We start from the raw sequence: 63758 nt of genomic DNA on the forward strand, positions 1-63758 counted from the left end.
TCCTACAACAATTCATCTGTCACTGAATTATGTTGTGTTATATGGTTACAGGAATTTGACTCCAGACTGAAAGTAAATGCAGGGAGTTTGGCATTTTTCAGGTATGTGAGAGAATGAGGATGAGAACAGAGGTTTAAGCCACAGAAACTGACAGAAAAAGCAGCAAAAAGTTTTGTGGGGTTTTTTTTAAGAATGGTCAATAACAGCCAGAGAGACTTCAGGAAGAAACCTAAGAGATGTCAGTTGCACACTCATAATCATAGCTTGGGATATTCACAGCTTGTGCTCCATGTCCAGGGTATTTCGTATGTTCATGTGCATGAGCAACATTATGCCAAAGAAGGTCTGGGGTACCCCATGGCACTTAGGATCCCAATTATAAAGTAACTGCTCACGTCAATGGTGTCATACTCAAGGAAGAATATACTTTAAAATATTACCTCTAAATTTGTCTTGATAACTATTTTTTCCCTCTTGTCCTACATTTTCTCAGTTGTTGTTAGACATTTGCTGGTTTTCAACCCAAATTACGCTAGTGTCTTGGTGAATAATTCCCATGAATAATACATAAAGTGTGTTGGAAGCTTTCCAGATAGCACTGACCAACTCTTCCCAGGCATACACAGCTCTCAGGTTTCAGAGTGAGGTGCAGAAATAACTGAATGCATGCATATTGCTTCCATAGAGAAGTAACCCATATACAAAGCATGCATTCATCTGGATGTTTAGGTGACTCACATTCCAACTTATGTTTTCAGTGCACACCTCAAACTGCTTCATGAACCCCATGTCATGGACCCTGGGTGGTTCTCACCTGCTCCAGATTAAGAAAACCAACACTATAAACCAGAAAATTACTATTATTAGCAACAAGACTAATTAGTAACATATGTTACTTCCTTAGTGAGCCTTTCCAACCAGGTTATAAATGTCCGTAGAAGATGGCATACTATCAACCTAGATGGTTTCACATATTTTGTCTATACATATATGATTATCACCATGCCTTCAACATGATGATGGTTCTAAAAATACCCAGGCATTAAGGGGTATAAGGCATGGTAAGATGCAATCAGAGGGAGCAGAGCAGGGGTAGTGGGAGAAGGGGCAAGCAAGGAGAGCAGAGAGCATACCTCACATATCAGCGTTTGCTTGATCCAATTTAGGAATGAGCATCACCCTGCTGTGGTCACGGTCATGCAGTATTTATAGAATGCCACCTCCTGTCTCACAGACGTCTAATGGCAACTAAGCATTTATTCCAGAAGTAAATCAGAACCAGCTGGCCTTTGGGACTAATGCAATATCTTATAGAAAATCAAAGTAATTTGTTCACTTATGTGATTCCCCCCAAAACCAAGAGTTTAATTTTTCAGTGTGAGTAATGGAAAACCCTTCAAAATCAATATTCTTCACTGGCCCAGATCCAAAAAGGTACTTATGTGAGTGCCAAACTTCATGCATGGAAATAATCCCACTGATGAGTGTTCCTGATGAATTGGGATTTTCATTTTAAAATACTTACCACTTTTGCACTCTGTGGTACCTGTCATAGGGTTATTTCAGTCTCGATTTAAACTAGTGCATACATCAAAAATATTGCACTTTCTATTGCATCTACTCTGTATGATCTTGGCAAAAAAGGGAACTGTGATTGCACAAAAACAAGCATCACTGAAAAAGGACCTGGTGTGCATGTTAAAAGTGAATCTTCATCAGCATTTGGAAACATAACCCTGTCAGATCTGCTAGGCAGCCTCAGGGTCCAAGGAGTACATTTTCAAGCATCTCATCGCATTGTTTCTGAAGTACCATCTTCCTAAAATTTTCAGTTTGTGAGAAGCTTCATATAGTTATGGGTTCTGTATAGTTCAAACCACAATCAGAGTTCAAATAAGAACAACATTTCCCTCCATAGAATGAGAAATAAAATGAGAACTTTTCCCGTATGCTAGAAATTCTGCTTTTTCATCTCACTCAGGAGCAGCCCAAGGTCCCTGTTTGGGTCAGAGACACCGAACACGGGACTAGGCATTTTTTGCACCTTCTATAGCTAAGTTTAGGTTTGGGGATCTTATTCAGGGGACACCTTAGGTGGAATTAAGTGAGCAGCCTCCACCAGCATTGCTCTGCTTCCTTAAGACGTGAACACTTCGCCCTGTGCCTTTCAATGGGCCACCCAAAGTGCCTTGGCAAGACAGTGCTGTTTGCCCATCAGTTGCTCACTTGTGCTCTGTAGAAGAGGACTGAACACCACCTTATGAAGATGCTGAGGAGGCAACTCTCCTATTTTTGCATTCCCATTTTGCAGGTACACGTCTTGTCTAACCCAGCCATTCGCATCCTGTCTTTCACCTTCCTCGCTGCTGAGCTGGTCTCCATTCCGCTCCTGTGAAGCATGAAGGCTGGTTAAAATGCAGCCCCCAAGCCCCCGGCTCTCCCTTGCATTGGAGCTTTGTCTGGCCCTTGGCACACCCGGTGTGTGAACTAACACCAGCACAGACGTGAAAAATGGCCTCATTCTGCCAGAGCCCTGGATTTTTCAGCAGTGGCACTTCCCTGGGAAAGGTTTGGGACTTGCAACGTAGCTCCACACAGGCAACAAAGAGCACATTTAGACAAACGCTTTTGGAGAGACTGTGGTTTTGGTCTGCAAAGGGAAACAGGAACTGAGGTCTTATGGTCCATGCACTTCACAGAAGTTATCTATGTTCTGTAGCTGTTGGATAAAAATCTATTGCACCATAAATATAGTGTGATGCCTTCCACCAAAGCCACAAATTTACAGAATAGTCATTATGGATACAGATACGATAATAGATTTGGACTACACACAGAGAAATCCAACAACAAAGCTACAAAATATAAAATACTAGAAATGCCTTTGAACTAATGCAGAACACCCAGGGCACATCAGGATGTCCGGCAAAGAGGGAATCAATATGATGGAATTTTTAAAACGTGGTGGAATTACATTGTCTGTGCAATATCTGTATGTACTATTTAGGAAACTGACTGGGAGGAGCACAAATATAAACACAGACTAAAGATTTCATCCTGTCACATAAAATGTACAACATCTGAAGAGGGAGACCCAAGCACTGACATGTTCATGGTTACAGATTTCAAGATGCAGCAGTGCCAATTTCAAGTATTCCGAAATCATGGATCAGACTCCTCTAAAGCTGGTCTCAGTGTGACACTGACCAATTTCTATGGAGGAAATCACCCCTAATCGCCATTTTACAAGATTTTTGCAAGATTCTACCATTTTAAGACTGACTTCAAAATAATGAGATACAGAAAGAAACACTCTTTGAATTTATCTTCTGGCTTGCAGGCCACTGGGATGTTTCAGATCTGTGGTTTAAATTTGCTTTGTGACCCGGAGGATTAGAAACTTCTTTTTCTAAATAAAATGTGACTTTCTTATGTAATCGGTTGCCCTGAGAGCAAGATCTTTAAGATAAGCACCAAATTCCATGAAACTTCTGATAAGCTCCTAAGAATTGGAATCACTAACTCAAAGAACAAAAAATGTAATGACAGGGTCATACTACAGGGCCTGTGAAAAAGAACTGAATGGTGTTAGGAAATCAAAGAAGCAACTTCATCTTGTAAAATGGCAATTATGGGTGCTTTCATCCCTACAAGTTGGCCAAATGTCATGTTGAGACGAGTTTTAGAGATGTTAAATGAGTACCTTAAAATGTCTTTCTCTAAAAATATTCTAGAGAAGCAATTCCGCCCTGGAAAAAGGGGGTTCAAGTGACTAGCTACAGAAAGCCAATGACTTCCCAAGCCATTTGGGTGATTAAATTATGGATAATCATCATCCATACATTCATACCGAGTCTGTCCTTCAGTACAAGCATAGGAGTCCTTATGTCGTGTCATGGTCTACACCCTTATTGAGAATTGCACCCATGTTGGCCGATGTTTTGTGTTCCAAGTCTGCCCAAGAACAAGAAATCAAGATGGAGCAATAATAGGAGAGGTTTTCAGAAATCATTTCTGAAGCCTGATGGAGTGGTGGCACGAATGACTGGGTGAGCTACTACGGGTTTCAGTGTCACTCACAAAGGATTGTTGACTATTTCAATTTGCAACAAACAGACTTATTCTTCCTCCTAATGTGTTTTCCAGGCTTCTTAAAGTTTGGCATGACTGGAGAGAATAAATTCAGGCAGGCATTATTGAGCAGAAAATATATTCTGGTCAGGTACCACTTTCTTTCCCAGTTAGTTCCATACATACTTAGCTGGTTCCATCACTGTAGTGTGCTGACAGCTCCTCACAGGAGCTAAATCATTTGTCTGATCTGGTGCCTGGGCTGATTAGTTGGTTCACTATGCAAAACGGCCCTACCGAGATCTAACTTTATTGAGACAGAAGAGGAGGCTCATTTTTCCCTGTTTCTGCAGGAACAGATATCTGTAAACACTATTTGTGGTGTGATTCAGAATGGTTTTTGCATTATTCTTACTGGAATTATTTCCCTGGATGTTTCATGCACCAAGGTGAATCTGTGCAGTTCACTGCTAGGGTCATCAACTCTGTATTCCTGTACTTCACTCCATTTTCCTCTCACCTTGAAAGGCAATAATTAATTACTGCCTCATGTAGGCACTGCCTCAATGAGGTTTCAGACACTTGGCCTGGGAGGGCAGATCCAATCCATCTAATATTGAATTTCCCTTTGCAATCAGTTGAGTTTGGCACTTTGTAAGACCTATGGAGGGAGGCCAATTCTCCCTAAAATAGTCTTTTCCTTTTTCATATTTATTCAACAGGAAATTAGACACCTCCAGAACATAATCCAGTCCATATCTTAGACATACACATCTTTTTAGAGCAAGAGTGTCACGAAGATCAGTAGCCTTAAGAGTGCTCTTCTGTGGATGTACCGAGGCAGATTGGAGCTGCAGATCCCCTGCAATGTGCTGGGAGACTTGTTGGTGCCAGAGCCAGGGTCTTCTGGCTATCATTTGCCAAGGAGGTTCTGGAGAGTTTGGAGAAGACCAAAGCCCTGCTGGTCTACACAGAGTGAGCCCATCACACAAAGCTCACATCCTCACATGGATGGAGCTGTTTAGCTGAAAACTGGCTTTGAAATGTACACAGAGCATATGGAGAACAAGTAAACATAACGCCTAAAGAAGATATTAAGATATTCGGTATTTCTACCACTGTTTGCACGTTAATAGTAATTGTTTTGTCAGCTAAGGTATGTGCTATCTGTCAGAGACTCATACAAGGCCGAGGTGCAAATACTGAGCAAAAGAGGCATTTTCAAGAAATCTAAAACTATTTGCCAATGCAAAAGTCAAACCTGACATTTTAGAAGCTAATACGAGTGTTGTTTGGAAGCAAAATGTGACTTTTAGAATTGTAAATAAGTAAGTGCTTTCTTAAGCATACCTTTTTTTTTTTTTCCTACTTGAATGAAGCATTGTAACTATAGCAATGATTCCTGGGAGGACCTCAGACCTAGTTCATTACCTTGCCATGTCCACTGGTCACTGGACTGTCAATGGGACCTATCTCTTTTGCCAACCTTGTCCTGGTGAGTTATGTCCCTGCCTGGGTTGCGGTTGCTCTCTGCCCCTCATGTGGCAGCCGTGCTCTTGCTGCTCCCAAAAAGAACACGAAATGGCAAAGTTTGATTTTGATGTGCAAACACCGTATTTTTTAAAAAAATCCCCTTTTGTCTAAGGAACCCAACCTGACTGATCCCATGCTGAGCAAATGACATGGCAAGCTTGGACAGAGTCCAGGCAGGTAGTCCTGTGCTGGGAATCCTTGACATGGCCAAGGTGTTGCCTTCAGCAGCTGCCTGCCCCAGCCCAAGCACCAGCCAGAGCAGAATTCCCTGTCCTCAGCCACAAGAAAGGCCAGGTAGATCATGCCAGCCCAGGCATTGCACTCATGGAGGCATGCACCCTCCGCGGACCCACTGTGCTTGTATTTGTGAAAGGCAGAGGGGAAAGAGAAAGTAGTCCAACAAGATGAAATCCTGCTTGTCTATTGTGGCTCTGAAAGCCTGGTTGCATGGAGGTAGCATGGGGTGCCTGGTGACACCACAGATGCTGCTTCAGCTCCTGGCTTGAGAAATTGGCTCCCTGACTGTTGGGCAGGAAATCCTCAAGATTGGACTTGGAGAGATTTAAACTGGATGTTTGAAAACAACTTTTTTCTAAAAATGGGAGCAGAGCATCTGAGGATGAAATCTTCATCACTGGAAGGCTTTAGAAGTGGATTTGACAGGTAGCTGTCAGGAATGCACTAGGTATTTTTTGTCCTGGCTTTGGGCAAGGGGATGGACCCATCCTTTCAATTCTTCCGTTACGATGGAGCAGTGTCTACCTCTCCTTTGACCACAAAGGGAGACAAGAAGTGAGACTCCTAACTTGGGACCACGGTTCAGTGCCTGGAATTAGATAGGATGAGCTCAGGCATTAGCTGCTCACCCCAAGCTCATTAGTTAGCAAGTTACTAAATATGCCACTTGAATTCTTTCTGATAGGAATGAGACAGCTGGTGTGTGGTGATGTCCATTCATATTCAACTCATGTTTGAACTTTTTCGACTGCACCTTTGGATTCTGCAGTTCACCAGCCTGTTTTATGTATGCTGATCCTGCTCATCAGGATGCCCACGTGGACCCCAGGCTGTAATTAATTATTCAGCTTTTTTATATGGACATGTTGGAGAGTGGGTGAAGGCGGGGGAGGAAGAGGACTTAATCAGCAGCCTTATGGCTAGGTTAGGTGAAGTTAACCTAAAAATTAGGTTAATTTAATTCTCCTTTAATTCAATAGTTTTCCAATTGGCTTTGGAGAGAGCAGAGAGAGACTGTGTTTAAGAAAACGTCCTCTTGCTGATGTTGATGATAAAGTAGAACCTTAATTGAACCCAACCTAAGTAATTCATCTCTCCACTTCAGGGCAAGACTCAGCGATTTGCAGAGAACATTTTTACCATTCACTTGTGATATAGGAATGACAGGAAGGTTCCTGATATGTCTGCCAGAAAGCAAGCCCAGCTCCTCTGACAATAGTCTTCAAAACATCATATTGATCCTACATGACTAAGTATCTATTTATCAAATTTCTGCAGCTTGCATAGTCAAACTGCTAGAAGATTTTGATACACAGGGAAATCCATCTGGTCCAACAGGCAGTTTGTCTGAGATCTCTTACCACAAGGAAACTCTCAGTTTTGCGTCTTTGCATTCATCTAACTACCTGACTTTGTACACGTAATTAACTTGCAGTGCTGTCACCAAGGGAATCCGTGATATTTCCAAACAATTTTATGGCAGCTGGAGATGAGCCCTCTGTAGGAAAGACACAATCTGTTTCTTAATTGCTGTGTCCATTTTGCTCTATTCCCTTTCCGTGTACCCTTTCAGAAAAATCACAAGTGAGGAGAAACAAAATTGAAGGAAGGGCAGAAGAAATACCATGTACTTCTGTGACAGAACTGTGTAACAGGAATCCTAAAGGGATCATATTATAGACAAAATGTAGGCTGCAATTCTCTTCACCTTTCATTGCAACAAACAGCTCCTGAATATTTAGTTTCCCTTTACATCTCATGGATTTAACTAGGGCATATTTATTTCCACATCCTTTTTCCATCCTACCAAGGATGGTTCTATACTTGAGATAATGTTTTCTTACCCAGCCAAGACATCGCAAGAATTTGCCTGAAGAACAAGCTCCCTTTGGCATCTTCAAGGACACTTATGGACTCTTGTACTTGAATATGACAGTGGGAGTCAGGAGTTTTGGGGACTATTTCTGTCTCTGGCATTAATCACTATAGGAGGGACTCAACAAAAAGGCTCTGACCTTTTAAAAGATAGACTCAAGTATTCACCAAGACCTCTTTTGTTGAGATGGAAGAGAGAGCCACTTGTGGATGTGTCATTCCACACCAAATAAGTATGTTCAAGCAAGTAAAGTAACTCATTTCCAAGGTTAATACTGACTGTAGTAATGCCTCTGTACTGCAGTGATGGTCCATGTCAAATGAAGACAACAAGGTTTACTAGGTATGATATGAGGACAGCCATGAAATTTTAGCTGCTCATAGTTATCAAGTGCTCTTAGATCCCTGGGCAGGATATAAAATTGAATTTGTTGTCATTTTTATCCCATATCAGAAAAAGCAATGATCTCTACAAAACTTTCCTCCAATGAGAGAAATTTCCAGAAGAAAGCCATAACTGCAGTAATACCACTTCTGAGTGCAGACAGTGATTATTCTTGTACAAGAGAGCAGGAGGACAGAGACCTCTTGTACAACTGTGTAGGCTGTTCATATCCACTTAAAGGTCTCAATCTTGCCTCGCTCCCATCCACTGGTGTGCACCAGATTATGTGGGTGATGGTGTAGTTAATCAAAGTGCAGTGCCATATGGTGCCCTCAGGACTTTCCTTTTCCCTTTTTTCACTTTTTTAGCTTTTCAATTCTGGTGCATTAATTATGCTGCCCATGACAATGGGCTAATAAATATTTGTTCTGTCTTCTCAGCATTAGCCTGTATTTGCCTGTCTCTGTGAAGTCTCTGCTTCCCATGTCAACTTGCCTTTTTACTCTCTTTATGCCTCCTAAGACATGCTGAGTGGTACTAATTCCTGGCAGAACTGGACTCTTAAGTTGGATTTTCCTTGGGTTTGTATTAAATCTCCCTAGTCTTGGCTATCCCAAAAGTTTTGAGCCAACAGCACATTTTACCTCCTGGCTGGCCAGCGGTAAGCAATCACAGCACTAGTCTGCAATCCTGTCCTTGCAGCCACCCACTATTAATCTTTTTCCACACTAAGAATTGGCCATTTGTTCCTAGTCTTTACACCTTATCTCTTCTCCAGTTTTTAATCCCTGACAGGACTTTACCTTTCACCCCTGGATTGCCAAGTTTCTCAATAGCCTCTTGTGCCGGACTTTATCAAAAGCCTTTTCAGAGCTGTCGGAATCCTCCCTGCTCTGCGGTTTCCTTAACCCTTTCAAGGATTCAAGCCCAAAAGCAAGAGCATGAGAGAAGGAAGATTATTGCTCACAGAAAGTTTGCTGGTTGGCACATCTGTCATCGGTTTTGTGTTTTCTTGGCCAAATGGCTTCCAGTTGCAGGAGTGATGTGTGGTTTATATTAACCTGTTCTTCTTGGGGTGGTCTGGCTGTTTGCTGCTTCACCACATTTTGGGAAGGAGCAGGGGAGGGCCACTTGAGTCTGTATTTTACGTTATGGACTTATTTTGGTCCCTAGGTCTTTATGTCAAACTGAAGTGACTGGTCCAGACCCCCAACCTTGGAGACTGACTTGCAAGTATCCTCTCATGACAATTGTGTGTCCAGTCTGACAGGAACAATTCAGTTACTTGAATGTGAGCCCATTGCCATTTAAGATGGCCACAAATGTGTGGTTGTCTTCATTATGGCATGGCTATGTAGGCAGGTACCACACAGGCGCTATGGAGGATCTGGGCCATGCTGGATAGGCAGCTGGAATTGGACATGTGGGCTATCTCCAACATCTAGAGCCAGCAGTAGACAGCTCGCAGCATAAGGTTGGGCAAGAAGCCTCCAGAGGTCCCTTCCAACTCCGTTTTCCTTGCATATGTTCCAATACAGTCTTAGCAACACTTGGTGCTTAGTGGCATTGTGCCCTCCCTCCCAATCCCCCTGCAAAGAGTAAGGGCGGCAAGCTCCCGGGTGCTGCAGGGCGCTTCCCATTGTGCAGCCTCAGCGGGTGACTGAGTGGGGCTGGCCAAAACCAGGCCCTTTGCCCTGCTCAGACACTTCTGTCTGCAGTCACTATCCTTTGCAATTCTGTATACTTACACCGAGCCCCCTCCTCAACCCGATTTCACCACTTCAGCAAGTCTCCTTTATTGTCACCATGTCAATTCTCCACTGACAATGATGTCCCATTTACTGCTCTTGTCATTTCTTTGCTTGCACAGAAGCAGGTCCCAAACCCCACATGAGCTAAGCCTGATCATATCAGAGTGCTGTCCTCAGCAAGCCCTGAACAGGCTTCCCTTCCTGCGTGTTTGTCCTGTTGACTGTGCCTGTGCCTTTTGAAGCCTCACCTTGCAAGATCTCTCTTAAAAAGTGCTGAAGACCCTCAAATCTACAATGTCTTCACTTCAAAGTAAGCTGGATGAATCCAGTACAACATCAGGGCATACCTGATTGGTGCCTCCGGCTTTTGCTTTCCTTTTTACCTGCCATTTTATCTGTATTAACATCATCATGCCTTGACTTCTGTTTTCACTTGGTGTTGTTTATCACCGTAAAACTGGCAGACAGAAGAGCACAGGCAGTAAGTGAATCCTAGTACATCTCCCTTTGCCTGTGAGAACCATGGCCATTTAATTTTTCCCTTGCAGCACTGACTCTTTGCTGCACTTGCATCCTGCATCCACGCTCCTGGGGGCTACGTCATACATTATCCAGCACTATTTATTACATAAAGAAAATACAGCAATTGTAAGTGCACCTGGACAGGAGCATTTTAGGTCCTTGGGGCAGGCAATGGGAATTTCATCATTGGCTATTTTATTTTATTTATCTACCCCTGACTAAAATGTATACATATGCTAATTACATACAAAGTACTCTGGCCATAAATAAATATACAGTTTTGGTTTACATCAAACATCATACAATGAATAGAGCAGGAGTTGCAGAGCATGGACTGAAATCTCTGGCTCTCACAAGGAATCCCAGAATCCCCAGAAGTAGTAAAAAAATTAAGGAGGAAGATAACAGCATATTTCAGTCCCTACCTGTAGTCCCTAGGGGCATCAAAAGGCTCTGGAGGGATCTGCTATTTATAGTGAAGAGTCTGAAGAAATACCAGTGCCAAGAAATCAATTCCCAGCTCATAAACAAGCGGTTAGCAGTTTACAAAGAAACACCTCCAACCAGGATAGATGGCAGTTGTACAAACACAGCCACGTCTCCTGAGGCAGCTGCATTAAGACAGCTTTAACCCTTCCAGCAGTGCTCAGGAAAGCAGCCAGTTCTTGGAAATGTCTTGTTTAACCATCTTGCCTCCTTAGGAAGCAAACACCATAAATGTCTTTCCTGGGTGAGAGCCAAGGGCTTACTGAGGACGATGATTTCATCCCAAAGCTCTTGTTCAGGAGTCAAAGCAACAGTGATATTGTGTAAATACCATTAGAAGTTGCCAAAACAACAGACCTGACAACAATGGATAATATGACTGTTTGGAAAGGCGGAGAAACATTCGAATCAATGTCACTGTGCATGCCAGCTAGAGACCCTGAAGAAGAGCAAATCTGTTTTTGCCAGAGCACAGGAAAGTGCCCTCTACAATGTGACCTCCTCATTTCTTCACTTTTTGCAGAGGTTTGACAGCTTTTCATTAAATTCTGGCGTTTAGTTACATTAGTGTTCCAGCTGCCTTGCCTTTCTGAAATACTGCTGCTGACCAGGGCATCCATCGGGCACCCATCAGTTTATCAGTTTCACAAAATACCTGTATTTTTGGTAGGACTTTTCCCAGGAAGTGTTCTGTTTGTGCTTATGTTCTGCTTGAACTTTTTTAACAGGATCAAAAAGTGTTAATCTGAAGAAAAAAAAAAGAAAGATTGGAAATTCAACTGCGTACCCCACCTTCTTGTAGCCAAAAAGCATTGACCAGCAAGGTATGAAACCTGGTGTAATGCAGCACTACCCTGGCTGGTGGAGGATTAGGAAAAAGGCAGGTAATATCTGCTGGAAAGAGAACCGTTTTATACACAATAGGGAAACTGCACATCATTTCCTTAAATGTCAGCAGAGTGAATAATCACATAAAATAAAGTATAAAAAAAATCTTTTCTGCACCTGAAAAAATAGAACACTGCTGTGGGATCCCTGCAGGAAGCGGATGACTGAGACTTAAACCTGAGTAAATCAGATTTTGCTCAGCTCAGCTTGAGAGCATCCAAAGGAAAAAAAGAGCTGCTCTTCTGTTCCATAAAAACACATCTTTTCCTCTATTTAATTTTGGGACTAACAAAAGGGGAAGATTTTTATGAGTCAGAAGTAAATTGCTTTCATATGAAATAATTTTTATTAAACTCACTCACCTCAACTGTTTTAATTTAGCTTTCTTAAGTATGTTACAGAGAAACTTTATCCAACCTTGATGCTCTGGTGTCTCAGGGATCATATATCAAGATCATTTTAAATCACAGATGTAACACATCATGTGTTAGCTTTCAGCACCTGATAAATGTTATGGGTTTCCTAATGCTCTTGCAGACTTGGAACCACCAGTTATTCGTCTCTCCAACTGTTGTTTGACTATGTGGCATTAAAGGCTGAATATTTTATTAACAAAAGGAAAACAACCCTTAAATTAAAATTAAATATTCTTCCCAATAGCCCAACTGCATAATGCTCAACCTCAGATCCAATTTGTGCTCTTGGCTGTCTCCAGAATACATAAATTGGATAGTTTTGACAAGTAAAAATGTTTTCTAGTAACTAAAGGTGAATCAGATTCGATAAGCTGACAGTAGTCCCACCTGGTACAGTCTAAGGATGTCTTTTAAAAAGGAAAATAATCATAGCAGCAGAGTTTCAGGAGCAGAAATAGTAAAATGCTGCAGTTTACTAAGAGCAAACAGCATCATTTTGGGCACTTTGCACAGTAAGCCTGAACCAAACTTTCAAGCATAAATGCTGAAACCGAGTGGCAATAGCCTCAGAATCATAGACATGGTGGTTGGAATGTACCTCTGAAGGCCCAGCCAGACTACTGCCAACTCTAAATTAGGTTAGATGTGGCTTTTCTAGCCAAATTCTGGAAACTGCTGAAGACAGAGGCTGAGCATCCCCTGTACAACCTGTTCCAGCGCTGCAGTACTTTCTTCATGAAATTATACTTTCCCTGCTGTCCTTCCCAAGCTGCAGACTGGCCATTGCTCTCTCCTATGCTGCCCTGGGCTCTTGAGAAGAGTTTGGCTCCATTATGTTTACCATTGTCCACCAAGGAGTTCTAAGCAACTGCTTAGTTTCTCTTTAACTCCCTATTGCCAAACTAAATGAGCCCAACTACCTCATCCTCCCAGTCTAGAAGTGCAGGAGGTCCCTGACCATGTTAATAGAAAGGTACTCAGAAGCTGGGGATCCAAAGAAACCCAGGCGTGGTGTTCCCATACCGAATGCAGCAGGCAAATGCTGGTTTTAATGCATGGTCAGAAGTAGGTCCCACAGTCTTTTGGATACCTGCCCAGTGATGGAAACCTCCAATTGGCTGAAATGAAGACCACAGCCTTTTCAGCAGAGCAGGGATAAGGCTGGTTCATGGAGAAGGGGAAGGGGAGTGTTTGACAGGGCCATCGGCTCTGGAGAAATGGCCTCTTGCCGAAACTTTCATTCCTCAATCCAATTAGCTTGTAATTTAATCTCCTGTTTTTCTTCTCAGGGTGATTCAGTTTGCTGTGGGTTTTATTTGCACATAAGTGGTTTGTGCTTAGAGGGATTTTTGCTTTCTCTCTGCGAGGACTAAGGGAGCTGGCTGAATGTTGGGCTGGTGTGGGCAAGCACCTGCTGCACAATAAATGCATCTCCCTCTTTCATACCCAGCTCTTTCCCTTCATTAGTTTTTCTCCATTTTTTAATTTTCTTTTTTTTTTTTTTTTTGCTTTCTACTCCTCTTTTAAAAACAAACACCTCTTTTTCCCCATTCTTGGTTTCCTTCCCCATTCACTCTGCTCCCTGCCTTCACACCTATACGTAAGTCTTGATGCCAGCATTGGAGCCAAACCTGTGAACCCATGCAGCTCACATCCCAACGGCGTTTATAAACAGAAGGAAAACCTCTCATTTTCTGCAGTAGGTCTGTTAAGATGAGATGGATTTGTAAGGGAAATGTATTAGATGCAATGACAGAAAGCATTTGGTACATGGTCACAAACCATCACCAACAAGGGAAGGGCAGCAGCTCCCTGGGTTTCTGGGGACGCGCTCTGTCTCCACTGTGATGGCACTTGTAGTCTGTAGCACATTTGTGCACAGTTTATGGATGTCAGGCAGCCCCACTGGGGCAGCCACTCTTACCGGGCACGCAGATGTCCACAAATCCTGACATATCCACTGTGCACGGGAACATCTGTAGGATGGAGGCTCCTGGGAAGCCACGGGGGATCCTCGGTTGTGACAGTAACATCAGCTACTGCATCACCTTGGCAGGGAAGGTCTGGAGGGCACATCCCTGCACTCCTGCCAGCTTTTGCAGCCATAATGAGCAGACAGTGTCAGGGCAAAATAGGGCACTGAAGAGACTTTTATCTGTGCCAGAGGTTTGCTATGTTGCTGTGGACATCACTGCAATTTTGGTGCCTGGATTCGCTGCCTTCAGCATGGAGATTGTGTTCCCTTTCTGCTGTTCCACTCAAATCACCAGCAGTGATGCTGAGAATTTCTTGGTGTCTCGTAAGCCTAGTGGAGACCCGATCTTCAATTGCACATTCCCTGAGCCATGAGGGAAACCTGCAACACAGTATGGAATTACATGGCATTCCTTATTTTTTCTGGGCTGAAAATAAGCAAGTTTATTCATACAGATCTGAGGCCTTTTTAATTGCTGTGGAAGAAGAGATGTGGCCTAAGCCCAAGTTTGAGAGTTACATGTAGGTGGCACAAGAACAGGGATGACATGATGCCAAACCCTAGGGCTTGCTGTCAGAGCCGGTGGCATTCACTCCTCCTTCACCAGTGTCCCAGCAGCAGCCGCCCCTGTGTGGCAGGATCCTCACTGCCCTCTCAGTCGCTGCATGAAGTACTCGTCATCTCTAAAGCCAACAGGGCTAGATCTGGAGAGGCTTTGGTCAGCAAGGAGTCCTCACCCCCATCCTGCAGGGCTGTTCTGAGCTTTGTCTGGCAACATGGTGCTTTCAGACATGGGGAGACTAATCCCTAAGGATTATTTTATACCCTAAGGTATAAAAATCCCAGAGCCAGTGCTGATGCCACATGTACAGGATCTAAGGCAGGGCCAGTCTGTAAGGCACGGTCATGCATTTACTTGTAGGGAGAGCAAAAGCAGGGGAATTACGGCATCTTCCTGTAGCTTCCCCAGAAGCAGCATGGCATTGATGGTGATATCCTCACCACCAGATACCACTTTCCCTGGGCAAGCAGGCAGCCAGGAATAACACTTCACCTTATAGCTGACAACAGAGAGGGAGCAATCACTGCCTCAAACTTTCTAAATAGCATCCAGCAGCCTTGATCATCACAATGACTGTCACTGGAGAAGGTGGGTGATAGATCATGGCAAGGGCTAGAGGACACTGTTTCCACCTCGCCAAGTGCTGTCACCAGGCCACATGAATCTCATGTTGTCAACAGGCAGCAGAGCCAGTGCGTTGCAAGATACAGGCTCTGGGTTAGACACACGTCCAGGACAGGGAGACATCTGATGCTGCTGCTTCTTCCATGATCTCATTGCTGGCATCTGTCAGCACCATCCTCCGGGGAAACCCCTCACTGTTGAAAGGTCTCCACTCCTGTCAAGGAGACACTGCTGCTGTCACTGCCCGGGCCAGACGGGGGGAAATCCAGCTTCCCTAGATAGATTGGTTTCCATGTTTGGTCTCCTTCATCAGTAGGAGAGATGGTATCTTCATAAGGGAGCACCAAGGAGGCCGTGGTGGTTCTCCTCATGTTGAGGAGCTCCTCAGCAGCTCCTAAATCAGGGAGCTCTAAAACAAATGGCATCTCTGGTTGGAGACGAGCACACTCCTGTTACACGTTCTGGCATTGCAGCCTGGCAGGATACTCTGCTCCTGATGTGTTGGGTCCAATGTCTGACCCAGCTAAAACTCCAATTAGCTTAAATAAAAGGTTGTATCTATTATAGATATATAGATATATAGATATATAGATATATAGATATATAGACATAGCTACTTTTATTGTAGATAGAAAGTCATATGCAAGTTTGCCAAAGTGAAGAAATCTTTTGTCCCGCTTGGAGCATGGAAAGTAAGCATAAGTTTGCGCCAGATTTTCTCTCTGATTTTAATATTCTGCATTTTTTATTCTTTCAAACCCCTGGAAGCAGAGTGATCATCCCACATTACATGCCTAGGGTTTTGTGACAGCCTTTTCTGAGGCACCCTTGGGGCTCCTTAGAAGAAAAGTGTCATATGAGAGAAACCACCTCAGATACGGCTTTCTGAAAAGATAGATGTGCTGAAATTAAAGGTCATTCTTGATGATATTGTGTTAATAAACAGTCCCTTCCCTTCCTAGTCCCAGGGAAGAGCTCTTTCCTAGATGGGAATGCAGTTCTCCATGTCGCAAGCAGAACATCCGAAATTAGCCGAGGGGTTTGAAGCCTTTGCCAGCAGTGCTCAAACAGCTTTATCTCCTGGCTGGGTGCCGGGCCCTCTCTGTCCCTGCTCTGGAGCCACAGCTGGCAGTGGCTGTTAACCCCTGAGGCAGTCACCCAGTGCCCCAGCCAACAGAGAAAAGCATGAGGAACTTTGCAGACATCCTTGGCCAACGCATGCCCCACCGAGCCCACAGAAATGCCTGGGTCTCACGAGGCTGCACAAGAGCTACGTGTTCCTCTTGTGGTTGGAGAAACCCCAGAGAAGTGGGTCTCTGCTGTACTATGTGCTTTACAGGCGCAGCACATGCAAATAGTCCAGGGAATCTGTCATCCCTAAAGAGTTTAGCATCCAGGAGGAACTTTGAAGTACTGCAGGTATCTCAGCTCCATGTGGCTTTTTTCTTAAGGAAGATGATACCCCCGCAGGCAGCATAACCTGAGTTGTTGAATATGTCCTCAATGGCAACTAGAGACTGAAGGAGCAGCTGGAATACCTTTGTTTCTCCCCTTGCAGGGATCTGGTGGGGACCACTGCTCTCCAGCTGCCTTTCGTCGATCACTGTGCCTGTCTACCCAAGGGACTCCCCATCTGGGACTCTCTCCATGACTGGCAGTTCCCTCCCTGCTTCTCCCCCTGTTCCCTGTTCGATAATGCTAAATATTATCTCGTCCCAGGAATTGATTCCATTTCATTCTTGACTTCACATCTTGGGCCCAGGAGAAGCTCTACATGTCTCAGAGCTCATCAGAAACCCATGATCCTTTCAGATGATAACAAAATTAACACCTCCATCTTGTCCCTGACCAGATTTTTCCTCAGGCACAGAGGTGAAATCCTCCTTCTGAAATGTGTCTTTGTGAAATAGACTTGCAAGTTTGTAGGACAGGACAGGGGGTTATGGGTTTAAACTTCAACAGGAGAAGTTCAGGTCAGATGTAAGGAAGGAATTCTAAGAGATACTAGCTCCAAAGCCCTCTGTGCCAACAGAGTGTGCTCATCTGATGTCTTCTCCTTTCACTGCCACAGTCAGAGCAGGCTGGTGGAGGTGCTGGCTTGACGCTGCTGGGCATGCAGGTGGGCTGACATACGCATTCCTTAGCTCCACTCCTAGCTCTGTTTTCCATGCTCATCATAGTGACAGATTGATATGGTGTGGGTGGGCACAGACAGGAGAGACCCAGACAGCCCTTTCGGGAGCACAGCAGTAGGGCGAGAAGCAAGGAGATTCCTGGAGAGCATCGGAGCTGCAGGGGAACTGCAACCACAACTGGGAAACACAAGTGAACTTGCATAAATCATTCCACACGCCACATTTATTCCTCCAGCGCTCAGAGAAATGGCAGAGCCCAGCTACAGCTCAGGGTTTATTGGATCGCTGCTGGGCTAACGAGATTCATGGGAAAATTAAAGATTTATCAGATGAGCTAAAAACAATGTGTTCTGCTGGGAAAAGTTGGCTCTGAGTAATTTTGCAACTTGGAGAAGCATTTATTTGAACCACGCTTGACAGCGCTGACCACGTATTGTTTTGCAACTGGAGCGGGGTGATGGGCAATCGCTGCATGCTTGAGATGGAAGGGAAACAATTCAGTTGTACTCACTGGAGTCTTTCTTTCAGGTTTACAGCTTGAAAAATGCTTCTGTGATTGCGGCTTTTCATTGCAACTCCTGACAGATTTATTATTCTTCACTTTGGTACCCTAACAAACTTCACAGGGGAAGAAAACCGCGCTCTGCCCAGCTCTGGCTGCATGCCCTTTGGGGCCAGACATTGTTTTGCAGGGAAGGCTGTAAGTGTGTACACTTAAAACAAGGGCTACCCCAAGCCCAGTTGCACAACTGGCTGTTTAACCCAAACAGTAGTATTAACAGTCAACAAGTCAAAGCAACTTGAGCCCTCAGCAATGACATCTTGCAGTCTGAATGCAAGTGTCCCCATGGGCATTGCCTACCTGCACCAGAGTCTGGGTCTGCTTCTGGTTTTGCAAAGCAGAGCCATCACAGGCCCTGTTTAGCTGCTCATGCAGAGACCCATAGCACCATGATATGGGGCACTGGACCATCTGTATGGGGCTGGTGGTTGTGACAGAGGGCCAGGGACAGATTCCTGCTTGTACAGAGTAGCTGGACACCAGATAGGCTGTGAAATGGTCTCTCCTGCCTCTGTTTAAGCAACAACACTGCACCATCCTCATTTGCTTAAAGAGAAGACTCTTCTCTATCTGAATATTACTGGGGAGCTCCTACAGAGCTTCTCCCCACTGCTGAGGCAGTCAGGTCTGGTGGGTGAATCTCATCATTCTCCTGACCTTAAGCACCATGATTAAACCAGACACTTCATGTAACAACTCTAAATTCAGCCCAAAGTTCGTGCAGGGCCCCAGCACTTATCTCCCCAGCCCCAAAGCTCTGGCAGGAGGCTGACAGCTTCCTCTCCCCCATGCAGTGAGCCGAGGCTGGCTCAGGAGAAGAAGCAGAGCTTTGCAAAGTGCCTTAGGGTGAAAAGCACCAGCAGCCCAGGAGCATCCCATGAGGAGGTGGAGGAAGCTTCCCGCAGGAAGCTGTAGGACCTCTACCCAGCATGATTTACAGCGGGATTCACTACTGGGATTTACAACAGGGATTGCCTCTGGTAGGAAAACTGCACATTATTAGTGATGCAGTCAGAATTCCCGGGAGTCGCTGAGCATCAGGTTTGGGCACAAAAGAGCCAGGGTGCTGGGTCCTTCGAACAGGTCCTGTCCTGTGGGGTCAGGTGGCTTTTTAAAGTGAAGGCACCGGCTCTTATTAGCCTCTGACCCAGGTGACTTGCTTGGGGTCATTTTTGGTTTGATCTGCTGGAAGGCAGAGGCGAGTCAAGGCTGCTCTGTTTAGTCTTACTCATCTGGCATCTCACTATCGCACTTCTCTTCTGGCTGAACCAGCTGTTCCCCGCAATCAGTCCCACTGAGATAGCAAAACCAGCTAAACGTGCTGTTGCCAGTGTGTCCTCCAGCCTAGAAACATCCTTATGCCTTCCACAAGTCACTGAGGCCCCTGTGCAGGACACAGACCCCTCTTTGGGGCCTCTGAGATGAGGAGGGGATTTCTGAAAGCAGAAGAGAGGTTTGCAAAACTTGTCTGCAGCACTGGGCACCAGGGGAGGCTTCAATGCAGACCCAACTATAAGGAAACCAAACCTCATCACAGTATGGATGTGCTGTCTGGGTGCTGTCTTGCCTTTCATCCTTGTCTAGTCCTCCCTTTCCCAGAAGATGCAGGACATCTGGCCTAGGTGGTCTTCTGTGATAGCACACCAGTCACATAAGCTCCCACCTACAGAGAGGAAAGGAGACCTCTGGGGAAAACCCAAGGAGAGCAGATTTCCATCTTCTCCCTACCCATACATAATGTTTTTCATGCAGGAGGAGGGTATCCAGGCAGGACTGAAACAGCCCATGACATCTCTCAGAGACCTGCTGTAGCACAGAGGGGTCCTGCACAAAGCATGCTGTCCTGCACTAGAAGCTTTGCACCAAGCAAAGAGAAAGCAAGAGCCTTGCAGGACAGATTCTGCTCCACTTCTTACCCTGTCCACAGCACCAGAAGCAGCCAAAAGTGTAAGGAAGCTCAGAACCAAAGATGCAGGTTGTGTCCTTTCCTGGGAAGCCTCCTGGAGAAGTCGGGCAGTGGCAGTGCCACTGGGAAATGAGGCAGAAACATGCTGCAAACCACCATGGTTGCAACAAAGGGACAAATCTCTGAGTTTCAGCAGAGTCTGGGCTAGAAAACTCCTGGAGAAGAGCTCTACTAACTCAGCTTCCCTTTGTGGTGTGGCCACAAGCAGCACCAACAAAAGGCCACGTAATGGATATAGCTGCATCTGCTTTGAAGAATTTACTGGCAACAACTGCAGCAAAGAGGAGAGGGACTCTTTGCTCACAGACTTATCTAGGCACACCAGCCAAGCCTTATGCTCGAAACTAAGTCCAAAAGGCTGAAAAAAAGTGGTTGTGGCTGAAGTTGAAGGAAATAGCAAATAGCCTTGTTTAGTCTACAACAGGAGGCTAAAATGCCATAAGATAATAATCTTCCAACATATAAAAAGTTGCTGTAAAGCAGGAGGTGGCCAGTCATTGTCCCTCAGCTCCTGGCGGGAGGACAAGAGTAATATCCAGCAAAAGTGATTCAGGTTAGACATGAGGAATAACTAAAAGGAGGTTCAAACACCAGGTAATAAACTGGAGATTAAGTTACTGAAGAAAGCTGCAGACTCCCCACCTCCAAAGGTTTTTAATGACAGATGAGACTAACTTTGACTGGGAATAGTTTGAGAATACTTGATCCTTGATTGGTGAAAGAAATCTGGCCCCATCTCAACCATAGATTCTGTTTTGGGGGATGAACATAGGCAAACAGATGGGCAAAACTAAAATATAAAGACACTTTGAATAGTCATTGCCCACAAGAACAAGCCACTCTGGGAAATATGGAATACCAGCATTTTGTGCTCTGCTTATATCCCCTCTCCTGTATTGCAGCTACATACGCAGTATTGGTCAGTCCCCCACCCTGCTTTTATGTCTCTTCCTCTTCTCCAAGCCCTGGCCATGTTTTGCCCAGGAGCAGGGCTGCTACATGATATTAAATAGGTATTTTTAGCACGCGCATCACTATGGCATCTCCTCCCGCCTAACAAAGCTGAAGTCAGGACCTGGTCCTCCTGTGACATGGACCTGTGGTTCCCAAGAGCACAGAGTGTGAGCAGCTGAGCTCTGCTTTCCAGATTACACACTTAACTGAAACTTCAGGACCAGATTGATTTATTGATGCTTTCTGAAGCCTGCAAACACGGTGTTGACCTCGCGTTGGTGAGCAAGGGCCAGCTGATCTTCCAAGGTGCTCCTGCTCGAAACAGGTGGATGAAATCCCTCCTCACGCCAGTAGAATAGATGTTAAGCAACAAGTCTGTGTCAAAGTCACATCCAATCACCTCCTGGAAGCCAAGTGCTGAACCAGCTGGAAAGGTCACTAGCATATCAGCCAGAACAGCTGGATCTAATAGAAAAAGAGTCAAGATGATGCATAGTCAGCATTGCAGGAATAACAGATGTCTCCTGGGTCGGCTGTACCAGAATGTTGATGTACTGAAGCAACTGAAAAGAGACTCGCATGACCGCAGTGTATCACTCCCTTTTTGTCCACTGAAACTGAGATGATCTGCAGATATTACACACAGATTTTGTGGAGAACAGCTTTCTGCACCTGGCAGATACAAGGCAGATCTCACTGCAAAACGTGATCTTGGGAAGGGCCATTTGCAATGAGGGATGTGGAGATGGAGCAGATTGTGAGGTAATGGATATAACCTGCAATTTGGATTTGCATTAGGACTCTGCAGTTTTCAGCCCCAGGCCCAGTAACACTGATGGTGCCACCCTGGACCAGGCATGCCAAACCCCAGATTTACCATTTCACCTTATCATAGAATCATGAAATGGTTTGGGTTGGAAGGGACCTTAAAGCTCACCCAGTTCCAACCCCCTGCCTTGGGCAGGGACACCTTCCACTAGAGCAGGTTGCTCCAAGCCCCTGTGTCCAACCTGGCCTTGAACACTGCCAGGGATGGGGCAGCCACAGCTTCCCTGGGCACCCTGTGCCAGCACCTCAGCACCCTCACAGTTCTTTGCTGTGTTCCCTCCTGTTGTTGAAGAGATGGTCGTGTTTGCAAGTGATAAAAAGAAAAAAGCAGCTGCTCAGCTCAGAGCATCTTTTATTGTCCATATTAAAGGAGGCACAAGGGGGCAAGGTGAGGAAAGCAGCTTACAGAGAGTGGGGCTGTAAAGCCAGGAAGTCTTCCTGCCGGCACTGTGATGCTGCACCTCGCTCCCAGAGCTGTAAAAGGGATTAACTTAACAAATTTATAAAGAAAAAGAAGGCTAAAATAGGAGGCTAAAATAAGAATCAGAATCCCTCTGGTAAATTGCTGAGTTCGCTCCCTGCTGTGGAGAGCCAGTTGCATTGCAGGGAGCGAGATATTTTCTGGAGACGTACTGGAAATAGCAGAGGGTATTCAGGGAGCAACAGCAGGGAGCATCAGCAAGGGAGCCTGTGGTCCTCCAAAAGCTTTCCCACTAGGTTGGGCACCCCAGCATATGCTAGGGGATACAGCAGGAATCAGGTGGTTTTGGGATGGGAAGCAGGAAGCACTGGGGTCAACGCTGCTGATTAAGGCCCCCAGCACTGTGACAGAGACAAGCAGCCGGTCACCTGGCAAAGCAATTCCTGCCAGGAGAACGTGCGGCTGCTAATGCAGGATCTGCATTTGGAAGCAGTCGGCAGCAATTCCCCAGGGAGCACCGGCGAGTGGATGGGGGACAGCAGGAAGGAGGTTTTTCTTACCAGGCTTCAGTCCTCACTCGGACGTGCTGAAATTAGATGCTAAGCCTTGAATTCAAATCCTCTGATCTTCTTTTTTTGCATACAGCACTGGTCTTGGTTTTCCCCATATAAAACCTGTTTGTTGAAGACACACATGATACATCCTGGGGAGATGGGCTCTAAAACATTTGTCCTGAGTTTTGAGATGACTCTGCCTCTTGCAGAGTGCATGACACAAAGGTGATGGACACCGGGGCAGTCAGAAGAAGCCATGTAATGCAGGAGGCTGGAGCTAAGAAACTGTGCTAAGGAAAAACAGCTTTCCCAGGCGGTGAAAGGGTTCACAAAAGAGACAAATCCATCAAGCCTAATTCCTGGTCATTGTTAAGCCTGGGAAATTATCACCAAAACCCAGGGGTTTATTTTGCTACGTTTTTTTTTCCCCAAGGAGCAGCAAACTGGCACGTAGAGCACTACCTTGTAAATGAGTAACCATTCCTTATGGAGGTATTTACAATAGAGGTACGTGAAGAAGTGCTGGTTGTTAGAAGGGTTTTGGTGAAATCACATGAAGCCAATGAATTCAAGCCTTGCGTCTCTCTGTATAAGAACACCAGGAGAGAGGATTGCATAGGAAAACCTCTGTTGTGTCTCAGAGAAGGAGGAGGGATGGAGGGGAATGAGTTTCCATACCATGCTGTTTCCTGCAGGCAATAGGTTATGTGTGGTGCTTGTCCCAGAGATGCATGGTAATAATCCTTAAGCCAGACCTTTTCTGGCTCTTCAGTATGTTTTCAATCGAGCATTGCCTCCTTGTAAGAAAGTGTATGGCCAAGTTAGGGAAATTGTCACCTGCACTCGAGCTCCTTGTTGTAACGCCCAGGGGGTGTAAGCAGCCAAGCTGAGCCCGCGCCAGCACTCAGACCCATGTTAGGGCTGTGCAGGTTTATCTGTCCCAAGGACCTGTGGCTACGAGCACCCTCCTATGCAGCCTCTGGGCCCCAAAAGCCGGAGGGAGCCCAGGAGAGGCAGCTCAGCAGTGGCACAGGACAGCTTTGCTGAGCAGGCAATGTGCCGCCTGTCCTCCTCCTGCACAACCTGCAGCCTCAGCTCACCTCACGCTGGAGCAGGGAGGAGAAGAGGATCGCTTCCATTCCTCTTTGCTTTCCTACAGGACCCCTCAATTTGTACATGAGCTCTTGCTCACCCGGCTGCAGTGGAGAAGAAGAGGAGCCCAGGCAAGGTCCCTGCCGCTGGGGTGGCAGTGACAATGCGGTGCAGTACTCGGGAGGACCACTGGAGGTCTGCGTGCATTTGCTTTCCCCTGTTCCCCGTATAGTGCTGCGCAGAGCAGGATAAACCCCACTCTCCTTCCCGGGTCAGCCCCAGACCCCATGGGGCAGCTCTGCTCCCCTCTGAGCATCCCCGGGCTCCATAGTGGGGCAAGAATCCAACAAGAAGACACGAGTATCAGATTCGCTTGCCTGGCTCCTCTCCACCCAGGAGGTACCTCCTACAGCTGAAATAGCACAGCAGGAGATCCCTGCTCTCTGGTTCCCAAGGAGCTGCTTGCAGCTCTCCCAAGTCTGGAGTGAATTCATCCTCAGTCTAGACCCGCAGGAGCTCCTACCTTCAGGATGTGCAAACCTCTATCCTTTCCCTGGGCTGGCTGGGATCACAGATGGGGTGATGCTGGAGTTTCTACAATAAGGCTATTTTTGGCAGGGTCGCAGGTTCCTGCTTTCTGAAGACACTTGCTGTCATCCAGCTCCCACAGCTCCAGTCCTGCACCTCTTATCTGTATCCCCATCATTGCTTCTCTGGTCCCTGCTGCATCAGTTGCCCTGACATTGTTTTTAATCAAGTTCAAACATGGTTGTGAGCCTCAGGATAACGTCATAAGTGCGTGTTTCCACAGCAGTTTTCATTCTGGGAGGGTGCTCACCCACTTTCTCAGCTCAAGAAACAGACAGGTACAATAGCGCTGGCACTGAGGATGCAGGATCACAGCAGTGGCTCAAGGGTGGCTCACACCAGTTGTGTTTCATCCCAATTTTATTCAGCCATGACTGCAGGATGGCATTTTCCCTGCCCTGGCCTCTGCAGGGTGCCAGGCTGTGCTCATTGCTGTGGGCTGTGATGCTATAGGATATCACCATGCCTTTTGTGAATCTGCCCAGTGCAAAGAATATAGCAGCTTCGCCACCATGAAAATGCCACCAGATCTTTTAAACTTCATGAGTTGTTAGAACTTCAATTTTAAAGGAGATATGGCACCCCAGGATCACAGCACACCCCACTACCATGTTTTAGATGTTTTAGGGCTGATGGTCTCACTTGGGACATACTCCTGTGTCTCTCTTTACCTGTGACGGCATCATATACAGAACCCTGCTCTGGCCAGGAGCTCCAGATGACAGTGGTTGGACCTCACCAGGAAGGGAGAACAGAAAGCAGAGCTAAAACAAGCAATAGCCACCAGAGCCCTGCTGCCTGCTTTGAAAGGGGTCAAACAAAACCATAATATGTCTTTTTATTAACTGAGCTTTGGAAACCTGCTGCCATGTTACACATCCACAAACCAGCCCTGAAATAGCTTTCAGTTCAGGTTGGGCAAAAGATAGCTGAAATTCAGCTGGGTGCTTGAGAGGGAGGAAAAGGCAGCAGCAAAGGCAACACAGGAGCTGAGAAGGGCCAGAGGTACAGGATGTTTTCTTGGTGCATGAGGGTGCAGGGCTGGTCTGGGGAGGAAGGAGGCACAAGGATGGTGTAGGGTAAAGGATGGTCAGATGGAGGAAAGGAGGAGCATTGCTGGTTTTCATAAGCATTGCAGCTTGGAAGTGCAAGGAGATATTAAATGATGGGCTTTTTCAAGTGGCAGTGATAGAAAATGCAGATGGCTTTCCTAAAAATGTGAACCCCACCATGTTTGGTTTGTGAAGGAGAAATACAGTGCACTTGCCATGTCTCCAGCAAAATTGAAGCAGCACACACAGAGAAAACCAAGGCGGGATTCACTGCAGACTCCAGGCTGAAGCTGCTCCAGCTTTGTCTACCCCAGGGAAATGGAAACTGCCCCCAGCTCCCTAAAAAGCCCTTTTCAGACGCTGGTTGATGATGCCCAACACCTTTCCTCATGCCCAACTGGTCTTGAGGAGGATGCTGGGCTCAGTGATGCCTGGATCTCCGTAGAGGAGTGGTGGGAAGTGTGATTTTAAGAGCTCGAGGTCCCCCAAACAGTGAAGGGGGGATCAGGTAGATGCCTCTGCCATAGGTTTTGCTTTTCCAGGAGGAGCCTGTATCTCTGCAGCACCCACAGCGAGCATCCCCCAGTCCAGTGTGCAAAGGGAAGGGGACCTGGGGCCCACTCCCTACAGCATCAGAGCCTGGAGGCATCACTGAGCAGGAAAACTGGAAATACCTGAAAATTTGCCTCAGCTCCTTGCTGAAAGGCATTATGCAAAGAAAGGAAAATCACAGCCTGGATCAAGTGCTGGAAAAAACAGTGTAAAATCAGCTCTGACATGAACCCAGCCGGTACAGGGGATGAGATGGTGATATATATTGCCTCTCCTGAGGCAACAGGCACATTGCTGCTGGAGGAGTTCAGGACACTGGCTGGCCCTTGCAAGCAGTTACAGCACAGCCTTGCAGGCCAGGTGGCAAGTGGGACTTTCTTTTGCTCAGCAGCAGAACTGACTCCCAAATGTAGCCAAAAATACCCCAAATAACCTTTTCACATCTTTTCATGCATTGTCATTGTGGAGCTCCTCTTGGGCCAGGGTATTTGCCACTTGTATTCTGAGGTTTTTCCACCTGTGGTTTGTTTGACATCTAATTTCCCACTTCTTGCTGCAGAATGTCCTCATCTCTTCTCTGCTGTAATTTTCTGCCTGTTTTCTTCCTTTTATCTCCCCTGGGTCCTTTTCAAGCTCCTTCCCCCCTGCCTGCTGTCAAGCTGCAGTGCCTGCGTGTAGAGGGGTAAGTAAGATGCTGCTCACCCAAGTCCCATCAGCCTCCATAGAAGATCATAAGGCTACAGCCAAACCTTGCTTATCATTACTTAAAACAGTTGCTGTTAAAAATGCCAGAAAAAAAGCTGTTGGTCAAAAGTACAGCCATTAACTTCATGTTCTTCTCTTCTTCCTTAGCAAAGATGGATACACATTGACAGAGTTGTTCATGATGCAGCAGATTTTGTAGTAGTGTTACCCTGCTGACCCAAGCAGGTAGCCAAAATTTGGATGGCTGGAGGGTATTTGCAGCAGGAGAAGGAACTGACTGTGGAGGCAGGTATTTTTCCAAAGCACTGTTGCTAATTTACAAAGAAAGTGCAAAGTCCTGCACTAAAAACCCCAAGAAATGAGCATTTCCTGGATCACACCACCTGTGTTATTCCTTCATGCATAAGAGCTCTCATGCTCTCAGCTTTTTCTCAGGCCATACATAGTCCTCGTCCCTCCTTTACAACTCTACAGGAACCTCTCCTTGTTTGAAAGTATTCCTCACACTTGCACCAGGATGCTCTAGATAAATCTCCAAATACTTGCTGCATAGCTCAGGTTTTATGTTGCTGTGATCTAGAGTGGGGTTACAGATGTTACTGTACATTAAATGCAAGTTCCAAAAATCCCTGTTCGGAAGAGGATAAAGCCACACTGTTTGGGAAACATTTGTATTTTGTTCACAACCCACAAAATTCTTTCAACCCAAAAGAATTGTAGGAAGAGATTCATCTTCAGATATCCCCTGGGGAGACTTCCACAGCTGAGCTAGTCACCCCGCACACTCTTTATAGACAAACCCAACTGCTTTTAGCACATGATTCATCCGATTTTAGAGGTCCACATTGGGTTGGGAGGCTCCATGTTTCTCCCCTTTGCTGTGCCCGGAGCAGAGTGCAGCCAGGTCTATGTCTGTCAACAGATCCCACCTCTGGCCCTTGGTTGACGATTCATGGAGTTTTACAGGTTGGAGATAATTTGGCACATCAGGTTCTATGTGACTTTATTATTCATAGCACAAAGACAACCAGGGAAGGATGGATCCTGCATCACCACTGCGATGGGCCATGGCATATGGCAGGACTGGGGAAACCAGGATGTATGTGTGGTTACTGTCAACCACTTGCATGGCACTGTTGCCGGTGTGATGGCTCCTGAGAAGATCTGTGAGTCCTTGGCCCTGGGGGTCTGTGCATCAGGAAAGTGGCCAGCAACAGGCTCTCAGCAGGAAACCAGTGCCCTGAAGAGAAGCTGCTGCAGAGCTGCTGCTGTCAGAGGGAGCGCAGCAAGACCAAATCTTCGGATGCTAATTAATCCCCCTTTAGGAAGATAGTAGGCAAATGCCTCACATTCATACGTGCATCTGCAGTCGACAGAGAGGCTTTTACTTTCTTCCCAGCCCAAATAGAGAGGGTGGGAGGCTCCTGCAGCCAAAACAGCCGGTGATGCCGGCAGCTCAGCCCACTCTGGGCATCTCAGGTCAACTGTGGAAAAAACACTTGAGATGACCAAGGTCCAGGTTGGAGGAGAACCTGGAGGTAGTTGAGAAGAGCTTTAAACATGGATACCTTCCTTCCCCGTTCACTGATGGAGACACTGCCAACAACAGGGCAGGAGCCATCCCTGCCAGACAGCCTCATCCTGCTGGGATGAGTTGTTCCAGAATAACTGCATTAATATAACCTGGGGCAGCTTTTGCTGTCAACCAGTTAATTGCTGAGGTTGATTGATACAGCCCCTGATGAGCAAAGGATTGTGGCTGCTTGTAGCTTTTGCAGAAGAAAGATAGGGCCAGCAGAACCTCTCTCCCTGCCCAGCAAATACTGAGCAGTGGGTCAGGGAGGTTTGCAGGGGACCTGCCTTGGCGTTCCCTGTTCCTTAAGTATAAGCGCTCTGCAAGAGTAACTGCTCATCCTGAATTGTTTGCTTCGTTTGCAGCCACACAGATCTCATTACTTCAAGGGTTACAGCAAAATCTAGTTGGAAGAAGATGTTTGAAGTCATTCAAAGCCCAGGGTTGGACAGAAAACCTAAAATTTCAGACCAAGAATAGGCTGAGCTTCCCGCAGTGGTAATTCCGTTGTGTGTTTGCTGGGTGCTTCCTATAACCTGTAAAGGGAGTGACTCCCTCCGACCCAAGATAAGAGCTGCAGTTTTGGGGAAGATAAATAATGACATTTCCAAGGCTTACTGTTTTGATGTGCTAATCCAAAGCAAAGTCAGCCTGAAGCAGACTCAAATGCCCTCAGCCCCCAGAGCCACACAATCTGCCCTGATGATCACAGGGTTTTTTCCTGGCTGTAGCAATGGACCAAACATTTATACAAGCTCCTCCTTTACACTGAGCACTGAGGGCTGGCATGACATTCGAACTCTAAACTGTCCATCTTAATTAAATTAGTTCTATCCATGAGGTTCAGTGGTTGGTCATGGCATATGGGAGATTTACCCTCAGGTCCTGGAGGAACAGGAGTAAACCCAAGAGCAAAATCCTCGGTGACTTGGGATGACAACTGTGTTCTTAACGACTGAAAGCTCCTGGCAGAGCAGTTGCCTTGCCAGCAAGCTGCTGTTAACAATATCCTTTTCATTCTAGGGGCCCAAATCTGCCGTCTGCGAACCTGACTGGCTTTTGCAATTGATTTCAGCGAGGTCCTTCATTCTCACTGACATTTGCTTCGGTCAGTCACAGCTGCCTGCTCCTTCTCCATCCCTCCTCCCCACCATGCAGCACCTCTAGAGCCTCCCCTTCACCCCCCTTTACAGAGAAACCTGGAATCCTAGCTTTGCAATAAGAAAGGCAAAGTTTGGCATTCAGACAGTGAGGAAGGACTCGGAAAATCTGGTCCGGTGCCTGTGTCTTCTTCGAGCTACTGCATGATGGTGCATAAATCACTGTGCTCCTCCGGGCCGTGGCTCCCTTGTGGTGGTCGGGGATAACGGTACCCCATTATCTCGGGGGAACAGGGGATATTAATTACTGTTCATAAGATGCCCAAATGCAGCAGCATAAATAGTAAACAAGTATTTAGTGCCTTTCTAAAGATAGCTCATCTGCAAATGCTCAGGTCCATAGCTTGGGACTGGAATTGGGAGCTCCCCTGGCTGTTACATAAACCACAGTGGGGCTGGCTTTTTTTTTTTTAAGGAATGGGTTGTTCTTATTACTGTAGCTCATTTCGTAAGTAAGCAACACATCTGACTAGAAAGGATCAAACAAAAATAAATGCCTGCTTAACCCAGGCATATGGAAACTAGGCATTATTTTAATTATACTTTTGAAAGAGCAACCTCCTATCTTTGGCCCGAAGCTTTTAAAATTCAAAGGAAAACACTGCCCTGATTTTTTTTGCCCCCCATCCACAGACTCTTTGCCTTTGCACTGGTGAATGTGGGGCTGCCAGGTATCTCCCAACTGCAGGAGTCCACCTGATCCTTGCTGAGGTGATACATGACGGGGGGATGCAGGGATGCTGTACGCTTCACCTCTTCCCATCTCCTTCCCGTGGCTTGCTCCCTTCTCGAGCAGGAGATGCTCTTTTGGCCAACCCATGCACCAAGCAGCAAGGCTTTCTAATCCTACGTTCTGATCTCCAGTTCAGACAGTGGGAGCTGGGGGTTGCTCTGGCTGCAGTTGCAGACGATGCTCGTTAGAAATAGGAACTCTGCGGGCGCTTGAGCCTGCTGCTGGCGAGGCCGTTCGTGCCTGCCCGTCTGAGCAGGCTGGCAGCGCTGCAGCGTCTGTCCACCAGCAGGTCCCACAGCCACCCGGGGAAGAGCTGCTCGCCAGGGACACCGATGCAGCACAAGCTTGCAGGGTGCTGGCACCACTCCTCTGGGTGGGAAGGCTTCCAAGCCCTTACCTAATCCTTCCTCCTCTCCCATCTCTCTTATTCCTCAACAATTTCTTTAATAGAGAAGTGAAGCAATAAAACCACAATGAAATCACCACAGTGAAATCAAGCTTTAGCTTGGAGCGAAGACCCAGTCAGTGCATCTTCCCAAGGACCAAAATGTAGCCCATCAGCTCCAGAGGCAGCAGGTCCTGCAGGGTGCCAGGGGCACAGCTGCATTCCTGATGGATGGGTGTACCTCTCTGGTGGCACAGGGATGGAGCTTGTAATGGGGTGCAGTTATATCCCTGCAGGGATACAACTCAAAGAGGGATGGGTGTAAGGGTGCCGCCTGGCAGGGGGATGCCCCGGTGCACCTTGCAGGGCAAAGAGACACGGATGAAACTTTCAGGGGGGCGCAGCTGAACCGTGCAGGGGATGCACAGGAGAAGCTGGGGAGGGGACGCACCCCACAAGGGTGGCTACACGGTGTCACCTGAGGGGCGCACGGGTGAAGCTCTCGGGGATGCCCCTCGCAGGAATGGGTCCGGGCACCCCGGCTGCCCGCCCAGCACCCCGCGCCTCCGCCCCGTCCCTGCACCGGCCGCGCACAGCGCATGCCTCGGGCAGATGCCGGCCGGTTCCAACCGGGAGAGGCCGAAGCTTTTCGGGTCCTGCGAAGAGGAAGAGGAGCCCGTCCTTTCTTCTCCCTGAGCATCCCCCCCGCAACCCCGGCTCTTCTCTCCGCCCCGCGCAGCGCCGTAGGCACACGAGGAAAAGTTACCGACCGCGGGGAGCTGGTGCATGGGGAGGGGGATTTATTTAGGCAGCGCGGCTGCTCCCCTCCGCTCCATCCCGGAGTATTCCCGGGGTGAGTAGAGCCCCTCCGCACCCGCGGTGAATGACTCACCACGGAGCGGCCCCCGCCGCAACCCGTTGGGACGCGGTGAGGTGCGAGCGACGCCGGCCCCCCCCCCCACCCGCGGCTCCGCGCCCCGCGCAGCGCCGCGCACCCGCACCGACTGTTCCAGAAGCTGCCGGGTGTATGGTGCTTGCGCTGTATATAAATATATAAATACACACACACACACCGGTGGGGACGTGCGAGCCCCCGGACGCAGCCGCGCCGCCGCCCCCCGCGCAACCCCGCGCAGGGGCGCGCCGTAGTAATTTGCAAGGGGCGGTGCGGGGATGGGGATAGGGATAAGGATGGGGATGGAGACGGGGAAGGGGAGGGGCTGCGCCCCGCCCCCCCCGATCACATGTCGACCCCGCGCAGCCAATGCGGGGGGCGCTAGGACCCCGGGGACCCGCGGCCCCCCCCGCACTATAAATGCCTCTCCAAAATGCAGCGGAGTTCCTTTCTCCCGTCCCGCCCGGCCGCGCCGCTCCGCGCCCCGCGCAGCCGCTGCCCGGCGGGTCTCCGTGCTGCTCCGCGCCCGCTCCTTCCCCCTCCCCTTTTCCTTTTCATTTTGTAATTTAATTGTTTTTAGTTAATTTTTTTCTATCCCCCCCCTCCCGTTTTTCTCCTCCGCCCCCTCCCCGCGGCCGGTTTGCATGCATTGTCTGTCTCCCAAGATGGTTTGTGAGACCAAGATTGTGGCGGAAGATCATGAATCAATCCCGGGATCTAAAAAAGACACGATCATTGTTTCTTCCTCCCAAATGTGGCCCTCTTTGGCGGGCTCCCCTTCCTCCCCTCCGCCAACCCTCAGCTCCCCAAAAGAGGATCCCAAGCGCGACAATGTCTATATCCGCGAATTCCACCCCTCCGAGCAGGAGGTGGTGCGCCGCATATTTTACGAGGGGATCATGGAGCGGATCCCCAACACGGCGTTCAGGGGGCTGAAGCAGCAGCCCCTCACCCAGCTGCTCTACGGGCTGCTGGCCGGTGAGTACCTCATCCCTTTTGGGGGAGGGGACCGCGGGGTTTTACCCCTCCGGGGTCTTCACAATGTGATCTGAGGGACCAGAGGAGCCGGGGAGGGGGAGACCCGTCGCCCCGGGCGCTGCGGCGGAGCGGCCCGGGGAGCGCCGCAGCATCGTGCGGGGCGGCCGCGGAGCCGCAGCGCTGCGGCGGGAGGTGGGGGGGCTGCGCCGCTGGGGATGCGCGACCCTGCGCGGGGTTTGGGGGGTCGCCGCTTAAGTTGCGCGGGGCCGAGGGTAGAGTCGTTCTTCCAGTTATTCCAGGCCTGGGGAAGGGGGAGTGGGATGCAAGGAGGGGTGCGGTGGAGGGGAGCGGAGGCGCGGGGGGGACCGCCGCGTTCCGGCGTTGCCTGGAGACGGCCGGGCCCGCCGGCGGAGCCCCCCCAGTGTGATGAGGGGGTGACCTCTGCAGCAGCGCCGAGCCGGCGGCGGGGGGCACCTCCCCAGAGCTGCATTCCCAAAACAGCGCCTGCAAGGTGACCCCCACCCCGCAAATAACAATGCGCCCCATACTAATAATTAGCAATAATGTGTTCCCCCCCCGCCACCCCGAGCAAGCTTTGGGCCGGTTTCTCCTGCCCGTGGTGGTTGCAGGCAGGTTGCACTCTCATGCTCCAGCCTGGGAGGGACGACAGGGCCCTGTGCTGGAGGGGGACCACCCTCCCAGAGCAGGCAGTTGGGGTGCCGGGGGGCTCTGGGAGGCAGGGGCCGTGCCGGGGGGAGCTGCTGTCTCGGGGGCATCTGCAGAAGCCCCCCGGGTCTTCGGCAGCACCCCGGCATCGAGGCGGTGTGATGGAAATAGTACTGCCGCAGTGACACACACATGGCTGCGGAGCGGCGTGCCCGCAGCGTGGCTTTTCCACCCCGGCCGGGGAGAGCAGAGCGGGGCCTGGGGGGGTCCCTGGTGTCCCCACCATTGTCTCACTGGGGAGGCTCGGTGGGATTTGCCATGCCATGGCAGTATCCTCCCCACCAGCTCTCTCCAGGCACCCCATAAACATCTCTGGGGTGTCCCTTAACATGATAATCTCGAGAGCGTGAATTGTATGTGTACTGCAAATGTATGTTTTGTCTGTGCTTGTTTCTTTATTTTTATTTTTTTTAATTTATTTTGTATAATGAGTTTGTATTCCGAAATCAACACTAAATTCTCTTTTCTGACAGGTATCGTTTATTTCTCTTCCTTATCTCCATAGTAATATGCTTTGTTGTGACCAAGTCCTTCCTGCTGACCTGCTGCTTGCCTATCTTTCTGATGGGCATGAGGTACTACTTCAGTAGAAAAGTTATCCTGCACTATCTCGATTGTGCGCTGCATACAGACATGTCCGATATTGAGCAATATTACATGAAACCACCAGGTGAGTACGAATTCCCAGAGGGAGCCTGCCCCCAGCCCTGCTCCTCCGGGAACATGGCTGCTCCCTGCTGCTGGTGCCTTTTCCTCCTGTCAGCAGCACTGAGCAAGCTCAAAAGTCACCAGAATGCAGCTCTTTAGCCACACCAGGCACACAGCCATCTCTGTTTGGTTCTGATTTGGGGTTTTGGGGGTTGGTTTTTCCCCATTTCCCCTCAAAGATGTCTAGTCATCCAAGGCAGCCTCCATCCACCCTGGAGCGCAGCACTCCGGGGTCCCACAGCCTGTCTGGGGACCAGGATGTGGGTGCTGGGGGATGCTGGGGCTGGGTGATGCAGTTTATTTACTGCAGCCCAGGTCCAACCCAGCCGTTGCTTCTTGTGTTAGGCGTTTCTTTGATCCTTGCGCTTGGTATTAGCTCTGAGAGTGGGAGGAAGGGATGATGAAAGGCCTTTTAGCCCAAATGCATAGAGGAACCCGTTTTAGTTATTGCACCCATTTCCCTGTGTTATGCAAGAAGAACATGCCTTAATGCAAGTGTTCTGGAAGAGGCACAGATCAGGTATGTAAACGGATGTTGCCTGGGTTTAACATTCATCCATTTGTTACATTTATACATGTAATTAAAAATATAGTATCCAGTGATAATACTTGATTGTTAAGCTGTAAAACATCTCCTATGTGATGATTTTAATAAAAAGACCCTTTAGAACTTGTCAGGTGCTATTTCCCTTCTTGTAGGCACACATCCATGTTGAGGAGCAGAGCAAAGGCATGACTGGGCAGTGGCTTGGGGTTTGAGATTTGGTGGTCACGTAGCACAAGCGGTGAGCTGGGAGAGCAAGGCAATGCCAGTATCCTGCTTAGTTCCATCTTATCAGGGTACCTACTCTGTCATTTTTCCATGTAACCATGTTTTCACTGTGTCATTGCTGTTCCCTGAGTGTGACTGACCTCTTCCTGGGCAATTTCAGAGGGTTCGTAGGAAGCAATTCCATAGCCACAAGCTTCCCTTCACTTCTATTGCGCAAGATCACATTTTGCTAAAACAATGCTCCTCCTGTAGTGAAAATCCACAAATATCTTGGATTCACTTGCTTTAGATTTTGTTTCCCATCGTAGTGCGTATCTTGTACAGGTCTCGACCCATCTTACACATGGGTTGTATTTCATTTACAGCACTTTTTCTTGGAAAAATCGATGTGTGACTTGTATTTAAAAACCTCCATTGAAGGTGATGTTGCAAAAATAAAAGGTCTCCTAAGCAAAACATTTCCAAGCCTCTGAGGTCCAACAATGTATTATGCTGGATAAGGTACCAGGGGGCTCCAGTACAATAAGAACACATATTATGGAGTCACTAGGTGTTTGAGCTGCATCGCTCATTAATGCCTGGGTCTTGTGTGGTCACGATTCACGGCACGGATCCAAGTGCTTGTATTTAGAACACTATATATATATGTATAAAAAATAAAGGAAAGGATCTCAGAGGAAGAGTAATACCCTCAATTTGCTTAGGGTCAGTAATGTAATCTGATTCAGCTGTGTTGCCAACATGTCTTTGAAACATTAGCATTGCTTTTATTTGGTACCTAAAAGGGCTGATTTCAATTTTAGAGCAAATGTGTGGGCTTTAATTTTTGACAGAATTTAATCGTGTGTAATTAGGCTTCTGCCATGCCATAAAAAAACAGATTTATGGGATTGGTGGTGCTTATTTAAGGTTCTTGGTGATAACGGTGTTAAGCAGGTTGGCTGGAGTCATAATTAGGTAAAGACCAAAGATGCTTTGGGGAGGAGAAGGGTGTCTGTGGGTCAGGACGGGCACCACCAGTGATGCCTGTCCGTGTGCTGTGAAGCTGTGCGGTGCTGTTTGGTGTATCTGTGCACAAGGCATGAAGCCAGTGTTTTGCTCGTGTTTCCCCCCAAAATACAGTTGCTGGTTTCTTCCCTGTAAGACAGTGGTATAAATGCAGTTATCTTGGAAAAGCCTGGAGTTTTGTGTGCTTCAGAGGCTGTCTGACTCGCATTGTCTGCCTGAGTGTACGGAGACAGGCAGCGATGTGCCATATCGGCACTGCCCATCCTGCCCAAAGGACAGAAAAATGACAATAAAACAACTTCCAGCCTCAAGTTTGTCTTGTATTTGTCTAGTTTACAAATTAGCACACAGGCAGAAACGCATGCAATGGGAACAAGAAGGGCTCGTTGTCCTATGTAATGCTCCAGATGAGATATTAGTGAGAGCTTTCTCAATGAGGCGTTGGAGAAGAAAATGGCCACAGTGAGGGTAATTTGATGTGGGAACAGGGGCCCAGAGAGGCTGGAGATGGTCAGAGCTTGACTAGACGAGTTAAAAACCCAACCTGATGTAACTGCATCCCAGCCTGACTTTGCCTAGAGCACAACAGGCAACTTCTTGCTCCTTCTGGAGAATCCTTGTTTACCTGCTTGAGTATTGTTTTTCTAACATGGGAAACAGAGGAAGGGAGCATTTTTGGGGTGGTTTATGAATTCTTGTTTCTTAGGGTGATGAGCACAAAGCTAAAACTGGGATGTGGTTTTAAGGTCTCAGATTTTGATGTCGGTTGTGGCTTTGCTGAGGTTTTGCTCTTGGCATCCATGGTACCTGAGCATGAAAACCTGTTTGCAGTGGGCTCCCTATGGTACCCTGGGTTGGGTACTGTTGTACAGAGCATTTATAGCAAATAGACCCTGGCAAGGCAGACATCTATGGTGAGGGAATACTTTAACTATTAGAAAGGGTCATTCTTGGTGGTTTTGCCAAAGCACCTGCCAAAACTGTGAGTCGGCTTTAAAACCAAACCAAAAAGACTTGGTTTGCAATGGGATACTGTAAGCACCCAGCTTAATGATGTGTTGAACAATCCCATGGGTTACATCATATTACAGTGTTTCTGCAGTTTTCTGCTCCTCTCGCCTCCAAGTTAGTTATTGTTTTAAATTTCCTCCACTGGGTTTTGTATGAACTGAGAAATATGTGCTGACAGTGGTTCTGCACAACTACACCAGCCAAAATCTATGTCTTTGTTTTCTCTTGCCCTCTTACACCAAAGCCAAAGATCTGGCAGAACATTTAGGCCAGCGCTTAATTTTGAGCTTGTATGCAGCGGGGGTGACTTGAAATTGCTGTTGATTTGAAAGGAATTGCTTGTGTTGACTCCTGTGCTGGCATCTTAAAACAGGAGTTTGAATCATTCAAACACCTTCTTGATCTCTTTGTAAACTTGCATTTTTCCATTTAAAATAGCACTTATTGGAATTTTCCTTTTTAGGCACTGGAGTGGTGGAAAAGAAAGGAGTTGGATAATGGGCTTAATTGTCAACCAGAATAACTTGGGCTCTAGTAAACAGAAAAAAAAAAAGAAGGAATTAATTTTAAATAGAGCCCTGCCTCTCGCGTTTCTCTACGCAAGGAAGAGGAGCACAGCTGGAGCTTCTTTTATGGTCTGATGATTTTGACGACTAATCAATTTTACAGTGTCTCTTCAAGCTTCTGTCCCAGTTGGTTGTGTTGTGTATATATTTTGCAGTGGTTGGTGGTATGTTGGAGAGATTATTGTGAGGCGGAGATCTCTGCTGGAGGGTGATGGAAACCAGGACTCCTTCCATCCGATGCAAACCCGCTGCTCTCTGGAACGAGCAGAGCCAGGGCTTTAGCTGACAAGCAGCATGTCCTTCTTTGTGGTTTGCAGTGTTATCTCCTGCTGCCGGCTGTCCCAGCAGGGTCTGTTGAGGGGTGTGCACATGTGTTGTGGTGGTGGGAGCTGGCCTTTCCCAGTAGTTTTGGGCGCTGGAGATAAGCTGGGTGCTTGCATTGTGATGCTCAGTGCTGCAGGGCAGGAGAGACAGGCAGCATGGCTGGTCAACCTGGAGCGCTGTGGCTGCAGGACCTGGTGGAGTCTTCGGGGCATCTGCCTTGTGTAATGCAGCAGATGAAGCCCAAGTGGCTGCTGCAGGAGGTGTCAGGTCACATTAACCACACCATGCTGAGAGCTGTGGTTTTCAGCAGTGCCTGCACATTAGCTCTTGCTCTTTGGGCAAGTGGGTGCCTCTGGTCGCCCCGTGCTGCGAGTGGACATGCACCTCTGCTCTCCTGCCTCTGTCCAGGGCTGAGCAGAGCCTCCTCATCCTGCTTCTTTTTGTCCCCTGGTACATGAGGGTGTGGATGAAGAGCTGCAGTGCACTGAGATCCCAACCTCCCTGGCAGACAGGGCCCTGAGGAATCATAGAATCAACCAGGTTAGAAAAGACTTTTAAGATCATCAAGTCCAACCGTTATCCCACGACTGCCAAGTCTACCACTAAACCCTGTGACTTTGAGGTGGCTACATGGGCTTGGCTCATTAGGGTTCAATTCCTGCTGCTCCTGGATGGCACATTCCTCAGCTGAGCCCAAAGGAGGGATGTCCTACCCCTCTTGGCAGAGGTTTTGGGATCACATCCTTCTGCCAGAAGAATACCAGTTGAGGTGGGGCCAGAGTCGGGTTGTGAGGAAGTGATACCCTGTTTGCTGCTTGTTCTTTTTGAGGTGTTCCTTGCCTTCAGTGAGACCTTTATCTGGTTTTAGTTGTACTTTTGGATCAGGCCATTTGCAGGGTGTTTGAACCTAGGTTCCAGCTAACCCTGTTCAATGAGTGCCAAGCTCTGGGGGGCTATGGGGTCTGCAGCAGTGAGGTTTGGGGTGCAGGTAAATACAGGGGCCACCCTGGGAGTTGATCCTCAGCACGGGAACTGTGGTTGCTCTGCCATGCCCAGACCCTTTGCAAGCCTGGAGGGGCTTCTCCCCACCACAGAGCCCAGTTTTTCCACATTCTGGGTAATGCTTAAGCTGCCAGATAAGCAGGAACACCGCTGCCGAGCGATAACATTGTTTGGAAAGAATAGAGCAGCCCTTGCTTTGCAAAGAAAGGGCTTAGTTACCTGACGCCGGGAGAGGGCTCAGGGCTGCTGCTTCCCAGTGCAGGAATGTGTTTTTGGAGAGCCCAGCCCTGCTCACAGTGCCCGGGAGGCAGCTGGAATCTGAAGCATCCCTATCTTCAGCATTTCTTGCTGGCTTATGCAGTGCCCTGAACTCATGTATCTGCCAAACCCCTGAGCTCACTCTCGTGTATCGGGGTTTTCGTGCGTGCCTCTCCTCATGCACAGTGTAGGGTGGTGAGGAGTTGGCGTGGGGCTTGGAGCTGGAAAACCCAGGGGAGAGGCTGTGTCCTTATCTCCACCTCAGTGTCTCCCACCTCTGCTCCACACCACTGCTGGGAACTGAGGCCAGGTCTTATCCTCAGGCAGCGCAGGGTTTGCCCCTTGAGCGTTTCATGTGCTGGCATCTCGCTGCAATTCAATGAGGGTGCTTCAAGGGATGAGATCTCCATATCAGAGAGATCCTACATGATTAGGATTTGAGACTGTTGGTATATCTTACAGTGGGAGATATTATGTCTGAAAGTATTTGAGAGGGAAGGTCAGGGGTACTGCTGATTACCAATGTTGCTTTTGGGTTTTGACAACTTAGCAACACTGGAGCTGCCACCTGGTTTGGCGTTTCTCATCTCCAGTGCAGAGTTTATTGGGAAGCAATAGGAAAAATTCATGTTTCCAAATGTCAGGGATGCACTTTGTCCAGCGTTAGTAATGGACTGAAATATTTTGGTTTTATCATGTAAAATATCTTTAAAGTTAGGTTGCCTCTCCCAAAACCTACCTCCTCTGATAACAGCATGCACTCCATCATGCCTGGCTGCCTGGTTTCACTGCGGAGGAGCCTTGGCTTTTGCATCTGGAGCAGCCCCATCCTGCAAGCATGCACCACGAGCATGGCACAGCGCTGCCAGGGCCAGCGCCAGCACACACCATCGCTCCTACCCTCCACCCTGTGTTCCCAGAGCTGAGCGAGGGCCCTCCCCAGTGCCGGCAGCATGGGTGAGCTGGAGACCACCCAGCCCTGCACCCCTGCTGATAAGCACTGTAGATCTGGAGATGATACAGCCAAGGTCCCTCATAGAATCATAGAATGGTTTGAGTTGGAAAGGACCTTACGATCATTTAGTTCCAACCCCCTACCATGGGCAGGGTCGCCTCACACTAGACCATGTTGCCCAAGGCTCTGTCCAGCCTGTCCTTGAACGCTGCCAGGGATGGAGCATTTACCACTTCTTTGGCAAGAAGTGCTGAGCCACGTGGGTCAGCTCTGCTCAACCTCACTGAGCAGCTGCAGGGTCCTTCTGTCCCACAAACTCTATTATTCAGTGGTTTTTGCACTTTCGGGGGGTTCAGGTAGTGCAGAGTAGAACAGTGGTGCTGTCAGCCAAGGGCTGGCATGTGGGAAAGCTGGACTTGTCCGATGGGCGGAGCAGCCTGTGGATTCAGGGCTATGTCATCCATGCACATGGTATGAGCATGTTCATGGGCAAGCTGCTGCAGCCTTCCCCCCCTCCTGTGTATTTATCACTGGAGTAGGAACATATGTACAAACCCATTCCTCAACATGAGCAACACAAAAATAGCTCTTCCTTCAGATCCACGAGTGTTGGCACGGTCCTATGTCAAAATTAGATGAAAATAGATTTTATAGTAAATTTTGCAGAGCAATACAATCTATTTTTTTCTCCATGCAAAGAATTCTCTCCAAAAGTAGTCCCTAATTGACATAACTGTCAGTTGAAGCAGTAGCATTTGAGTTGTATCCATACTGGGTGGGTACGATGCTTCTGAACATAAGCTCTGCCTGCAGGTATTTAAAAACCCCAGTATAAGCAAGTGCTGTTCATTAATCTTCAATACAAAAAGTAATAAGTTGTGTAAATTGAACATCAGTAGTGTTTTAGGCACAGTTAGCTTCTCCAGACAAGCAAACACAAGCCATATGAACACAAAAGGGCTGGAATATCAGCTGTTCTGGTTTTTTTTCTGGCTTTGAGTATCTTTTTTAATGTTTTCTCTGGTGTTGGGTGTTTTCTGGTGAGGTTGTGTGCAATTGCTCATGACTGTCTTAGTGAATAAACCTAAAAAGGACTACAGGATTCTCTCCACAAGTTTAAATGCAAATTAATTACTCTTCTAATGGGTTTTCAGTGGCTCTTCATTCTTCTTTTGCTTTCTTAGGAATGGCCAACATGAAAAGCCTGCTTAAGATTTTCATAATTGCCTAAATTTAGGCTCTGTGTCAGGTATGTAGCTTGTGGCAAGGGTTTTAATAGGACAAGGCTTTGAGCTGCTCTTGACACTTGAGTTTTGGATGTGGGAATATGAACTGAAAAATCTTACTCCCAAGCACATTATTATATTATATTTAGTCTTATATTTAGCCTCTTAGGATTATCCGAGAGTGTCTGTGGTCAGGTTGGTTCCTCCCAGTGTGCATGACCAAGGGCCTCAATACTTTAGGAATCGTCATTAGTCATTGCTCTCTATCTTAAGACCTCCAAATATATTGCAAACGCAGGTTTTAGGTGAAAGCCTAAATGCACAGCGTGATTTTCAAGGCCAACCATTCAAAATTGTCCAAATTTCAGAGTGGATTTCTAAAGTGCTTTTTGTAGGCTTAAATCCTTATCCAGGCAGGTTATATTCAGTTGCCTGCGGTGGGAATGGCTGGCAGGCCTTGGGGTGACTGCAAGCCCCATGTGGGCTCTGGGGGCTCTCAGTGTTGTTTACTGGTGTATTGCAGAGCTCACGCTTTTATTCTGGTCATGCAGTGCTGGGGATCTGTTATAAATCATCACATGCTTGATGTTACTGCCTTCCAGACTAAAGCAAAAAGAGACTTGATGCATTTTGCTGGTATCCGGTTCTGTGAGGAGCTAAGGGATGTCCAGGTCTTTGTTGCAGCTTTCTGCATCAGCAAAACAGGGAGCTTCAAAGTGTATTTTTAGGTTTGGTTTTTTTCCTTTTACATTTTTCCACCTGTAGGAAGCTGAGGAATGGTTTCTTTTTCCTGACAGGTGGCTAATGAAAGCAGTCTTCAAGGGAATCCGAAGAGAGCAGGGCATCTTACCTAGTTTACATTTAGAAATCTGTTATTCTAACCCAAATAATAAGGTTGTTTGTTTTTTCGCTTTTGGGTTTTTGGAATCACCAAGAAGCCTCATGACTTTTACTAAGGGTGCATCAAAAATTTGTGCATAGTGGCCTGGTTAGAACCAGGTACAAGATGAGGTATCTGTTACAGATGGCTTTGAGCCATTCCTTTAAGCCATCTGTTGACCCATTGGACCCCAGCAATCAATTAACTTTTTATGCAAGCACATCATAGGGTATCATTTATTGTCCTCTCTAACCATTTGACAAGTGTTTCTTTCAAGAACTGAAAACTATTTCTTACAGAATAATTCTAAAATGTAGACCCGGACTCCCATGGTTTTAGTGCCAAGCTGGGATTCTGCGTTAAAGTGGGATTCCTGCGAGTGAAAGGAGGCTTTTCAAAATAGGTAACTGGAAATACATATGACAGGAGTATTTTTAAGTGCCTACATGAAATATTACTATTTAAAATTGGATTTGCAACAGTGTAAACGCTGATAGAAAAATACAAGGCATTAGTGGCACGTTAACATGTGCTGCTTGAAATGATAACTTGCAACTCATACTTGTCAATGAAAATTCATGTGCTGCTTCTAGGATGTATCCAAGTGGCAGAACTGAAAAATGGAAGGTTTTACAAGAAAATGATTTTTCAGTTCAGGAACTGGAAAATGAAAGGGAGGATGTTTTTAATCCAAATTAAGTTGATTTAATACTCATTCTGTGTGTTTTCACCATGAAGAAGCAAAAATCTGTGTGTAGTGGTGAATGTAATACTTTTTTCAGCCTGAAACAAAATTGTAGGTTCTGTTACAGGCTTCTTCAAGAAGCAAAGCTCAGGCCCAAGTGTTTATTTAAAATACTGATTAAGGTAGAGCCTTGATAGGATGTCCACTGCCATCCGGGTAGGACCAAGCTGTGTGCTGGCATAGAATCATAGAATGGTTTGGGTTGGAAAGGACCTTAAGATCATCTAATTCCAACCCCTTGCCATGGACGGGGTTTGAGGGGATGCTGTGCTGTGTGCAGGATTAGTGCCAGCCTGGCTTCCCTCTGCGTCATCTTTCCCAGCAGATCTTGGTGAATTCAGGACTAATGTGTAAATTGTTTTGAATTGACAAAACCTGCATTTTTAAGCTATTTGCTGAGATTTACTCTCGATCACTAGTAATTGCTATACAAGCTGCTCCCACTCTCTCTTGCCAATGTGCTTGAATCCTGACTTGGAAACTGGCATCGGAGGTGCAAGTTTATTTGCTTTGTACAGTTGCAGCTCTTGGTCTCTGTGCTAAGGCTGCTAATTGAAATGGGGGTTGATGGACCAGCTGTCCGGCTGTGAATGGCTCCTCAGTGCACCTCGCAGACAACACTCATTTAAACAGCTATCAGATAATAACATCTACTATTGGCAGCCAATAGTGGTTCCTTGAGTTATTTCTTTCCCATTTTTCCCCCTCTTTCTTCTCCTGCCACAGCAGTTCTCTATCCCACTTGTCCAGTTTTGTGTCAAATGACAATACTTGTATTTTTTTATCCTTTGAATTCTGCTCGGCTCTCTTGTCCATCACTGTGTTGAATTCTCTGGTGGGTTTGGTCTGGTTCTTGCTTCATTCATCACTTCTGGCATTTCCCAGCAGTGATGGTCCCACCTAGCATCCCTCTTTGTATCCCTCTTTGCATCCCTCTAATCTTCCCCTTCCTCCCATTACGCTCTTAAATCTCTGTCCCTTTGCTTAATCTCATTGTGTAAACACTTTCTCCTTCTCAGTTTGTCATTCAGATATTGTGCATGGTGAGCACAAATATATTTTCTTTTTGGTAGAGTACTCGGAATAACAAAGATGAGAAAATAAATAGAAGGCAGCAGCACGAGGATATTGTGTCTGCTGAGCTGAAAAGAGTGCGTCAGTGCAGTGCACAAACCCACGTGTCGGTGATGGTGCAGAGAGAACATTCTGCCTAAAGGCAGATGAACTGCAACAACAGGATTTCTTACACCTTCTTTAGAGCATCTGACCCATGTCACTCCCTCATGTACCTGGGCACAGCTATTTGATCTTTTCTGCTATGATTTTTTTATTATAAACCCCATTCTTCCCATTTTAATAGGATATATAAAATCATTGCTGCAGTCGGTACAGCAAAAAACCCCCACATTTCATTTGCTGAGATCAGGGCTTTTTGTTCTTTTTTTGGAGGTGCCAAATCTGTTCATCCTCCCTGGAACTAGATAACAGCATCAGAAACACTGTGTAACACTTCTCGTGGGAATCCAGGGAAGACCTAGATCTGTAGTCTTTCAATTTAAAATAATGTTAAATAGTAGAACTGCAAAGAGAAGCTTTTGAAAATACCCTGGTTTGGAGCACCTGCCATTTCTAAGCACTAAGCAATTTTAGATGATGGTTGGCTAGAGACAGAGCAACAAAAGTGTGGCAGATACCTGGCTGCTGTCTGCTCAACAGCAGTGAGCATCTTGGTAAAGTCCTCATTATTGGAATTACATCATTAGTGGTGGGATTTGTTCAAGAGAGGAAGCGAGTGGAGGGGAGTTACTGTATGAAAGGAATGCTGATGAGAGATGTTTTAGAAAGCCAAACTGTTCAAAAGGAGTATTTGTAAAACACCTTTTCAGTCTTTTGCTGCCTGTGAAGTCAATTAGATTCACTTAACGGCTGTGAAAATACACGTCTGGTGTGATTTCAGAGCCTGCAGATGTTCAGGGGATAACGTCAAGATGTGCCTCTTGGGCAGATTTTCATTTGGGAATAAGCCATCATCAGGTTTTACGGGGGGGGTTTTGTTGAGCCATCAGTAGTCTGAAAAGCATCAAAGCATCTGCAAGGATTCTTGAAGTGGGAATGTTTTTCATGGATAACTCAAACAGCTAAAGAGGATTTAAGTTAAATTAAAAAATAACTGAAGAACCCCCCCAAAAAACCCCAAACAAACAAAAATCCCCCCAAAAACCCAAACAGTACCCCCCCACACACACACCACATTCACACAGACTGAATGCTGGGGCAGTTTGGCTTAAAGATTCAGTGGAGCATTTGCTTTTTAAGTTAATCATGGGCTTAAATCTGTTGTCTTTTGTTGGGAGTTCAGCATAAGGGCATCCTTCAGTTACAGGTCCAAGTGCTCTTTTGATATTTACAGGAGACCTGTGACATAAATAGGACATGCAGTGATGGAGTAAACCTTGCGTTTGCTGTGTGCGCTACCAGCTTCCTGCAAGAGGAATTTATGATGTTTTAGGGAAAACTAGTGCATCAGAAAGATGAGTTGCAGCTGTGAACCTGCTTTTAGCATCGGTTATGGGGTTTTCGTGTTATTTAGTGTTGCCTTTGTAGTGGGGAAAATCCAGTGGATCCTGAAAATGATGCATTTCTACCCAGGTTCGCATTGATTTGCATCTCTCCTGGCTCTGGTTGTTGTAGGTGCTGTTTATGTTTCTAAGTTGATCCCCTTTCCACAGATGCGTGGTGAATGAGCATGAAAGCGTCTGCTTTCACTAGCTCTGAGCAAGCCTCATTCATTTCCCACATGTCTCCCAATGGAGTGAGACATAGCCCTTTACCTACTCACTATGTTGATTTATTTTGCAAACCTCTTTCAAATCCCTGGATTTTGTGGCTGGTATTGGGGCTGGGGCTCAAAAGAACCCCACTCATTTGGATGTAGGGTCTTAAGGTGGTGATAGATGGTCATCACAGGAGATCTAGGAATAACCAGATTAGGCTTTTGTAGGGACTTTGGGGCCTGATTGGTCTGACATGGTAGTCTGGACACATGGCAAAGGGTTATGTTTTTTTCTTCTTTAATTTTAGAGATACAGAGATTTATATATGTAGTTTTCATTTTCTGTTAATGCATCATCTGCAGGAAGTCCGTTGTCTGTGCCCAGCCTGACGGACATTCATATATTTATAGATGTAGAATTTTCTTACACTGCCACATTAAATAAATGTGCTAGTTTCAGTCTGGAGTTGTGGAGTTCAGTAGAATTACACCCAAGGCACGTTGGCCTTGATGTACTAGAGTAGGGATGAAGCAGCATGTTGGCTTTAACAAGAATGAGCATCCAGGTGTGTGTTTTTCTGTACCATGGCAGTGCTCTGGCTCTACATGGGGCATTGCCACTGGTTTGCTGAGAGTGAAAAATTGATGTCTGGTGATGGAGACTTCTTGCTGGGTCTGCAGTGTGGTGGGTGGAAGGAGACAATACTGAGGCTTTGTAGAGGACTTTCATTTTCATTACATGCGTGACAAAAGGAAGTCTTGACCCAATGTTTGCCATTGCCGTGTATGGCTCCAACAGAGTGGGCTGGGTGAGCCCTTTACATTGATGTACACTGGTGGGACACACTGGAGCAACCTCACAGCAGGGTTTAGTTTGGGTGAGTTGGGTATAAATATAACAGCCCTCCAAGGATGAAATATTCACAGTAAATCTACAAAAGAAGAGGACTGCAAGCAAGAATGGTGTTAATTTATAGTGGGAGCCTGCAGTGGCATGGCCATGGGGCGGTGGACTGCTCAGTGGAATGGGAACGCAGCAGTACCCCCTGATTCTACCTGACCAATGGAGTCAGCACCCACCGTGTCAGTTGGTTGAGGGTTGGGTTGGAGATGTGGGAAGATGCCTGCAGCTGTCAGTGCATCTGGTTCAGCCCCACTCACAGCAGAGCAATGAAGCTCTTCAGGGTCTGGTCCCATCTGATCCAGTGAGCGCCTCCTTCTCTGCTCTTCAGAAGAGGATGGGCTGGTTGGTGTGTTGTAGGGTAAGAATTACTGCTGGAGGAAGACCTCCGGTGTTTGAAGCACTTCAGTGCTTGAGGTGTTAAAAGCATTTGGGGAATACTTGGAAGGTTTGCTTCCAGAGAGTTTTGCCAGTTAGTTATTCACTTGTTTATATGGGTCCAGAGTTGCATTTGCTATAAAATGAAGCCTTAGTCCTGTCCCTACCTCTAGCCCTGGATGTCAGAAGTGCAAACCCCCTTTCCGAGGAAAAGGCTTTATTTCTTGGCATGCTGCAGGTGGAAATCGCTTTTATTTTTCTGATCACCTTCCACGCCAGGATGTGTCTGCAGAGACACTGTGCTGCCTCGATGGCAGCAGGGCAGAGAGGCTGCGGGTTTGACTGTTTCACCCAAGCCTGATCCTCCTTACCAGCTTTATTATCATTTCGGATCCCCTGTTTAGTCATCTACTCCTTACCCAGAGGTTAGGGGAATAGGTTTCGCCCATTGCTTGGGGGGCTCATACTAACAGGTCAGACAGGATTGATCCCAGTGAGAAGTGTGAGTGAGCTGTGCTTCAGTGCCACCCTCACTCCATGCTTCTTGAGCTCTTCCCAGTCCATTGCAGTGGATTTTGGGGGTTTATCTTGGTGTGGCAGATGGTGACTATTCACATGCTGTGATATGATGGGGTGGGTTTGCCCCAGCTGATAACTGGTATCCTTGAATGTTCTGGCAAGGGTATGTGTGCAGCACCCTTTCAAGTTGCTGTGCTAGAAATAGAAAGAAATATTTATGGCTTGCAATAGACTTGAGGTGATCAGGCCATGTACATCTGACTTCAGTCTGTAGTTTGTACCAATATGCGCCTGAACCTTTTCTCTTCTCTGATGTCTTCCACATCAAGTAATGAATTTTTCACTGTGATTTCAGAGAAAATGTAACTCCTTGTGACTGCTGTTTCTCTCCTGTACACTGGAAAGTTATAGGTTGGGGAGGTTTAATTCACTGTGTTAGCAACAAGGTAGGATTCTTGTGAAACCCAAGTCATCTGCAGAAAAAAGGCTTGGAGCACAATCGTATTTATTGTTGGTGTTAGGAGACTATTATGGTAGCTTCTCTCTGCCATGCAATGTTCGGTGAAATGCAGTCCCTGTCCCTCAGTTCCTGGCATGCCCCAGTAAGGAGCACAGAGGAGCTTCCCTGGGGTCTGAGACTTTCCTGGTCAGTGTTTCTGCACCATAAATATTGCTAATTGCTACTCATCATTGTTGCTCACTGGCTACTGTAGTAGCAGTCCTCATTCAGAGGCTTCTGAGGGCAGAGAGAGTGTGCTAAGGGTGGAAAGACCCCATGTTCAGAATCACTGAAGCATGCCATACAGCATGTTTTAGCTGAGTACATGCATCCTTTACATGACTTACAACTGAATGTTGTGCCTTGTCCTTTTCTTTCACTTCTCTGCCTTACAGACATAGATTTGGGTGGTTTTGCAGAACCAGTCGGCATCTGCGCCAGCACCTGGGGAGCACCATCCCGTGAGTTGGGATTATATGCTGGTTACCTGCCAGCCATGTCCTATTCCCAGCTCTGCTGTCCTTTATGCCCCTAAAAGTAATGAAAGCAATGTAGTCCCGTTTTGGGGTGTGCTTTGTTGTGGAGTTTTCTTTTGTTGTTGTTTTTCAGGGGTTTTTTTGTCTGTCATGTTTAAATATAGAAATGTTTCTAGTCTCTCCCTTTTCACTATAGGTAGGTGACCTGGCTTGTAAGGTAGAGGAGGCACCTCTCAGCCTGTTTCTGACTCTGGTTTAAAGAGACTGCACACATAGATGGATTATTCTGTCCTAACATGTCATTATGCCATACATTAAGTTTGAACCTACATCTTGGGTGTGATTCATCTTTCCTACCTTATTCCTGGCTAAAAGCAGTTGTTTGCAGTGAGCTGTTTAGGCTTTTGCTATGGTCATTTGCAGAAGAGGGACTCTCCCAGAGGGTGACTCACCTCAAAGGTTGTTGACCTCATTTAGAGCAGCATAAAACTCCTTGGAAGTCCTTGTAGAGCTGGGAATTGCATTTATTATTTAACCTTAAGCAAATGTAAAGTTAGTTTCTCTCTTTGCTGTGAAGCAATACCTATGTGGACACAGGCACTTCTGTTGAACTAAAGGAAGCCTTGGCTAAATTTAGACCAGACGAGTAGTGATGGATGGCGAAAATGAGATCAATTCTTTCTGGTTTCCCTGTATGATTTATGGCTAGGCCAACTGCTAAGCTAAAAGGGAGTCATTTGATGATTATTGCTCAGTGCCTTTTTGCACTAATGCATATGAAGTAGAAGTCAGCCAGCAAATAATGAACTCTAAAACATCCAATAATGGTAGATTTTCCAGATTTTTTCAGTATTTGGAAGTGGAAGGTGCTGTAATGTAAATTCAGTACCTTTCTGAAATCATTAAAGCCGTATAGTGAAAGATTGATCTAGATGATGGGGACCAAGCCTTAACAATGTCCTTGGAAGGAGCTGGCTTAAACACAAACAGCAACACAGTTAATCTTGTAAACTGATTTAACTCCTGAGGAGCTAATTGTCACATCAGTCTTTTGGAGCAGTTGCTGGGAGGACACAGGCTAGCAAAGCTGGCAGAAGGGCTTTGTTTCTTTTTTCCTTTAAACTTCTATCTAAACACCAGTCTAAACTCTAAAGCATTGGTTTGCTTAAGGTCTGACTCTGCAGTTGTGGCTTAGTGCGGATTTCGGATGCAAAGGGAACATCTGCTCTGAAAGTACTTTTAAATACTCTTTTTTTTTTCTTTTCCTGGTTCTGTCCATTTGTGCAGACCAGCCCGTTCTGCTGAGCCAGCTCCACTGAGCTGGGACTTATCATCCAGTTAGCCCTGAGGACAATGCCATGCCAAAGTCACATATTCTAGTCTTTATCCGCTCTTTTAAGCTATTTAATTCTTTGCTTATCGATAACAATTGCTCACATGCCAAAACCACAGACAATGCGTGGTTCCTCAAACTGTGCTTCCTCTTGATGACCCAGCAGGTAGACTCCAATCGCTACATCAGTGGTTTTGTCTTTCCGTTCTTTGTAGCATGTCCTTCTTTTCAACAGTGGAGAGCAGAGCGATGGCCTGGGCTAAATACACCCTGATAAGCAGGGTACTTCTAATCCCCCCTGACTGCTTCTGCAGCTTTTTCTTGATCAGTTATTATACATTGGCTTTATTACAGTCTTTGCTTTTCAAGGTGCACCACAGCCAACAGAAAGAGCCGGATGCAAGTCCTGCTGTTACACTTCTTAATATAGCACCCTCTGAAATGTGCTGGAAGGGCTGTCTTTCCCCATCTGCGGCATCGCCTGGATTTTTAGCTGTCTCATCAAAAGCCTGTTCCTGAGATGTGCTGAGCGCTTCCCGGGGCTTTGCTGAACTCCCCTGGTGCTGTCACACGTGGTGACACTGTGGGCCCCACAAGGGCTGAAGCCTGTTAGAAAAATCAACCTGTGAAGTGCTGACATGGGGTATTGCTAACAGCTTGTGTTGATCCAGACATCCAGGCTGGGTCCTCCTGAAGCTTTAGAGGAGTGGAGAGCTGTCATATAGGTGTGTCAGAGGAACAGAGTGAGGTTTAAAGCAAAGGTTTTAAGAAGATTAGAAATGACACATTGGAAATGTTACATCCCCAGCAGTGACAGCAGGAGATGCTGTTTAGGACCAAACCTGGCCACTTTCTGAAGTTCATTTACTGCAGAATATGTTGGTTTTCTCCAGTCAAAATATTAAAGTAAAAGTATTCTATAGCTAGCTCTCCTCATCTTAGGGGTTTTCCAGGGGCTTTGGCATACCAAAATGAAATACCTGTGATAAAGTAGCTGAGTGCTTTTGAGGATGGGCCAGCTCCATCAGGAAGCATGGAGCAGGCACTGATCAAAATCAGTTCTCATACTGTTACTCTAAACTGCAACCCCACCACCCTTTCCATCTGCAGGTGAAGGTAAAGCTGGGCTGCAGCAAAACCTCCTGGTGGGACCATCGCCTCTGTAGAATGTGCTCCTGCTCCAGGTTTATCAGTAGTGGCGCATTAGGCATAGACCAGTCTGAATCCAAATGTCTTTTTGAGTTTACACAGATGTTTAGGCTAGCTGTTACCTGCCACCATGTCTCATTTTATGCTCAAGTTTATCAGCTGTAGAGGTCACCTCTGAATTCCTGTCTCTTGGGGTGGCTTCAGACCCATTGCTGTTGTGGGTTGTGGTCATGGTGAATGTGCATGGAACTGTGCTGTGGCTGTGTTGCAGGTCGAATGTAGATGTCACTGTCATCCCACTGATCCCCTGGTGACCACAGCTCTGGAGGCTTTGCCTGAGCTTAAGAGGTGGTTGTGAGTAGCTTCAGCCCTCAGTAACAACAAAACAAAGGTGAAAGGTAGCAAGGATGGAAAATAAGGTAGATGAGAAGTAGCTGAGCTGGTTGCTCAGGACCAAATCATCGATCTTTCATGCTGTCTAGGTGATCTCATTGCCAGCTGCCCAGATGCCCCGTGAATCAAGGGTTGTCACCCACCCTTGACACATAGATGTGCTGCCCTGTGCTTTTCCAGCAGGGAATTATTTATAACAGGGCAATGAATCCTGTGCTAGTAGGTTATGTGGAGTTATTTATGGGAAGGAAGGGGTCCCACAGCAGTTCTAATTTCATGCATGAATAATTCTTGTGTGTCCCTGACATGTTTTGTTCCCCCATGCTTGGGCCTTATCTGGTGCAGAGGGATGCTCACGGGTGTCAGGAGTATTGGAGTCAGAGCCTCTCACATCTCACCTGGTTTCCCTGGCCATAAACTACACTGAAATGCAATTATTTTGCAGGAGCCCTCCAGGAGTGCCTTTTAACTGAAGTCAAGTGTAGAGTTATTAGCAGAACTTGTGGGAGCTGTTATGCAGCCCTGCTTGAAGTCAAGGGGAACTAGAAAGGTAGAAGGGAGAGAAACTCAAGACATGGGAACGATGGAGGTAGGGTGAGATAATAGGGTAATAATGTGCCTGATAAGCACAGAAATAAATCCCTCCCCATCCTGGCTAGCTGTGCAGCTGCAGTCAGTAGCTGTTGCTTGTCCTTGGTTGGTCCCTGTGCCCAAGCTGTGTCTGTGGCCATTTGGCAGCCGAAGTGTCACATCTATGCCCCAGACTCTTCCCGCTGGCAGCACTCACATCACAGCATCCCTGCTCTCCCAGACAAGCCTCCTCTCTGCCTTGATGTTGATGTAACTTGGCTGGTCTGCCCTGGATTTCACTGAGGAGGGAGGGGAAGGAGGATGGAGACTTGCCTCAAGTGCTGAGTTCCTCTGCTCCCTCTCCAAACCCCACATGGGATAAAAGGGTAGGGATTTAAATGGCATCAGCAATACACAGCTGTGGCTCAGCCACCTTTGGGTTGGGGACTGTGTCCACTTGCTGTTCTGTGTGGCCTGTCTTAGTGCATGGGTGCTGGAACCATGGAAGATGGACCCAAATGTGAGTTCAGGATGTTCTGGGGTGGCAGAGGTTTGCCTGTGGAAAAAACAGAATTTACTAGAACACAATGGATTTTAAAAGTACCTGTCAAATGGAGCTTTGCTTTTTCAGAGCAACACTCAGCTGTTAAAGTCTGGTTTTTGGGATACTGGTCCTTGGACACTAAGGGACTTAGGGAAGCTGTGGGAAGCTGCTGTAGTCAATCATGTAGGACTGGTGCCGCTGAGGAAGGCGGATGTCTCATTTTCCCCCCTCTCTTCTAGCAGTACTCTCTGCTATTGCTTTTGGCTCCAATCTTTCCACCCATCCACCCACTGGCCTTTTATTCACTACAGGGTGTAGAAGAATTTGCAGCAAAAATAAATGAATTTATTTTCACCCACCATCCTCGTCGGCTGCGTGGGGGGGAGCTGTGCAGCTCATGACAGTGGAGAAGAGCAGGAGAGGAGGATTGCAAGCACAGGCAGGGGGTTGCATGGCCTTGGGCAGAGTGGTGGGTGCTTTGGGTGCAGGATGAGCAGCCAGCATGGTGCCACTGCTCTGGGGAAGTCATCAGGGTGTGTGGAGCCTGAGGGCAGCCTGTGCTGCAGGAGAGGGGTGGGTGGATTAGAAAGATGCTCTCTTTTGGTCCTCAAAAGCTGGGAATCATCCTTAAATTTAGAGCAGAAAGACACTGCCATCGTGTGCTTTCAGGCCCTGAGTGCCATCAGCTGAGGAAGCTGTGACTTGCTGTGAAGCATGAACAACCCAAAGTCGTCTTCCTTGTTACACACATCACAGCCATCTTGTGCCTTTTGCCATAGATGTGTGCATCCCAATTACTTTTTCTTTTTTGCTTCCCATAGAATGGTTTGAATTGGAAGAGACATTTCAAGATCAGCTAGTCCAACCACCTTGCCATGAACAGAGACATCTTTCAATAGACCAGGTTGCTCAAAACCCCATTCAACCTGACCTTGAACACTTCCAGGGATGGGGCACCCACAGCCTCTTTGGGAAACCTGTGCCAGTGTCTCACCTCCCCTCATTGTAGAATATTTCTTCCTTTATTATATCTTTCACCTCTCGAGTTCCTGAAGTTGAGGCTCTGCATGGTGAGGCAGCGGGCTGGGGGAGTGGAGATTGAGAAGCAAGGTAGCGGTGGGCTTTCTACGGCTGCTTCTCCTCTACCTTTGCCTTTTGGCAGCCTGGAGGGTTAGATCAAGAGGCAAGGGACAGTGCTGCAAAGAGGCTTGGTGTTTGGCTGGAACAGCTAATGCCTCCAGTAGGTACCTCCGGCACTCCAGAGTGGCATTGAGGGGGCAGCTAAAGTTAAATGCAATATGTCCATGAAGAACAGACCTTGGAGTGAGCTGGAATGGCTTTGGATGACCATAGCAATGAGTTTGCAGGGGACTGCAGAAGATGGAGGCAGATGGAAGTGAAGGCAGAGACGCTGCCACAAGATGAGCATGTGAAGGGCAGGGAGAGTTGTAGTCGTCGGGGTTTGTGTTTATCTTTGCAGCAGTGATTATTTTCAGATAGTGGTGTGAGAGAGTAAAACGTCAGCCCCTGCTATTAATAGCACTGCAAACAAGGCTCCTGCTGCTGCTGACAGGTGAGATGAAGTTAATTTAGGTACGAGAGTGCACAAACAAGACATACTCTGAGTCAATCCGCTTGGTCCAGAAAAGATGGGGAAGAGACACCCCCCCCCAGCCCTGGAGGACAGCAGTGTGGGGTGGTTTTCTCAGGATGCTTCCACCCCTCTCCAGAGTAAGCGCCGCTGGAGGAGCGGATATGGTGAGGAGCTGGCTGGGATTGCTGAAACGTGTTGAGTTCAGGTTGAAAGCAAACTGAAGACCTTCAGGGTTCCTGCTCTGAAACAGGAGGGTTTTCCCAGAGAAGGGAGTGTCTCAGCCCAAAGTCAGCAGCACATGGTAGGACCCCAAAACAGCTTTTGATAGCAAATCCCCATCTGAATGGGATGCAGCTTTCTGGAGGAGGGAATTGACAATCCCATGGGTGAAAGCTGCTTCTGGGCTTGTTTGTCACCTTTGGAAACTTGAGGTGCCTTTATTAGGTTGAAGGATGTGACTGCTGGTGATGCTCAGATCAGACACAAGGTGGGCAGCAGGGTGAAAGTCTCAGGGATTTGATGGTGCTGGTGTAAACAAGAGCCGAACACAACTTACATTGTTTGAGCAGATGTGTCCTGTCTGCCACTAATTATAAGCATTTGCGTGCACAACACACTGGGAGATGTGCCAGATACTGTTTCTTTTCATGTTGAACTCAAATCGTTATAATTAAGCCTTAAAGTTGTAAGTAAAAGCTAACAAGGAGTGCGGGTTTCCCATCATGCTGCTTGCAACTGGGCCGGTCCCTGCTGGGATGGATGGGTAGGAGGGCACAGACGCTGTCCTGGAGGGTGGTTGGAGGGGTGTGAAGGGCCTTGTGGGCTCTACCATGGTGTCCAGGTTTGGGTTCTACATAGGCAGAAGACCCAAAAATACTAGAAACGTGCCATTTTGCAACTGTGGGAAGTGTTGCTCAGCAACTTTAGCTTTAGCAACTGAGCTTTAGCAGCCTCTTGGGCTTGGTGGGCACAGAGAAGAGGTGCTTGCTAAGAAGGGAAAAATCAGGAATAGAAACAGGAAGCATGCAGAGAAGCAATGCCATAACCTCAGGCTGAGAGGAGCCTAGGTTGGCAGCTCTGGTTTGAGGAACACAAGACAGACTTGCTGAGAAGCAGCTCCAGGAGTCACCGCCACACACAGGGCTGGGTGACAGGGATGTGGTGGCAGAGACACTGGTTGATGGCTGCATTGTGGCACTTCTGGGGGCTGCCTCTTGACTGGGTGGGTGATAGACATAGCATCCTGCATCCCAGGGGAGCATGCCACCTCTGCTCCCCAGACACAGGGGGACTCATGAGCCCTCTTTTTGGATACCCCACAGGAGCTGAAATTGGTGGTCGTGCGCATAGGGCTGAGGATTGTTTGCTGTGCGGCCAGAGGCGTGATGGATGGGCTGGGGGGTGTGTTGGGCAGACCCACCACACAGAATCATAGAATGATTTGGGTTGGAAAGGACCTTAAGATCATCTAGTTCCAACCTCCTGTCATGGGCGAGAACACCTCACCCTAGACCATGTCACCCAAGGCTCTGTCCAAGCCAGCCTTGAACACTGCCAGGGATGGAGCATTTACCATCCATGGAGCATTTACTTTGGGCAGCCTGTTCCAGTGCCTCACCACCCTCACAGTAAAGAACTTCTTCCTTATATCCAACCTGAATTTCCCCTGTTTCAGTTTGAACCCATCACCCCTTGTCCTATCACTACAGTCCCTGATGAACAGTCTCTCCAGCATCCTTGTAGGCCCCCTTCAGACACTGGAAGGCTGCTCTGAGGTCACCACACATGATGAGCAGTTTAAAGCAGCTCTGGAGCAGCGAGAGGTGAGCTCTCAGCCCTGCGATTTGTATTCGCAGGGAAGGTGACTGCTGGGTTTCAGCTCTTTAAGGTCTTCATCTGGGGTTGTGTGTGAATAAATGACGTTTTGAGATGCAGGTGACTGCAGGGAACAAGCTGCACTGTCACTGTGGCAGCAGAGGAGACAACTGCTTCTGATAAATGGGTCAAGATGGGTCCCGGGGTTTTAAAAATTAGCTGTTGACCTAGATAGCGACAGCGTAATGACTTGCAGTGGGAACAGAAGTGAGCATTGCTGGAGCTGCACATCACTCTGAAGGTGGTGACGAGCCTGGTGTGCCGGATTGAACCTGGGCTGGTTCCCTGTGCTTCCTTTGTACCAGGCTTTTCCTTGGCAGCTGGGCTGTGCTGCGGGGAAGGGTGGGAGACCTCGGCCATCTCTTTCTGGTGACTTCACTAAGTTGCAAAGGGTGTTTGTCCCACAGGCAGCAGCCAGTGGGGTGCACCTCCTGCCACCCTGTGCTTTGCTCTCCTCCAGTAACAGAGGACTCTGAATTGCCTTATTCATTTCCCTGCCCTTCATTTTGCAGGGGCAGTGGTGCTGTGCACCCCTGAGCACCCATCCGGGCTGTTCAGTGCCAGTCCTTATGGACATGTGCCATGCATTCGGACTGGGGAGGTTGGCAGGGTTGATGCTGAAGATAGAGCCCAATTTAGGTTTTCTTCTCCTTAGCACTGGGGAAGGAGAAGGCCACTGCCTGTGGCAGGTCGCGGCGTGCCAGGGATTTCCCCTGTGATGGGTCCTCTTCCTCTGGATGAAGCCGTGTTTCTCCTGAGCACTGAAAGTCAGCACTTCCCTTCCCAGTGCCCCTCATTAGCTGCACTAGTTGAATAGTGGCTTTCTTGGGTGTTAATTAAGCAATATTCCAACTAAGAGCACGGTCACCCTGTGCTGACATTGGTCTTTTCAGTTCAATTGAAGACACTTTTCCTTCACCAGGACTTTCTGTAAAGATCTTTAGTTAAGACCTGAGTAATTCATTACTTGAATTTCATTTGTTTTTTAAGTCCCCTTGCTCGTGGGGCCAAGTGCTACTGTAGTAGTCCAGAGTTACAGCAGTTTCCAGTTGCACTGGCTTTAGCACTTGACCAGTACAAGCAGTGGGATGGAATGGTATCAGTGCTTCTCTCCAGTGAGGTCCAGTTTTATATGAGCTTCATATGTGGAGTGCTTGGGACCCTGGGGTGCTCGCCCTGAGCCCAGCTGGATGCCCTTCGGGCTGCTGGGCTTTGATTAGATGGGGTTTTGCTTTGGCTTCTTAATCACATCATTTGCTCTACCGAGCTTTCAGCCTCATGACAGTGCTGACCCTCCTGCACGCCAGAAGTGCAGCCTGTTCGTTCAGCCACGTCCTGGTTCGTGGAGCAGTTTGTCTGTCACCAGTGCCAGGGTGCAGTTAAGGATGGGCTGGGTTTGCTCATTGAAACTCTACGTGATCTGAGTTGCTTGAGCACCGTATTTCCAGCTTGCGAGATGCTCTTGCCTGGCACTCTCCAGCAGAAAGAGGAGCAGCAGCTCCAAAGCAAGGGGGACCTGGGCACAGGCATCCCAACCTGCGGGGAAAAGGGGTGGGTGAGCCTGATCTTGCACAAGAAACGCTCTTTCTGGGTGTGTATATGGTGTTTTCCACTGTTGGTGCTCTGCTGGCCATCACCAGTTACCCATCGTGCCACTGTGAGCTGAGTGTCACTATCCATCTCTATTTCACAAAGCTTGGTAACTAGGAATCTTGTTTTGGTTTGTAGTGACTTTCCTATGCATTTTCCTTGGGAAAAAAACATTCCCTTCACAGCATCAAGGGAAAAGAAAGTTTGGTTCTTATATATGGAGGTCATTAGTCCCCACCTGTGGCAGAGGGGTGATTTCTGACCCCAAGCTTAGCTCCCATCGCTGTGATTGTCAACAGGTGCTTTACCTGCCTTGCCGATCCAGGGTGGCCAGTGGCTACATGTGCTGCTTTATCTCCCACAGGCTCCTGCTTCTGGGTTGCCGTCCTGGACGGCAACGTGGTGGGGATCGTGGCAGCACGGGGCAACGAGGAGGACAACACGGTGGAGCTGCGCCGCATGTCCGTCGACTCCAACTACCGCGGCAAAGGGATCGCCAAGGCCCTGGGCCGCAAAGTGCTGGAGTTTGCCATGCTCAACAACTACTCCTCCGTCGTGCTGGGAACCACGGCCGTGAAGATGGCAGCCCACAAGCTCTATGAGTCCTTGGGGTTCAAGCATGTGGGTGTTGTTGAACATTACGCCTTGCCAGGGATGACGCGCTCCTTACTGGAGAGAATGTTTTTCCAGCTCCGCTACCACCGCTACCGCCTGCAGCTGCGGGAAGAATAGAAAACCCAACCAACCAAACGAAAACAACAAAATATTATTTTTCTTTTTCCTCCTTCTCCCCCTTCAAAAATAATAAACCACCCTCCTCTTTCTCGCCACTTGATTTGCCGGTTGTTGGGTTGAGTCTTTGTTTTCCCTCATGTCATCTCTTGGTTTGCTCCGTGCAGCTCGATGGCCCGGCCGAGCAGCTCTCCTTCCTCGCATGCTGCAGGTGGTGGTGCTGGAGTCCTGCGACACGGCGGAGCGGAGCGGCGGCCTCTCCTCCCCAGGTACCTCCGGAAAGCACAGAAACTCAACTGCGAAACAGTTACCACTGCTCTGGTGTACATAGTCTTCTCCTTCTCCCAATGTAAGATAACATAGCCAAGCATTCATGGTAGTGCAGAAAATATTACTTGAATGCAGTTTTCAGTATTTCGGGCACCAGTCAGTAGAATATGCATTTGTCTTACCATTAGTTACTGGTTAATAGTTTTCAGAGACAAGGTGGGGGGGCAGATTCCCCCCGCACCCCAACCCGCTTGCTCCAATGCATGAAGAGGAAAGCGCGTGCACGCACTCACACATCGCACTGCCACCACGGCACTGGTGTTGCACTTTTATTGGGATGTGCCTCATTCTGCCAAATTCCCGAGAGACCCTGGGTGCATCCGGTAACCATGACTCCGCTCCATTCCCCCCCCTCCTTCTCCTTCCTAAGCCAGCACAGACTGGGACCGGCTGAACTCTGAGCCCCATTGTACCATAGCGTGAAGTTAAGATCAAACCTAAGTATCTCCCGCGCTGTTCTGTAGCCACACGTAACCTGCAGTCCTGGGCCAGGCTCCGCATGTGCGTTGGACTTTCTCTTTGCTGCCTTTTGGGGGTTGTTTTTTTGTTTGTTTTTGTTTTATTTTTTAAGGGTTGTTGGGGTCTTTCTTTCTTGTTTTTTAGTTGTTGTTGTTATTATTTTTAGTTTTGGCTTTTGCTGAATGGTGTCATTGAGGCGTAATGGAGGCTGCAGTTCCTATGGCAACACATTTGCACATTAATGTGCGCACCAAATCTAACCACTTCAGAGAAGCAACGTGTGACAGATAATAGCATTTTGGGGACCGCTGGGGGGGTTGGGGGGGAGCATACTTACTATCTTAACCAGCTGCTTGTTTGATAAATGTAGATGGCCTCACTGCAGCCTTCCATCAAAGGTAATTAACTGCTTTAATGATGTCAGATTTGTGAATTGTACAATGCAAAAAGCAATGCAAAGCAGATTCGGCATGTGTCTGTACCCGGTATGTATGTACAGTGCCTGCCAACTAAAGAATAACCAAGACTACAGCTTCTTCTAGCCTGAGATATCAACTTTTATAACTTATTTAAACGAATAGCAACTTTGCATGAATTACATCTTGGGGAAAAAGAAGATCAGTAGGTTTTCATTTTTGAAGCGTGGTATCAGAAGTATATAGAAAACCATTTCTGGCTGCACTTAATTTGGGGTGGGTGGAGGGGTTCAGCTCTCTTAATACATTTAAAGAGAAAACCCCTTTAATCTAGTTCCTGGGGGAAAAAAAAGTTACTATTTTATGAAGTATTACGTGTGTATGCGGGGGGAGAAAAACCCCACCACCTATCATGATAAACTTGACGAAATGGTAGAGCATGTGTTAACCACGCTTGCACTTGCAAACACAATGGAAGCATCAGTGGGAGAGCCCAGAGAAGGGAGGCAGCGTGGGGTGAGAGGAGGTGAGCCGTGGGGCCGATGGGGGACAGACAGCATGGACCCACATGTGGGATGCTGCCTGTGTCCCACTCCCAAGAGCTGTCCTTTTCTCTCAGCCAAAAGCTCTCCCAGCACTGACACGTGGCCAGTGATGCTGAATGAGAGCAGCAGGGATGGGGCTCACTCAATCACTGCTGGGGCCATGGACCAGGCACCAAGACTGGGGCTGGAGGAGCTGTTTGGCACAACCTCAGTAGCGTGCTCAGTGCTGGGCTTGGGCTTGGTCCAGCCTGTAGGGAGCCGGAGGGGCAGAGTCCCAGTGTGTGTCCCAGCAATAAGGGGGGAAATGAGGATGGTGAAGGGCACTGTAGCAAGAGACCATGAGTTTAATTAACAAAATTTCTGTATGGGGCACTATATTTTTAAAAGTCTTTCTATGCTGTACATTTCTCCTGAAGCTGAAATAATGTACTGTTGGTAGGGATTTTGTATAGTGTACAGAAATGGGCAGAATATTTTCTTGCTGCATTCAGTGATTTATTAACCGAAGTTAAAATAGACAAATATAAAGTGTTAGTTAAAGTTGAAAGAAAAAAAAAAAAGACAAAAAAAAAAAACAAAACCACAAAACAGTTTGTGCCTTTTTTTAGTTTATTTTTCTGTTGCTATATGATCACTGCACTAAAACCTTTCCAGAGGGGAAAAAAACAAAACCTAATCTCTTAATAAGGGAGGAATACATAAAGCCTAAATTGAGCGTTAATTTTTTTATTGGGATATTTAATTAAAAGAATGTTGCTGGTTTTATTTGATACCTGTGCCTTTGTAATAACACTCCACATCCTGTCAGAAAAGCCAAACCTGGAATAAATCCCACCAGATCCCACAGATGCAGAAATACCATCAGGTTACCAGTATTTTCTTTTTAAAACTTGTAAACCTTAACTGATATTGCAGTACCTGATTGTAATACCCTGTTGAGTTGCCTGGGAAGGAGGTGCTTTGGAAGGGTGCAACTTTCGGGATGCTGTCTGCATTCCTCCCCGGGCACGCCGGATGCTGGAGATGCACCGATAAGGATTGAGTCACTGCCACTTGGCCGGTAGCTGCCGAGCAAATTTATTCCCTTAAAGCTTCTGCCAGTTGCTTTGTGACCAGGCTGCTTGGAAAAAACCCAGCTGGTTGCTCCCAGCTCTCCAGCCGGGACAGCTTATTCCTGCAGGAAGGGGCTAGCTGCCAAATAGGATGGGCTTTGCTTTCCTTGGAAGATGTTCCACCAGCCCAGGCAGGTGAAACAGCATTGATCCAGCCCTGGTTTTATTGGGAAGCCCACGTGGCTGCCAGAGGTGCATCCCCACTAGCAGCAGTGGAATCAGGGTACAAGACCTCTGGTGGTGTTGCTGCTTTCCCACCCAGAACTGCTCTGAATAGAATTAGACAAGGTTGGCTTAAATGCATCCAGTTGGGCTTAAATGCATCAAGTGATACTGTCGTTTAATTTGCATTCATGGGAAGCTTCCCTAAATGTGATAGCTCAGGCTCTGCTTTGGAGCCAGGATGTTGCTGCTCTGCATGGCGCCTGGGCTGTGGACCATGCCAGGCTCACCCGCTGCTCCCCCAGGGTCCAGCCTGCCTTCCCCTGCTGCCTGGGCCAGTGTGCTGGTACACCATGGTGCAGCTCACGATGGGTTGAGGTTCAACTGCCTTTGGCAGATCCATCCATCTCCTCTGCCTCTTTCAGGGTGTCCCATTGCCCTTTCTCCAGGCACGAGCGTCACCTCCCGATTCTTCCCATCCCAGTCCAGCAGGTGGTTGGGTGCAGAGCAGCACAAGGTGGTTGTGGGTCCTGAGCTTTTGATCTGGACCTACTGCCAGAAACCCTTTGAGATCCTATTGCCAGTTGTTGAGTCTTAATTCCAACAGAAACTCATGTCAGTGTGAGGTAGGATTTGTTTTCACTGTTTCTCCTTCCAAGGACACTGCTTGCTGGAGCATCGGGAAGAGCAGAGAGTCTCTTGTGGTTTAGCCTTAGTTGGTAAACGTGATGGCTAGTGAGATCGCTTCAGATTTAGGCAGAGGAAGTGTTGGAGATGTGAAGGAACTTCCCCAGCTGTGCCTGCTGCCTGTTTTCACTTTGCTGTGTCCGCAGGTTATCACAGCCGCTGCCCTTGTGTTGTATGCCGTGTGGTGGCATGTGGTTTCCTCACCTGGCAGCTCTCTCCTTAGAGTTGTGGCTTTTTCTGCTAATCCCTGTTTCACTGGGGAAGGCACCAAGTGTGATGTCTAAAACTTAAGATGTGATGGGGGGAAAGGAAGAAAAGGGGAAACTTTGCATTGCTGTGGCTGAGATCCACGTCCTTGGGGCTGCCCCAGCCCTTCAGCACAGCCTGGGAGTGAGTGGGACCATCCTGAGCAAACTGGCATCTCAAGCACATTTAATACTTGGCAATAAGCTCTGTGGGAAGCTGGGCCCCTGAACAGATCCAGGCCAATAATGCTGAGCAATCAAACCAACAGAGAAAGTAATTTCTAATCTTACTTGAAACCTTTGAACTGGTGTTTGTTGTAAATTCATGACATGTTTTCCATCCTTGAAGCAGACAGCATCTGCAACATGCTTAGAAATCACGGCTGTAATTCATCTCTGCTGGGAGATGGAAAAGAGTTTGGACTGTTGCTATCAGCCAAAAGCAGTTCTTGGCCCTCACCTTGCTGTTCCCGTGCTGTGTGTGGACTATTTCTGAGCATGCTGCAGGCTGTACCCACATGGGACTGAGCATCAGAAGCTGGGCTCTCCCCTGCACGGTCCATCTGCTCCCATCTGCAGCACATACAGCTCAGGGAGCAGCCAGGGAAGCTGAAGAGAGAGATGGATGGCCATGGGGTGCCATGCCTGTGGGGCTTTCCAGCCTGGCCATCGCGGAAGGAGATAGCTGGCAGCACAGTCGATCCTGTCAGGGAGAAGCAGGCTTGGTTTTAAAAGATGTCTGTTGGAAGCAAGATGAGTTTAACAGTGTTATAAGGAGGCTGTAAGGATGCTTGGTGCCCTTCGGTCCGAGGTGCAGTAGTGCTGCAGGGTTGAGCTGTTTGGCAGTGTGGAAGGGGGATGGCATGGGCAAAGAAGCAGGACCCATTGCTGCAGAGGTAGTTGGACCCCAAACTCGGTGTCACATCTCAGAGGGCACCGGTCATTCTGCTACATGCAAAATGCAGCTAAATTCTTAAAATATGAAGGGCCAGATCTGCACCTTGACTTGTTTCAGCATCACCCTTCAGTGAAGGCAGGAGTAAATGACACTGGGGAGGTCTGTCCCCAGGGCTGGGACCTGGACTGTCATTTCCCCCATGCATTTGTCCCGTGGGAAATGAGGGTGATATTTGAGGTCTTGACATCTGAATTCAGTAATCCCTGTGCAGGAGAAGCAGGACTAAGGGTCAGCAGGTGGCTGTTGGGGTTTGGATGTGCCTGTTGAGGTCCCAGTGCTGCGGGAGCACAAAGTGCTGGGTGCCTGCTGGGGATCAGGCCCCTTTCTTGCTGCAGCCAACAAAGTCCTGTGGTCAGAATTCCCGAGGGAACCAGGGTTTTGCAGAACCTTATCATGATCCTTACTGCTGCCCATTGCTCACTGAACCCGTCCATGATGGAGGTCTGCTGCCTTTTAATTTGCCAGATTTGCTGGCTGAGGTGCGAATGGATAGGGACTGACTGCAGGGATTTCCGAATTGCCAAACACACAAAGGCAGGAACCGGCTCCGGTTACCTCTGAATTAACAATCTCATTTTCAGTGTGCGGGGAGCCTGTTTTATTAGCACTGGTGTGATGCTGTTGGTATGCACTCTGTTTAAAGCTTAATAAAGGCATTTTAATTCCGTGCCAACTGGAGTCTTGCGGTGGAATATACCACACCACATAAAGAAAACTAAAACTAAGGGATGCAAACCGTTAAATAAGCTTTAAAATGCAAAAGGATCATTTTATCTTTTTTTATTTTCTCCCTCAAAATAGATCCACACAGCAAACAAACAAAAGAAAAAAGGTGTGCTCTTACATCCCTCAGTAATAGAGACTATGCACAGAGATTAT

General features: G+C 47.4%; 1 protein-coding gene across 1 annotated transcript; it reads left to right on the plus strand.

Moving 5' to 3' along the window:
• Window positions 1-31920: 31920 nt before the first annotated feature.
• On the plus strand, window positions 31921-60574 carry NAT8L (N-acetyltransferase 8 like). Its single transcript, XM_030492651.1, has 3 exons — window positions 31921-32458; window positions 33690-33854; window positions 57598-60574. Exons 1-3 carry the CDS (start codon window positions 32125-32127, stop codon window positions 57963-57965), a joined length of 867 nt encoding a protein of 288 aa, XP_030348511.1. The 5' UTR covers window positions 31921-32124; the 3' UTR covers window positions 57966-60574.
• Window positions 60575-63758: the final 3184 nt, after the last annotated feature.

The sequence above is a fragment of the Strigops habroptila genome, chromosome 7, assembly GCF_004027225.2.
Source record: "Strigops habroptila isolate Jane chromosome 7, bStrHab1.2.pri, whole genome shotgun sequence".
Lineage (NCBI taxonomy): Eukaryota > Metazoa > Chordata > Aves > Psittaciformes > Psittacidae > Strigops > Strigops habroptila.

Excerpts from the sequence above, each read along its gene's own strand:
- NAT8L (XM_030492651.1), top strand. The coding sequence starts at position 32,125 with ATGCATTGTCTGTCTCCCAAGATGGTTTGTGAGACCAAGATTGTGGCG. Across the intron at positions 32,459-33,689 it reads GCTCTACGGGCTGCTGGCCG|TAATATGCTTTGTTGTGACC; the intron begins GTGAGTACCTCA and ends TTATCTCCATAG. Across the intron at positions 33,855-57,597 it reads ATATTACATGAAACCACCAG|GCTCCTGCTTCTGGGTTGCC; the intron begins GTGAGTACGAAT and ends TATCTCCCACAG.